General features: G+C 39.3%; 1 protein-coding gene and 1 long non-coding RNA gene across 5 annotated transcripts; one reads left to right on the top strand and one right to left on the bottom strand.

Annotated features, from left to right (window-relative positions):
* Positions 1 to 12,162: 12,162 nt before the first annotated feature.
* On the bottom strand, positions 12,163 to 47,310 carry TSNAX (translin associated factor X). 4 transcript variants are annotated; one of them, XM_082718931.1, is made up of 7 exons: positions 46,081 to 47,310; positions 45,797 to 45,851; positions 45,507 to 45,611; positions 43,130 to 43,244; positions 40,301 to 40,431; positions 17,783 to 17,910; positions 12,163 to 14,019 (listed from the first exon to the last, which is right to left on the bottom strand). In XM_082718931.1, exons 3-7 carry the CDS (start codon positions 45,520 to 45,522, stop codon positions 13,642 to 13,644), a joined length of 768 nt encoding a protein of 255 aa, XP_082575057.1. In that variant the 5' UTR covers positions 45,523 to 45,611; positions 45,797 to 45,851; positions 46,081 to 47,310; the 3' UTR covers positions 12,163 to 13,641. The 4 variants fall into 4 exon arrangements, with proteins under 4 accessions (XP_082575057.1, XP_082575056.1, XP_082575054.1 ...); XM_082718930.1 differs by having other exon boundaries at positions 45,797 to 45,824; XM_082718928.1 differs by lacking the exon at positions 45,797 to 45,851 and having other exon boundaries at positions 46,066 to 47,310.
* An 80-nt stretch (positions 47,311 to 47,390) lies between these two features.
* On the top strand, positions 47,391 to 52,558 carry LOC309857973. Its single transcript, XR_014307997.1, has 2 exons — positions 47,391 to 48,636; positions 52,087 to 52,558. It is a non-coding gene; the product is annotated as an uncharacterized lncRNA (long non-coding RNA).
* The last annotated feature ends 19,531 nt before the right edge of the window (positions 52,559 to 72,089 follow it).

Raw genomic sequence — 72,089 nt, 5'->3', positions numbered from 1 at the left:
GGAAGGACGCCTGGAGAAGAGCGGGTCTGTGAGATGCCGGGGACGAAAGTCTGAGGATGGTCAAGAGAGAAGACGAGGAGAGGAACCAGATTCAGAAAGTACATATGTGTCTTTCGGAAAGCAGGGATAAAGAGGTTTTTGGGGTTTTATTTTTAAGATTTTATTTATTTATTTAGCAGAAATCACAAGTAGGCAGAGAGGCAGGCAGAGAGAGAGAGAGAAGCAGGCTCCCCGCCGAGTGGACAGCCTGATGCGGGGCTCAATCCCAGGACCCTGGGATCATGACCTGAACCGAAGGCAGAGGCTTTAACGCACTGAGCCACCCAGGTGCCCCCAAGAAGACTTTGTTGTTGTTGTTGTTGTTAAGATATGCACAATAAAAGCACGTGTGTATGCTGATGGGCAGCTCCAGTATGAAGGCAAAAATCAGTCTTTCAGGATAGAGGCGAGAATTGCTGCAGCCGTCCTTGCACGGGGGAGAGGGAACCTACTCCCCAAGTGGGAGCGGAGCCCAGAGAAAGACCAGACAGCAGGAGGCAGGTAGGCAGTGCATGTGAACCTGCGTGCTGGCTGAGAAATGATGAGCCTGTGGAAACTCTCCTGCTTACTTCCATTTTCGTCGCCACTGGCCAACAGGGAGGATAAGGAGGTGATAGGGGAGTTCAAGGAAGGAAGGGACATTGTCAAATAGTCATCCATGAGAGAGGAAGAATGAAGGGAATAAGAAACACAGTAGGACTGCCACGCAGTATTAAGACCCCCATGAAATTCATGGTCATAAACTTGAATTGAGCCGTCAGGGTGGTAGTCTGCCTTTCCTGTATTCTTTTCAGTGTCGTAAAGGTAGGTATGAAGTAGTCAGAGATGGATTTAATCTGGATTTAAGTTTTGCCAATGAGTATGAGGAAGTAAGAGAGGAACAAGAGCGCTGACATCGTATGCAGGGGAGCAGTAACAATTAACAGTGAAGCTTGAGGTGGGAAATAAAGGAAAAGAGGCTACGAAGCAGTTAATGAGCACTGGAAAGTTAGCTGGGTTGATGGATGGAAGGTCCCAGGGGGCTGTAAGAATTGTAGATACTAGAAACAGATAAACTGATAAAAAGGACAAGCGGTAGGTAGACGCTGGGAGGCAGACAATTGAGAACAGGAGTTAATAAGGACACAATGGTGGGAAGGTCCTGGCGTAACCGTGGGAGTGGACATCATCGGATGCACAGTGGAGGAAACAAAACCGGAAGAAAGAAATTCAAATATGTGAGAAGCTAGTATATTAAACGTTATCTTCAGGGGCACCTTGGTGGCTCAGTGCCTTCGGCTCAAGTCACAGTCCTAGGGTCCTGGGATGGAGCCCTGCGTAGGGCTCTCTGCTCACTGGGGAGCCTGCTTTCTCCTCTCTCTCTGCTTGTTTCTCTGCCTACTTGTGATCTCTCTCTCTGTCAAATAAATAAATAATTTTTTAAAAAGTTATCTTCATGTATCTTAAACTTGCCATTGGATTAAAAAAAAATGGGCCTAACATTAAAGAGAATGAGAGTATACCAGGACCTAAACTCATTAAGAAACAAGGAGGAGTGGGCTGGTGTACAGCAGATTATAGCAGAAGGGAAATGGGTAACTGGTTTATCCTAAAAAGTATAATACCAGGTACCCGCTAAAATGAACTAGAATTACGGGTACTGCTGTACATAAATTTCAAAACCCTAATATAAATGAAAAAAACCTAGCTGCAAAAAGATACATACACTATGACACTGTTGGCATAAATTAAAAAAAAAAAAAGTTTATGGATCAACACATATATGGTAAAAACAAAAATACACATCATAAGAATATATATATCAATCTTGTGGTTGGCAGTTATTTGGGGGATGGTGAGATAAAGGAAAACTCTGTAACATTTTAATTCTTTAAAAATACCTGGAGCAGGGGCACCTGGGTGGCTCAGTCAGTTAAGCAAGCAAACATGGTTTTTGTTCTTTTTTTTTTTTTGATGGGAGTGCAGAAAGAGGTTGAGAGAGAAGCTTAAGCAGCCTCCATGCCCAGTGCGGAGCCTGAGGCCGCGCTCAATTCCACACCCGAGATCATGACCTGAGTTGAAATCAGAAGTTGACATTTAATCGACTGAGCCAGCCAGGTGCCCCAACAAACGTGGTTTTTTATTTTTATTTTTATCATTTATTTATTTATTAATTACAAGCATGGTTTTAAAGACTGTAAATCAGAGATGTCTGGATGGCTGTGGGTAGAGCCTGTAGCCCTCAATCTCAGGGTCGTGAGTTTAAGCCCCACATTGGGCAGGGAGCCTACTTAAAAATAAATAAATAAAAAGTGTAAATCAACTAGTTGTGCAAACTCAGAAAACAGGGCTTCCCGTGTCTTCTATCCAACTCAGGACCAAAAAGTGATTCTAGCAGCTATTCTCAGTTTACCCAAAACAAAGTTTCCAGCTCCTCTGGTCTACCTTTTCGCAAACCATGTCCTTTTACATTTCAAATCTTCCTTAGAGTAAACTGAAACAAACTTAATAAAAATAATACCAACATTATCCTTGGTTTTGAGCTCTTTATGCGATAAAGCCTATTAAATGGCCACTATTTTTTTCTCAGCCTTGCTCACTACTTCCTGTGTGAAAGGTGGGCACCCAGCAAGCGCTGTTGTCACGTTGTGTGTATTTTTTAGGGGTATTCTGTGCATCAATGAAAACATAAACGTATTCTTTTCACTCTTTCCCACAATAGTAGCATATTTACATCCTGCTATTATCAGTTCCTTACCAGTACCCGCCACACGGCCTCCTCTTTAACGGCTTTATGGCACTTAATTGTATAGTCGTACTGTAATTTATTTTAACTTGGCCTCCGTAAAAGAACACTGGAATGAGTATTTTTTGAACGTGTAATTTCATAAATGTAAGAATACTGATCACTGATCAGTATCAATTTCCATTTTTCACAACAGCAGGAGTACCTACTCTCGCACATCCACAGTATTACCCATCTCAAATCTTAGCCATTCTGGTACTTAAGTAAAAAGTGGTAAGTGGTAGCTTTAGTTTGCATTTCTCTGATAAGAGAGCTCTATGATTGAGAACCATCTGTACTTCATATCCGAAAACAGTCTCTATGAGTCAGCACTGGTCAGGAGTACAAAAAGCACTCGAGGTATTACAGGCAGGAAAGGATTTAATACAGGTGCTTCCAAAACCTTGGAAGGGCTGGGTGAAAGGGAGGTCAGGGAAAGCTGCCAGCAAATTCAGGAAATCCACAAGTCACAGGAATTGCAGGAAACCAGGGCTGATGATCTCAGCGGCCTGCTGAGTAGAAGCAGATGATTAACAGAATGCAGAAGCTCCTGCGAAACCTCACGTCTGCCATCTGAAGGAGTCCGCAGACCTGCCCCCTGATGCTGAGGGAACAATGCTGGCTGCTGGTTCTCTTTTGTTTTTCAGATGTTACTTGAGCCTCTCCTTGTTGGACTGCAAATAAAACCCTTGTAGCAAGAGAATCACGGAAATGTGGTTTCCAGGCCTTAACCCCTGCAACTGGGAGCGGGTGTTTAGAAGGCAGGTCTAGCGCCAACAGGTGGTGCCCTGCACAGTCCTCTCTGTCACCGGGCAGTCACGTACATCCTGCTTGCTAGGTTTCAACCTTCAGACACCAGCATGCTTCCAGCCAACGTGAAACAACTACTTCCACGCAGTTAAGGTGTCCTCACCGTGTTCCTTCATCTCTCTAATGAAGACTGTCCAACTCCAAGGCTCATTCCTTTCAGTTTAATACCAAACCTTGGCCATGCTATAACTTGAAAACTAAAGTAAAAGATGAATCACCAACAACAGACCCTCTATAAAATAATGAGAGAAAAGGAGAGGAAGGAAAAAAGAACACAACCGATTTATAGTATCAAACACAGGAAACAAGGAGAAAACATGCACAGTCACTGAAGTCTTTGTTCCTGCCACTGCTCTTGAGGAAATCATTCATATTTGTATTTTCTTCTACTACTCATCCTATGTTCCCTGTATCTTTGGCCCAAACCTCAATTAACGGAGATTCTCTACCTGGTGGGCGACCTGAATCTTCATTCCTGAAGAACCTGTGGCATTAGGGTTCTGCCTCTTTGATGCTGCTGTCACCTTCTATCCATTTTGCCTCCACATGTAAGTACTAAGAGGTGTTCGGAAACCACTGTGGGGTTGCGTTTGCATGTGTGATTGTACTAGACAGGCAGTTGGTTGGGGAGGCTTTCATTTGTGTTATGAGTATGGAAAAAAGTTCTGGACTTTGAGTCCTGTGTTCCTGTACTGCCTAGATTCTGTTCTGTCACGGTTCCTGAAGCAACACTTGTGATCCAGCATATGTAACTGCATATACTATTCAAAAGATCATCAAGATGGATTACAAACCTGGTGTTTCCAGAAAAAGTAGACCAGTAAAAATAAATGCTTTTGATAGTAAAAGCACAGGTAACAAAAGCAAAAAGAAATGAACGGGACTACATCAAACTAAAAACTACTGAAAAGAATCAACAAACCAAGAAGGCAACCTACTGAATGAAAGAAAATGTTTGTAAATCATGTATCTGATAAGGGATTAATATATAAAGATCTCATACAACTCAAAAGCAAAAACACAACTTCTTAAAATGGCAGAAGGGAATGGTTTTCTAGAGAAAACATCCAAATGGCCAACAGGCACATGAAAAGATGCTCCACAGCACTAGTTATCAGGGAAAAGCAAATCAAAATCACAATGAGTTACCACCTCATACCTGTTAGAATGGCTATCATCCAAAAGACAAGAGATAACAAGTGTTAGTGAGGGTGTAGAGAAAGGGGAATCCTAGTGTATTATTGGTAGGCATGGAAACTGGTGCAGCCACAATGGAAAACAGCATGGAGATTCCTCAAAAATATTAAAGAACTACCATATGATCAAGAAATCTCACTTCAAGGTATATATCCAAAGAAAATGAAAACTGGATACTGAAAATACCTGACCTCCTAGGCTTACTACGGCATTCACAAGAGCCAAATATGGAAACAACCTAAGTGTCCACCAATGGGTGTATGGATATAGATGTGATGTGTGTGTACGCGCGCGCACACACACACACACGCACACACACTATAGTATTATTCAGGCATGAGAAAAAAGGAAATCCTGCCATTTGCAACAACTTGAAAAGCCCTTGAGGGACATTATGTTAACTGAAGTAAGTCGGATAGAGAAAGACAAATACCATATGATATCACCTTTTTAATAATCTAAAAAGGACAAGGAGAATAAAGTGGTGATTGAGGAGCGGGAGAAACAGAGAGATTGCTAAGAGAGTACACAAAGACTAACAACTAACTATACATCATGTCGATTATAGCTAATAATATTGTTTCATATACTTGAGTGTTGCTAGAAGACATCTTAAATGTTGTCACCACAAAAAAGAAATGGTGTATAACCACGTATGATAATGGATGTTAAAAAAAAAAAGGTAACTGTTACGGGATGGAGGTGGTAGCTTATGCTCTGGTGGTAATAATTTTGCAATTTATAAATGTATCAAGTCAACTTCTTTTTTTTTTTTTTTTAAAGATTTTATTTATTTATTTGACGGAGAGAGATCCCAAGTAGGCAGAGAGGCAGGCAGAGAGGGGGAAGCCCTGCTGAGCAGAGCCCCATGCGGGGCTCGATCCCAGGACCCTGGGATCATGACCTGGGCCAAAGGCAGAGGCTTAACCCACTGAGCCACCCAGGCGCCCCTCAAGTCAACTTCTTATACCTTAAAATTACAGTGTTGCCTGTCAATTATATCGCAAGTGGGATAATATCAAATAATAAAGGTAAAAACAAAAGGGAAAACTTTTACCCTAAAATTGGAAGATGACTAAAAATTAACTATGTATATTACTTTATTCCACAAAAGCAAAAAACCTTTCTCTTGAGACACCAATTATATGAACATGAAGAACAGTCATAATAGGTAAGAATGCCTGACTTAAAATATCAATGTGATTCTACAAGTAAGAATTTTTATTAGGGGACAGCTTTGGGACATTAATTCAACAAAATTCCATTTATTGTTTAAAAACAAATGACTGGGGTGACTGGGTGGTTTAGTTGGTTATGCATCTGCCTTCAGCTCAGGTCACGACCCAGGGTCCTGGGATAGAGTCTCAAATCAGGCTACCTGCTAAGTGGGGAATCTGCTTCTCCCTCTGCCCCTTCCCCCACCTTGTGGTCTCTCTCTAGCTCTGCTCTCCCTCAAATAAATAAAATCTATTCTAAAAATTAAATTAATAAGAATAAAAACAAATGACCAAAAGGAAATCTCATTATTTCCTAATTCCTAAGCAGCCCAAGGCTGGTAGAGAGGTTTAGGCTGGCCCAAGCATAAGGTGGGGCCAGTGCCTAGGCCCTGCCCACCCCTCCACAAGTATATTGCTAGGGGCTCTGGGGATGAGGGCCCCAGAGGCAGGGAAGAGGCCAAGGATCAAGGGAGTGCAGGCCTATGGAGACGAGGTCACAGCCCTCCCACCCCTATGGTCCTCAAAGTCCCCCTTCCCTCCCCATGCACCTCCCTCCCCACTGCTGGATTGGGTATGGGTGATGTGGCTACAAGGGCTGGGATGTGGCTATAGTTTTCTGAATAGGCTTTTGAAAAGACTGTATGGATACTAAGAGGACTGATTTTAAGCTTTACTACAAATATGTGATCACCAAGACAGCATGGTACTGGCATAAAAACAGGACACAAAGACCAGTGGAACAGATTAGAGAGCCCAGATATGGACCCTCAACTCTATGGGCAAATAATCTTCGACAAAGTAGGAAAAAATGTAGTGGAAAAAAGACGGTCTCTTCAACAAATGGTGCTGGGAAAATTGGACAGCTATGTGTAGATGAATGAAACTCGACCATTCTCTTACACCATACACAAAGATAAACTTGAAATGGAGAAAAGATCTCAACGTGAGGCAGGAATCCGTCAGAATCCTAGAGGAGAATATAGGCAGTAACCTCTTCAACATCGGCCACAGCAACTTCTTTTAAGATAGGTCTCCAAAGGCAAAGGAAACAAAAGCAAAAATGAATTTTTGGACTTCATCAAGATCAAAAGCTTCTGCACAGCAAAGGAAACAGTCAACAAAACAAAGAGGCAACCCACGGAATGGGAGAAGATATTCACAAATGATGCTACAGACAAAAGGCTGATATCCAGGATCTGTAAAGAACTCCTCAAACTCAACACACACAAAACAGATAATCACTTCAAAAAATGGGCAGAAGACATGAAGAGACACTTCTCCAATGAAGGCATACAAATGGCTATCAGACACATGAAAAAATGTTCATCACTAGCCATCAGGGAGATTCAAATCAAAACCACATTGAGATACCATCTTACACCAATTAGAATGGCCAAAATTAACAAGGCAAGAAGCAACATGTGTTGGAGAGGATGTGGAGAAAGGGGAACCCTCCTACACTGCTGGTGGGAATGCAAGTTGGTACAGCCACTTTGGAAAACAGTGTGGAGATTCCTCAAGAAATTAAAAATAGAGCTTCTCTATGCCCCTGCAATTGCACTGCTGGGTATTTACCCCAAAGATACAGATGTAGTGAAAAGAAGGGCCGTCTGTACCCCGATGTTCATAGCAGCAATGGCCACAGTCGCCAAACTGTGTAAAGAACCAAGATGTCCTTCAACGAATGAATGGAGAAGGAAGATATGGTGTATATATACAGTGGAATATTATGCCCCCCTCAGAAAGGATGAATACCCAACTTTTGTATCAACATGGAAGGGACTGGAAGAGATTACACTGAGTGAAATAAGTCAAGTGGAGAGAGTCAATTATCATATGGTTTTGCTCACTTGTGGAGCATAAGGAATAACATGGAGGACATGGGGAGATGGAGAGGAAAAGGGAGGTGGGGGAAATTGGAGGGGGAGACAAACCATGAGAGACTGTGGACTCTGAAAAACAATCTGAGGGTTTTGAAGGGGCGGGGGGTGGGAGGTTGGGTGAGCCTGGTGGTGGGTATTATGGAGGGCACAGATTGCAAGGAGCAGGGTATGGTGTATAAACAAAGAATTCTGCAACACTGAAAAGAAATTTTAAAAAATAAATTAAAAATTTAAAATAAATAAATAAAAATGGGGAGAAAAACAATAAACATCAGCCAACAGAAGCTAATCAGGCAACTACCTAAGTCCCAAATGGTGGGGGGAGACATTTAGACCTTAAAGCTAGGAGATCTGGTGGACCAATCCAGGGCTATAAAGAAAGTAGACTAGTCAAGCATCATATCTTACTAATATGCATTCCAGGAGCATTTATTGATATGAATTTTAAAAGCCAAACAAAGTTCAAAACTCAGAAAAAAATTTTAAAAACCTAAAGAAGAATGTAAAAAGTACTATAATCAATATTAGAACATAAACCCAAAGAAAGTAAATAATAAGAGTATAAATCAAGGAAACAGAAAACAGACTATGAAAAACAAACCCAATCTTCAACAAACGGAGCTGGGAAAACTGGACAACTACACTTTGTAGTTGGACCACTTTCTTACACCATATGCAAAAACACACAGATTAAGGACCTAAATGTGAAACCTAAAACATAAAAATCCTAGAAGAGAGTACAGATAGTAATTTCTCTGAGAGGCAGGGGAAATAAAAGCAAAAAGAAACTACTGTTATATCAAAATAAAAAGCTTCTGCACAGCAAAAGAAACAATCAACAACCTAAAAAACAATCTACCGAATGGGAGAGAAGATATTTATAAGAATACCTGAAAAAGGGTCAGTATCCAAAATATATAAAGAACTCCTACAACTCAATATCAAAAAAACAATCCAATTTAAAAATGGGCAGAAGACATGAACAGAAACTTCCCCAGAGACATCCAGATGGCCAACAGACACAGTAAAGATGCTCAACATCATTCATCATCAGAGAAATGCACATCAATGAGATAATACCTCACCCTGTCAGATGGCCAAAATCAAAACCACAAGGAACAACACATGTTGGCAAGGATGTGGATGAAAAAAGAATCCTCCCACATTGTTGGTGGGATTGCAAACTGGTGAGCCACTGTGGTAAAACAGTATGGAGGTTCCTCAAAAAATTAAGAAAAGAATTACCATATGATCCCAGCAATTTCAGTACTGGGCATTCACCCAAGAAATATGAAAACACTAATTCAAAAAGCTATGTGCACCCCCTATGTTTACTGCAGCATTACTTACAACAGCCAGAGTATGGAAGCGGCCCACGTGTCCATCGATAGATGAATGGAAAAAGACTATTATTCAGTCATTAGAAAGAATGAACTCTTGCCATTTGATACAGCATGGATGGATCTGCAGAGTATAATGCTGAAGTAAGTGAAGTCAGAGAAAGACAAATACCACGTGATTTCACTCATATGTACAATTTAAGAAACAAAACAAATGAGCAAAGAAAAAGGAGATAAACCAAAAAAACCTTTTACCTATAGAGAATAGATAGTTACCAGAGGAGCGGAGGAAGGGAGGACGGGGGAAATAGGTGACAGGGATTAAGAGTACACTTATCACGATGAGCACTGAGACATGTGTAGGACCGCTGAATCACTGTACTGCACACCTGAAACTAATATTAACTGCATGTTAACCATACGGAAATAGAAATTTAAAAAAACGAATAAAAAACAAAAGGTAACTTTTGAAAAGACTAACATAATGGAGATACATCTGGCAAAATGGACTAAGAAAAATGGATACAGAGAGACAACACAAATATTTAATATGATATAGCCAGGATATAGATGTAATACTAACAACACTTTGTATTAAAAATTTGAAAAGATAAAATGCACTAATCCTGAGAAAAATATACCTTATTGATACTTACCATTAAGAAATGATAGAAGCTTGAATAGTCCTATACAATTAAAGAAACTGCACAATTTGTTTTAGAAAAAAATCCTCCCACAAGCAAAGTATTTTACCCAGTTTCACATTGCTAGGAAATGGTGGGAAATTGCTAGGCAATTTCTCCAATATTTCAACAAAGCAATCAATCTACTTTTACAAAGCATTAAAAAACTAATACAAAGATTCGCTTCACCAAACATAAATTTCACCATCTTAAAACGTACAATTCAATGGGTATTAATATATTCACATGGTTGTGCAACCATTCCCACTAATTCTAGAACATTTCTATCACCTCAGCAATAAATCACATACTTGCTAGCAGTCACTCCCAATCCCCACCCCCATTCTGCTAATTCGGTTGATCGTTTCAAAGAACCATTTTTTTGGTCTGATGGCCTCTATTTTTCTATTTCCTACTTCATTTATTTCTATTCAAGTATTTGTTATTTCCTTTTTCTAATTTGTTTTGTAGTTTACCTTACTATTCTTTTTCTAGTTTCTTAAAGGCAGATTTAATTATTTTCACTTCATTCTTTTTAAATGTAGGGATTTGAGGGGCACCTGGGTGGTTCAGTCCTTAAGCATCTGCCTTTGGCTCAGGTCATGATCCTAGGATCCCAGGTTCATCGGGTTCCCTGCTCAGTGGAAAGCCTACTTCTCCCTCTGCCTCTGCTGGTCTACCTGCTCGTGCGCGCTCTCTCGCGGTCTCTGTCAAATAAATAAATAAAATCTTTAAACAAAAAAATGTACAGATTTGAAGCTTTAAAGACATTCCTCTGAGAACCGCTTTTGTTGCATCCCATCAGTATTTTTCATTCCTCTTAAAATATTTTCCGATTTCCCTGTGATTACATCCTTTGATTCACTGGTTACCCAGAAATATGTTGCTTACTTTGCACCTATTTATGAATTTTCTGCATTTAATTGTTATTAATTTCTAATTTCATTCCATTTGTGGGGTCACATACTTCGTATGGTTTCAATCTTTTCGAATGTATTGAGACTGGTTTTGTAACCTGACATTTTGAGGATTATGTTCCACACACACTTGAGAGAACTGTGTCTTCCGTGAGTGGTTGGAGTGTGAGTCTGTGTGAGTCTAAGTCCAACTGGTCTACAGTGCTCTCCAAGTTCTTGATTTCGTTACTCATCGGTCTTATCCTTCCAGCTATCACTGAAAGTGAGGTATGGAAGCCTCCAACTACTACTGTTCAATTGTCTATTTCTCCTTCGAGTTCTGTCAGATGTGGCTTCATGTATTCTGGGGCTCTGTCATTAATGTGTGTGTGTCTGTGTTTGTAATTGCCATATATTCTCGATAGAGTGAGCCTTTAACCATTATAGGTTTTTCATGTCCCCAGCAAAAACAAAAAAGTAGCCTTAAAGTCTATGTTGTGTACCTCTCTTCTGGTTACTATTTGTATGAAATATCTTACTCTTTTACTTTTAATCTATTTGTATATTAGAATCTAAGGTGAGTCTATAGAGTGCAAAGAGTCTGAATCAAGTTTTCAAACCCATTCTGCCAAATGACTCATTTACACAGCCAGCATCTTCTTTGAGGCACCCTCAGAAAGCCCTGAGGCTCTGCAGTGTGGATTCTGAAACCCACTGATTTAATACGTGCAGGAATTTCTTATGAAGGAAATAACCCAATTTTATTTCAGAATTCTGTCAGTAACTTGCCATGTAATCTAGAACCAGTCTTTTTATAATATAGATGAAAAATATTACAATAGATGATGCTACCAGACCAACTATTTTAGAACTGAGGAACATTCAGGATATACTTAGGATGCTCTACTATGAGTGGTCCAAGACCCACCATGTTAGTTTAAGATGCAACATGGCAGTGCATTAACAGCAATGGCACCAATCCACCTGTGGTAAATACTACTGACTGCCTACCCAAAGGCCATTTGCCCCTCCTCCTATGATGACAATGCCCTAATTCGGTTTCTTGTGTCTCTCCTCCTCTCAGAAGAAAGGTATGTTGGCCTATCCAAGTGATCTCCTTCTTTCCACTGACTGGTTTAGAAAGATGAGAATGTCACCCAGTTTGGGTCAATGATTGAAGAGATGTCCTTCCTGAAACTCTATCTCTGGACTTATTTTAAGAAATAATAAATCTCCACATTAAGCTAGTCTACACTAGGCTTCCTATTTAGGCCAAAAATTCTACAACAATTTGATTAAGTATTTCTCAATATGATCAAAAAATAAGCTTAACTTTTATCTTTCCATATTTTATTTAAAGACTTCAGTTTTAAACATCTGTAAGACATTCATCAATCCATTTATTATTTTACTTTTAACATTATAAATTTAACTTTAAGTGGCAAAAGAAACAAACATATGTAATGAAACTATATTTTAGCAATGTCCTCAAGTAGGAAAACCAAAACACTTATCACCACCAAAGCAAACCAACCAACCTAATTTATTAGGCATGTCTACGTCTCATTTTCCTTTACATGATATATATATGGCATATATATTTGTTTTGGGGAAATTTTCACTTTCAAAGAACCAGCCCTTGCAAACAGAGCAGCTAGTCTTTCCACAAATAAAATCCATTATCTAGATTCTCAAAACTCACAAAACCGAATGGAAACGTCCGGCTGTCAGCCAGTAGTGTCATGCTCAAAGCAGTTTCACATCACAGGGAATAAGCTATAACTAATTCCAGAAGGCAAATTCCATTTCTAAATATTACTAGAGACTACCACTGTTATTCCCAACTGTGTTGACAATTGTCTTATTGCTGAATTGTACATGATAAATTTTCTTTGGCAACTTTTTATACTATCAAGTAACACAACTGGATAACTATAAAGGTTTGTATTAACTCAGTATTTCAAAAATTTCAAGCTTCATTATAATTATTTAAATGTAATTTCTTATAGACGCATCTATAAGAAACATGCCTAATGTAATACAATGACAATGAAAGAATTGCTAAATAATCATTACTGAAAGATTTTCAGATGTATATACAATTATATAATTGAACTCAAACACCAGTGAAGATATTAAAACGTTAGCTCCAATTCACTATCAGACTTTCTGTGATAAAGGATAAAAACTAGATGTAAAAACTAAAAACTGGGTGTCTTGTCACTTTTCTGGAAGGCTTTCAAATGGATTCAAAATAGCCTAAAAACTGGCCAGAATATGAATTCTCACTACTATACCTCATAAAATTAAGTCTATTGATAACTTAATAATTTTTCATTCTTGTCCTATAGAATAAGCCTTTGGTGGAGGCTTGACAAAATATTACCAAGAAATTTAAACAGGAAGCTCAAGTCCAGACGTGTAACTAAGAAATCTTTTCTATATATAACAAAATCTTCACTTAAATTATAAATGGCTTCCACTAAATATATCACTCCAAACTTCACACGCTGTCAATTAAAACAGGTATGGCAGAAAGTGCATTCTAAGCATATTCACATTACAAAGATAAATGATGAAATTTAGCCAGCAAAAATTCAAATAGGCATATATGCAAATATTTGTATGCAAACTTTCGTGAGTAAGATAAAAAAATGATTCGTCTCAATAATTTATATACAGGTTGTTTACAATTTAAAACAAGTACAACTGAAAACATTTCTATGTAAAAGCCACAATAAAGTCAAACGAAATACTAAATAACAGTCTTACAAACTGGTCTCTCAAGAGAATAACAACCAAGTAGGGTATCCTAAGAAATGCCCTCTTCTTGATCAATCATTTCTGTTTTAACTGAAAAGACATCTGCCAGCATATGTTTTGGAATTTCTGAACCTCTGACTTTCAAGGCATAACAAGCATTCTCCACTTTGGCCAGACTTTGTTTCAGGGTATACAACTTTTTAGAAACCTCATAAGGTCCCGTATTCCCAATGAATGAGAACCCATCATACACCTGACGTAAAAACTGGCTCACTTCAAAGGGGGTGTCAATATCCCCATTCCCCACACTGTTAATACACATCCGCATCAACTCTCCAGTTAAATCAGCCACTCCCAGCAGGTAATCGACAGGTGTGATTTTCAGTCTCCAAGTGCCAAACTGCTTATCCTGCGCATCAGAGAAGGGCTGGTAAAGAAAACACACACACACACAAAGAAAAAACAGTGTGAAAAAGTGTGAATATGCAGGTATTGCATTTATTATAAGGTACAAAATCAAGAGCAGATGAGTCCTACTAATCTCTAAGTAAAAAGGTCTTTTTTGTTTAATGACCATTTGGGATGTTACAAGAATGCATGCCCTGGGTAGAAAGTTGCAGTAAGTGACTCCAGAAAATTTTGTGATCTAATAATACTGTATCATTTTAAAATCAACTATTCCCAACTTCACTTGATATATGAAGTAAAATGAAAACATTCTTAAACGAAGCCCAGTGACTTCATGGCATGACAGTCACTTACTTATTCAAATGACAAATCATAAAACCCTCCAGGTTTGTGATCCACTCATGTTTTCCTAAGTCGCTTAGTCCCTTTCTGGCCTCTTCTACCCCCACATAGCACTGACCATCGTGATTTATCGCTTTCACTATCTCCTCCTCAGCTTTTCTTGTTTTTTTCTCCACCTGCCCAACAGAGACACCACCCTGAATCGATATTGAAATCTACTCATGCTAGTGCTTTATTCAAGTGGCTGAGTACCACTGGACTAAAAAAAAATAGTAATCACAACTACACAGAGTTGGTACTGCTACAAATACTCACCAATCTTTTTTACTTACTCCAATAAGTTCTCTCTCCGGTCTCTTCCAACACTATTCCAAACCTTCACCATTCTCCTCAGCCCCCTACACAATCCCAAACCTCTCCACTGCCAGCAGACAATCTTGTCTACTTCCACTGACCTGACCATTTGACAGATCACCTGACATAAGCTCTCTGAATGACCTTATCCTACAAAACAAAACAAAATAAAAAGCTCATTTGTGTCCCCATCCATCTTTACCTTCTATCCTCCAGTCTCAGATGATGAGTTGTCCCTCCTCTTGTTTGAGGTTAACTCTTCCAAATGACCTTGACCCATCTCCTCCCACCTCTTCCAGGACCTTGCTTCATAAGGTGTATGCCCTTGGGCAAGTTATTTCATCTCTCTAAACCTCAGTTTCCTCATCTGTAAAATGGGATAACAGTACCTACCTCAGAGGTTTATTTTAAGGATGAGATAACATTTACCAAGCTCTTGGCATAATGCCCAACACAAAGTAAATACTCAATAAATGTTAGCTGCTATCACCGCCACCATCACATCCATCTCCTCTCTCCATGTCCACTTTTCCCTCTCTCTATTGGAACCTTTCTGGAAGAGGAGAGGCCTACATTATTATTAAAAGTCTGTATGAGACATCGCTGAGTGAGGTTGCAGTCATACTGGAGGACATCTGAGGCACAGAGAACTGCAAAGGTGTGCAGGTGAGGGCTGTGTTACGTATTGGAGGAACTCATGAGGTATTTCCTTGGGTAAAGTTTAAAGTAAGTAATAGTACAGGACGACTACAGAAAGAAAGTCACATTAAGGAATGTGAACTTTACCTGTGGGTAACAGACAGTCACTGAGAATTAAGCAAGGAAATGACAGAGTCAAATTTACGTTTTTATTAACATCACTTAATATCATGGAACTCTTCAGAGACCGTCTGGGCCAACCCTTTCAACGCAGATATAAAAAGTGAGGTCCAAGAAATGCAATACGTCACAGAGCTAGTTAATGACATACCCAGATAAGTACCCAAAGTCACAATTTCCTAATTTTTCTGATGCCTCTGAAACAACATCATGACATAAAACTACCTGTTATGTTCTGTTTCTGTTAGGAGAACATCTTTTGAGAAAGGGTACATTATGGGAGGGGAAGTGGGGAGGACCGCATTTTATAGGTTGTTTATAAAAATAACTTTGGCTTAAGCACATAATAATGTTCTTTGTTTCCATCATTAGATGGAAAGAGTTCCCTGGTTATGACTAAGAAGTTGATTTTAGAGAAACAAGCATGTTAAAAATTTAACAAATTTCAACTAATTACCAAGGAAATAAATTCTGCTTTACTGATAATTATATTAGAAACTAGAGAAAAGAAAACTTCTCAAAATGCAATTTTTCAAGATGTGTCTGAAGTATGTAGGGGTGAAATATCATGGCATCTATAATTTACTTTAAAGTAGTTTAATCCACTGGGCCCCTACTTTAAAGTAGTTTAGTGAAAAGTATCTCAATAGAGCAAATATGGTAAAATAGTAATAATTACTGAGACCAGGTAGTAGGTACAGGAGTGTCCATATGCTACTATTCACTCCACTTTACTGTATGTTTGAAATTTTTCCTGGTAAAATGTTTTAAAAAATTTAAATTGTTTTGACAATATTCTCAGTAGGCAAGTCAGAACAAAATGCCCTCCCCTATCAAAAGCCCAGAATTTTCGACACCAAGAATCTTGAGTACTAAAAGGAAAAATTATTTATGATATGGGTCTTAATTTGAAAAGTACATATGAATTATTATGATAGCATAGTCATAGAATAATTTACTACCTAAATCCTGAAAACAATGCATTACTCTCAGTTTTTCTTTACATTTTTGCCCTAATTATTTCCATTCTGAATTAGAAAGAACTTGAAAGAGGGTGTGGTAACTTCTCTAATATATTTAAGAAGCAGGATCAAATAGGCTTATTCTTTTCATAATTCAATCTTCACTAAATAAAAAAATCTAAAGGAATTTTACTTCTCAAAAATGAATGTCCTCCTTAATAAACCTCATATAATTTTAAAAACTGAGAATGTACATGGCTTCCTTAAAGTTATATTCGTCATGCCAAATTAAGTCTGACCTTTCAATGTTAACATTTTAGCTAATATTCAAGAAAACATTACTTCTACAGCTTCCTCCAACTTCTGCCTAACCATCCTGGCTGAGTAATGTTTAAAAAGTAATAAAAAATTATGAAAAACTAAGGAAAAACTGTCTAACTGTATCCTTAAGTGTACCGGTATCTCAGGAAGTATCAAATCTCACCTTTCATTGCCTGAATATTACATTCTAAAACCCAGGGGAAAAACTATTTATTTAAAAGTCAAACTGCAAAAATGTTTCTTTTCTTAATTCGGAATAGCTACATAATTTTCAGATACAAGCTTTATGAATTTAGTAAGTGATTAACAGCTCTCCTTTACAGTAACAATTTTATATTAACTTTTACAATGACCACTAGTGAGCACTTATGTGTCATATACTGAACGTGGCCTAAGTGAAAACCTTGAAATCAAATCCTATAAAACACTCCTTTGCAGATACTTGGTACAGGGGTTTCTGTAGCACATTTTGAGAAATAACTGGCAGAGTAGGCAAGGGCACTGGCTTAGATTTCAAAACACCTGGTTTCCAAGTTTAGCTCTGTCACACTTAATTAGCTGTGTGGCTTTTGGTAAGTTATTTCAACTCTCTAAACCCTATTTCCTACTTTGTAAAATGAGGGTGATAACTCTTACCTCATTCAGTTAGTAACAAAATTAAATGAGATAGTGCTTATAAAAGGCAAATCATAAATAACAGTAAAATCAAAACTGGACTTAACAGTAATCACTTGGCAGTGCTTTAGATAAATAGCATTATTCTCCCCCAACACAGCCATAGCTGCTCTTGTTCCATCCACGAGCAAAAATTTTCAAAAGGCCATTTCCTTAATTCTCTGAAATCCTCTGAATCCTCTGAAATCACACTTTAGAAGGAACCCCGCTATCTCAATATTCTTAGCATTGCAAGACAGCAAATCTCCTAACATCACTATACTGTTATATAAATTATGTAATAAATGTGAAATGATTTTAAATTCTTACGGTCTTATTTTCTTTTCCATATTCTTCTGTTGTAAATATCAATTGTTTATTAATTTCATCCATACTGATTAGTGATCGTGTTTTGATGAAGTGTTGAAAAGAGACAGCCTCCACATATTCCTGCAGTCCTGAAATACCAACCAAGAAAATGACTAAGAAACAACCACTGAATTAGTCAGACTGTCATCAATAAAGAACTTCAAATTGCTCATCACCTAGTTCAACAAGAGCTTAATGAGGGGGGCACCTGAGTGTCTCTGTCAGTTAAGTGTCCGACTCTTGGTTTAGACTCAGGTCATGATCTCACAGTTGTGAGATGAAGCCCTGCATCAGGCTCTGCACTCAGTGTGGAATCTGCTTCAGATTCTCTCTTCTCCCTCCCACTTGCTCTTCCTCTCTCTCTCAAATAAATAAAATTAAAAAAAAAAAAAAAAAGCTTAAAGGATGCGGACTCTAATAGTAACACTGGATTCAATACTTAACACTGGATTCAATTACTTGAGATAAATGGTAGGTGTTAGTACTGAACACAACAAACATTTTTGACACTGAACTTCACAGACCACTCAAATATAAATGCACTCAAGCTCTTTCTACTTCACGGGTCTTTATAGTCTTAAAAATCTACACTCCTTCCTATGGAGAAATGTTAAAGATACTTAGGAAAAAAAATGTTTAAAGAATTTAAGAAAATGCTATCATAAAAACTCTTTAAGCTGTAACAGAAACTACACATGGATTGTTTTTTGCTCCCTGAAGCAGCAAAACAAATAATGTTTTAATCAAATGAGGCAAAAATCAAACATAATTTGGATCTTTCTTGAAATTTTAATGGCAAAAAACACTAATACAGAATTAAGTGTCAAAATACTGTTTTTTTTTCCTTCTACTCCAAAATGGATCGAAAAACAGGTAACTCTTTTCTGCTTTAGTAATTTAAGTTTAAAAAAACAAACAAAAAACCTAATGGGCAATACAATTTTGTACCAGATCTAAGTTCTACAATATTAACACTGAAATAAAAACAAATTTTGGTAATGGTCAAAAAAACAGTATTATAAATACTTTCTTCTAGTGTTTTTAAAAAACTAAATTCTCCACCTACAATTTTCAATGTTATTTTATTACAGCATAATCCATAAAGTGATATTTACAGGGAAAAAGTATTTCTTAAAATGACTATCATTACTGTTAAGAAACTGTCTTAGTACTCTTTGTAAAACCCTTGTTGTAGGAGCGCCTGGGTGGCTCAGTCGTTAAGCATCTGCCTTTGGCTGGGATCGAGCCCCACATCGAGCCCCACATGAGGCTTCCTGCTCCGTGGGAATCCTGCTTCTCCCTCTCCCACTCCTCCTGCTTATGTTCCCTCTCTTGCTATCTCTCTGTCAGATAAATAAATAAAATCTTAAAAAAAAAAAAAAAAAGGCTTTGTTGTAAGAACAAAAAGAATTCTTACTACAGAAAGAAAACTCAGAACTGAGTAGAATCATCACACTCAAGCTGTCTCTCTCACACTTCTTGTGAAGAGCCCTCCCGGCGCTGACACTAAAAGTCAGGCTTGGCAGCAAGTTATTAAGACTCCCCCCACTGGGTATCATCACATCAAATGCCACGTAAGGGTCAAAGAAACAAAGGAAAGTGGATGACCTGGTTTTGATAGCAGTAAGAGGAAACTACTAAATGAAAATATCCTGATTCATTTTGAGCCACAAGTGATGTTAAAGCAAGGTCAGAGACTGGTGCCTTCAGCAGACAGAACAGGACATGATAGAATAGGACACTGTTTCATAAACCATAACATGCTGAGAAATGAAACAATAAAGTTAAGTTTAACAGAACAGATAACATCTTTTACATTTACAATAAAAAATATTTGTGTATTCATTTTTGTTTTTAAAAATGGATTTCAGAGTTCTGAGATTAAAGTTTTCTAAATATAAAAAAAAAAGAAAGAAAAAAAAATATTTGTGTAAAATTTTCGTTTTCAGAAAAGGTGACCGCCCAATTCTCTTTCCCAAACACAATCTGTACTTCTCATTTCCTTCCAGAAATAACTTCGCGCACACAAAAGGGAAGAACAAAACCTAAGGACCACTCGTTGCATCTCTGAATAAGCTCTACTACGGTCAGCTCTTATGAGTGAGCTAAACAGAAAATATGTGCACGAAGGATATGAATACGTGCCAAGGATATTCATCATTATCATTACAGCAAAAAAGTTTAAAAGATCAATCATCGATGTCACTTATCCATTTACTGTCTCTCAGTTCCACTATTTCAGATAACGGAGTTGGACCCTAAACATGTCAGCTGGCACAGTATTAAACTTTGCTGGTAGAGAGCACTGGAAGGAAAGCAAAGGACAAGAAAGCTCTCTTCCCAGTTCTCACGTGTCCCTCCTAGCAGCCTTCTCCATGTGAGGCAACCAGCTGCTTGAGGTGGCCAGTAGCACACATCATTTCCTTGAGAGAAGCTTCCCAATGAGCCACCACCACTTTGGGCAAGGAGTTTGAGAATTCTGGAAATTCTGGAAATCAGCTCAACACCTCAGCAGACTTCTCTGCCATCCAATTGGCCATGCCTTCAAGGGGTGAGGGAGGGCGGGGGTGAGAGGTATAACCCTTCTAGATTTGCTTCTTTTTTGAATGCCCTGCCTTAGTTCTGGGGTAGTGGCTGCCCTCTCTGAGATTCCTATACGTTTTAGAATAGACTTTTGCTCTTATCAGGTAACCCCCTGCACAGTTCATCCTTATATTAAACTTGCCCTATTCAAATTACTGTGCAGCTTGTTTCCTGTTTGGACCCTGGTGAATATAACAGGGAATTAGGAAAATAAATAATAATATTATTTCTCCTTTACACCCATCACTACAGAGGAGGTATTCTATCTTTTGAGACTAGTTGCTATCTCTATGATCAGGATAAAGATGCAACCCCAGCAGGAAGCTTGAAATGGATCCTACCTTCAATGTTCCACCTTGTGTTTTCTATCAGATGCTAATGGTCAGTATTCAAACGTGCTCAGATCTCTCCAACCTATTGGACCTCTTTCCTTCCAACTACTGCCCCATCTCTCTTCTCCCCTTCAGAGCTAAATTTCTTGAAGTAGCTCGCTACAACATTTCTCAATAACCTCACCTCACACTTCTCAGCCTACTTCATCCTACCCTGAGCCCGTCTCTACACACCAGCTATCCTGAAGATTACACTATTTAATAAAGTTAAGGGACATTTTCTCAGTCTCAATCTTAGCAACAGTCAGCATTTTGACCACTTTAAAGGAGAAATTCCTTATGGTTTGTTTTTTTTTATAAGATTGTATTTATGTATTTGAGAGACAGAGAGAAAGCATGGATGAGCAGGAGGCAAGGGGAGAGGCTGTAAAACAGACTCTGCACGGAGCAGGGAGCCGCACAGAGAAACTGATCCCAGCACCCAGGAATCATGATCTGAGCACCGAGATCATGAAATGACCCCACACCCTAGGAGGAATTCTTTAAACGAGTTTCTATTTGGTCCTTCTGATAGCATCAACTCCTAATTTCTATTTTTTCTACCTCTCTGGCCAGATCCTCTTATTCTCTGCATCTATTAGTCCCAGGCTCTCTCAAATTCACCTACACCTGGCTTCAATTACTCCTGCCATCCCTCAACTTTACATCTCTAGCTTAGAGTCCCATATATCCAAATACATACTTGACAATCTCATCAGAGGGACTTCAAAATCACAATCTTCCTTCCAAACGCAGTCCCCCTCTTTGTTTTGCCAATTCTGAGGCCTTCCCTGCACCCATTTTTTGACCTGTCATCCATTCTCATACCACTGAATGTTTGTCCTTTTAATAAAGAACGGTCACCACATCACTTCCCTGCTTAAAGCCCAAATAGCTTTCCATGGCTCTGAGAATACAGAGCAAAATCATTAACACAGCTCAATAAGACGATGCTCAATTTTCCCCCACCTCACTACCTATATCAGCCTCAACTCATGCCATAGGCAAATTATAACTCGTAAAAGGTTAAATTTCAAAGATGGGTACACAAACCCGTATTTGTAAAATGTCAGAATTGTTCTTAAAATCCTTAAAAAATTCAACAAATGCACAAGACTTACATGTATTCTGTAATATGAATTTCCCTACAGTTAATATAAATCACTACTTCAGTATTTCTAGGTATAACCTGTGCCCAAATTCCTAGGGTTGGCTTACATTTCAGGGCCATGTTAAGCAAAAACAGCAGTGCTTTCAATGTTAGAATCAAACACAAGTGGCATGGTGCTTATTCTACACATGTTTACTGATAGGGATGGGAGAGAACTGTGACTATAACATGCATCAGTTGAAGGTGGCAACATAAATTTTCCTGAACCTTCAAGCTAAGGCTCTCAATGACATTGTCGAGCAATCATTGTCTTGGATTAATGGGTCTAAGTCAGTGAAAACTTGAAGATGGAGAATAATCACATCTATACACCCACCTATAAGCCTCAAGCTGGCTTGATGGTCAAGACATGAATTCCTGAGTGTCTGGGTGGCTCAGGTGGTTAAGCGACTGCGTTCAGCTCAGGTCATGATCCCAGAGTCCTGGGATCGAGTCCCGCATCAGGCTCCCTGTTCCACGGGGAGTCTGTTTCTCCCTCTGACCTTCTCCCCTCTCATGCTCTCTCTCACTGTCTCTCTCTCGAATAAGTAAATAAAATCTTAAAAAAAAAAAAAAAAGATACGAATTCCTATGTGCAATTCAAGGTAGAAGATAACAGAAGTGAAGTTATCACTTAAACTGAACCAGCCTCCTCTCTGTTCTCCTATGACAATACTGTACATAATGGTTAATCTTGTATGTCAGTTTGGCTCACTACAGTGATCACTTGCTTGGTCAAACATCAGTCCAGATGTGGTTGTGAAATATTTTTTAGATGTGATTAATATTTAAATCAATAAGACTCTGTGTAAAGCAGATCACCCTCCATAATGGCGGTGAGGAGAGGCTGTTCATCCAGTCAACTGAAGGCCTTAAGAACGAAGATTAAGTTTTTCCAAAGAAGCAGCAATTCTGCCCCAAAACTGCAACAGAGGAACCTCGCCTTTATTTCCAGACTGTGGAGTTCAGATTCAAGACTGCAACACCGATTCATCACTGACATTCCAGTCTACCAGTCTTTTCTGGAAATTTGATATTTGCTAGCCCCCACAATCAGAGAGCCAATTCTTTAAAATATATAAATCGATTCCTTACTCGCTCTCTCTCCTGCTTCTCTGGAGAATCTCTAGTGTGAAGTGGTAGAATGGCATACCTGGTAAGGCAGAATGCTTCAGCTGAATGCACCTAACATAAATGTGTACAGAGTACAAAACTTTGGTCATATATATACTATATGCAGTATAGTTAAGTATAAATTAACAAAAAAAACACCAATGGAAAATGGGGAAAACGTGGTACTTAATACAACATCAAAAGGATTCTAACCCCCTAAGCTTAGTGGGGTTAAATCATTCTAGTGGGAACAAATATTGCTGCATTGCACTATTTTGCTTATAAACACTGGCAAGGGCAAATCCTGTCTAAGAACTTGATCCTGTTCAAGACTGAAATTCCAGGACCTACTTCATGATGCGTAAGGATAGCACCCCAGAGTAGATGTCCCTTTGTTTAGATTCCTTTAAGGACTGTTGGGACATGCAAGGGTAGACAAGGAGCTAAATGCAGAATAGGGGCCATACAGCTGAAATGCCTTGCATAATCACAGAGAAATAATTTTAAGTTCCAGAGTTCAGCTACGGAGGGAGAGGGGGGCAAACAGTGAATATAGCAAACCAGTATTATAAAAATTATTCCTGATTCTTAATGAACTTTATTTAATCAAGATGCTATCTACAGGAGACTATATGGTAAAACAACACTCCTCTGTGAATGGAAAAAAATATTTGGCTGAATTCATTAGTTGTCCAACTGTTTTATCCAGTTGAGCTAATCGAAAGCATGGAAAACGGTTCCAGTGAATACATTCTTAAAATGATTTGTAGTTAGCAAAATCCATTAAGTACAACCAACCTCCAAGCCTGCCCTTCAGTTGTAAAACAGAAATACTAGACACAATGATCTCTATGGTAATCTTCAAATTCAGAATGGCAGGAACTATTCTTCCTACTAAAATGTCAAAAAAAAAAAACAAAAAACAAAAAAACCCACAAACACACACACACACACAAAAACCCAGTTTAGTAAAACTAAATGATATGGCAATTAAATAGAACGGTCATTTGCTCCTGGAACAAAGCACTGCTGAATGACATAGAGATGAGCAGTGTGCTGTTGCTCAAATGTTTGCATTCTTACACATAAATGCATATGAAATAGTATTAAATCACCCAATAGGGTAAAAACATAAAACTTCCCATTTTAAGTGGGTATTTTTAAGTGCATAGTTCCATGGCAGTCATTCACACTGCTGTACAACCATCACCAACATTTCCAGAACTGTTTTCTTACAAAACTGAAACTCTATACCTGCTTTTAAATATATATATATATATATATATATATATATTTTTTTTTTTTTTTTTTTGACAGAGAGATCACAAGTAGGCAGAGAGGCAGGCAGAGGGCGGGGGAAGCAGGCTCCCTGGCAAGCAAAGAGCCCGATGTGAGGCTCGATCCCAGGACCCTGAGATCATGACCTAAGCCGAAGGCAGAGGCTTAACCCATTGAGACACCCAGGCGCCCATGAAACTACACCTGTTAACAACTCTCAATCCCCTTTCCCTCAAGCCCCTAACAACCATCATTCTTCTGTCTCTGGATTGGCCTACTCTATGCACCTCAGAGGAGGGGAATCGTAAAGTATTTATCCTATCGTGACCAGCTTACTTCAGTTAGCACAATGCCCTCAGGGTTCATCCATGTGGTAGACTGTGTCAGCATTTTCTTCCTTTTTAAGACTGTATAGCATTCCACGGCACGGCCATGGGATGTTTTGTTTACCCATTCATCCATCAATGGACACTTAGGTCACTTCCACCCTTTGAGTATTGCAAATAATGCTGCCATGAACATGAGTGTACAAATACCTGCCAAAGTCCCTGCTTTTCATTGTTTTGCCTCCAACAAGACTTTCTAAAAATATAAATAAAGTATGAGTAGTAGCTTACTAAGTCCCAAGTATTAGTTATATGTAAGCTAACATATCTGGTATTTACATCCATCTTTTTCATGTATATTATAACCTCACATGACTATTATCCTTCCTTTAGAGATAAACTGAAGCTCAGAGAACTTTAAAAATTAAGAAATTCACGCATGTCACAAAGTAAAAAAAATATCTAATTCAAAAGTTCATATCCTTCCCACCACCTTAACTGCTTCTTTACAGTCAATTCCATATAAAACCTAATGAATTTTTTTTTACTTTTTCTCCCACTAAATCCCCAGTTCAACTATTCTCCATGCTCTCTGCTCAACTTTATTCTCTAGTCTCTCACACCACATACTTTCATGACTCCATGCTATTCTGTACCTACGCTGTCTTCTCTCAAATCCTTTTTACCTATTAAAAAAAAAAGGTTTAAATGTTCTGATATGTCAAGGAAGCACTCATTTCTTCATACCATTTACATAAAACCTACACTTCAGCTACATGTTTCAGCCAGCTCTGAGTTATGAACCCCTATTTTTGCACCACAGAGTTTTGAAGGAAAGAATGACACCTTTACAACCTTCTCCTTTCCCCACTCCCAAAAGTACCTTAAGAGATTCAAATGTTTAGAAAATACTTTAAAATAATTTCTCCGTGGTTCTTCCTCACTAGTTTGATGGAACTGTAAGTGCTATGACAAAAAATATTTTAAAATCTGGTGTTCAAATGTTCAGAATAATCTAATTATACTAAATTTATAGTACTTTGGATTTAAGTCCTTAATGGAAAGAAATATTCTTACAAGACTGAAGTTCAAACTGATGAAGTTCAGAATCAGAGGTCTTAAAGTTTTCTAATTTATTTTTTATGGGAAAAAAAAAGGTGGGTATAGAATAGCCTTCAAAATTCATCTGTGGTGTCAATCTACATAAATATGGACGGCTGGCGAACATTCCATTTTCAAGTATATCTAAAGTCATTATATAGGTTGTCTTTAGAATGTGTTTGATTCAAGTTCCTTCAGAGATGAGGTGGCCATTACTGCTCCATGGTAAGTAGGTTTCATGATATAACACACACAAAGTTCAAGGACATCTGGCCCCAAACACTGAAAAGCAGTTTTGGTCACATCTAGGTAAAAGGATGTTTAAACAAGTTATGTTTCAACTTGATGAAAAGGACATCCGCTATTTTCAGTGAATAATCCCCAAGGTGAAAAATTTCAACCTACTGCCATACTCCATCAAACAATGTCTTCCCCTTCTGCTTTTACCTTGGATGAAATCCAATTAGAATTATTTACAGAATCAGCTGCCAGTAAGAGAGAAGTCTGTAGGTTGCTTTTATGTAATTTGTTATTTTTCTCCTTGTTCCCCTATTAGAACATATACAAGGAAACCCAATTAAAGACTTCTGATTATTTTTACTTATTCTTATAATACTTAAGCAATATACATCCAGTCCAAATCTCCATCAAAAACCATATATAAAGGTAAATAGACAAGACAGAAATTTCATTCTAAATTCAAATTTTGTACTCAACTACTTTTTTCAGGCTTTCAGTGTTTTAAAAAATTGCTTGCCATATGACCCAGCAATCCCACTTCTTGGTATATCCCCAAGAAACTGAAAGTAACAAAGACTTGTAGACAAATGCAGCACTGTTCACAATAACCCAAGAGTAGAAACGACCCAAATGTCCGTCAGCTGATGAATGGATAAACAAAATGTGGTATATATGTAATGGAGTATTATTTAGCCTTAAAAAAAGAATAAAGTGGTTGGGTTTTTTTGTTTGTTTTTTTTAAAGATAGCTCTATTTTTTTTTATTTGTCAGAGAGAGAGAGAGAGAGCATGTACACACTAACAGGGGGAGTGGCAGGCAGAGGGAGAAGTAGGCTCCCTGCTGAGCGGGCAGCCGGATTCGGGACTCGATCCCAGGACCCTGAGATCATGACCTGAGCCTAAGGCAGACGCTTAACTGAGCCACCCAAGCATCCCAAGAACAAAGTTCTGATATGTGCTACAACATATATGAGAGCCTTGAAAACATTACGGTAAGTGACAAAAGCCAGACACAAAAGGCCACATACCATATGCTTCTATTTATATGAAATATTCAGAAGAGGCAAATCCATGGAGACAGAAAGTAAATTAGTGGCTGTCTAGGCTTGGGTGTACTGGCATGGGAGAAGGAAGATGGGGAGTAATTGCGAACGGGTAAGGGGTGTCCCTTTGGGATGCTGAAAACACTCTGGAATTAGACAATAGCAACAGCTTTACAACTGTGATTACAGTAAAAACCACTGCATTCTACAACTTAAGTGGGTTAATTTTATGATGTATAAATCGTATGTCAATTTTTAAAACTGCATTTATAACTATTTTTAAGAACACCACTTCAATTTTTTCAGAAGTTAGCTCAATTAGATCACTGAAATGTTAAAGTCAGATCCAGGTTTAAGTCACATGCCGCTCTGCTAAAATAAATCTACCTGCAAATACATGAATTACACACTGAAAATACATCCATAAGCCTTGGCTTTGTAAAATACATGCAATTATACTACCAAGAGTAAAACCTAAGCACAATTTCACTAATTCAAATTTTGTCTAATTTGGATATTGTCCATTTCCGCATGGCTTTTACTTTAAAACTGAAGAGTGTATGCTGAAAAAGTATGACAGAGATCTTAACCCAAAATGAAAATAAATTTTAAAATTTAGCATACTCTGGGGTGCCTGGGTGGCTCAGTGGGTTAAAGCCTCTGCCTTCGGCTCAGGTCATGATCCCAGGGTCCTGGGATCGAGCCCCGCATTCGGGCTCTCTGCTCAATGGAGAGCCTGCTTCCTCCTCGCTCTCTGCCTGCTTGTGATCTCTTGTCTGTCAAATAAATAAGTAAAATCTTTAAAATTTAGCATACTGTTACAGATTAATTCTGCTAAATTCCAGAAGGGAAGTAAATAAACATTTGTTAACAGTTACATGCCAAACAAAATAGGAAATGCTTTCCATAAACATACCTTATTTAGTTTTCAATACAACCCATGAGGCAGCTATTCCTGTCCCCACATAACAGGTGAGGAAGCTGAAATTCAGACAGGTTGTATACTGTGCTCCAAGGTTACAAATCTGAGTATCAGAGCGAACACATAAACCCAGGTGTGTCTGACAACACTCTCTTTCTACCTCACCTCAGTGAGTAAATTTTATCTGTTTAAATAGCAAACCTGAATGAGTTGAAAAGCTAATAGTAATCTGGGGATCTTCTAAATTCCTCCAAGCTGACTCTGCTAGTACCAAAGGATCATGGTCTCTTCCTATCTCACTTAATCACTATAGTAATCCCTTAAACGTCTCCTGTCAGCATTTTCAACTCCTTTGTTCCTTGTAGTGATGTTCGAGATATTTTAACAGGAACATAAATTATTATATAAATCCATATTAATCCCAAATTCTAGATAGACTCTTTAATTATCTTACTACATTAAACTATATTTATTTAAAAACAGCTTACCAAGTGCTGTTAAGACAGAAGTGTAAGTTACTTACCAAATCATTTCTTGATTTTTATTTTTTTACTATTTTTTTTAAAGATTTTATTTATTTGTTTGAGAGAGAGACAGTGAGAGACAACATGAGCGAGGAGAAGGTCAGAGGGAGACGCAGACTCCCCATGGAGCTGGGAGCCTGATGCGGGACTCAATCCCGGGACTCCAGGATCATGACCTGAGCTGAAGGCAGTCGCTTAACCAACTGAGCCACCCAGGCTCCCCAAGATTTTATTTTCTTATTTGACAGACAGAGATCACAAGTAGGCAGAGAGGCAGGCAGAGAGAGAGAGAGAAGAAGCAGGCTCCCTGCTGAGCAGAAGGAGATCAATCCCAGGACCCTGAGATCATGACCTGAGCTGAATGAAGGCAGAGGCTTTAACCCACTGAGCCACCCAGGCGCCCCCATTTCTTGATTTTTAGATGCTAGTTGAAAGGTCTTTTTAATCTGTCTTTCTCTAGCTAAACGAAGCCACTGAGGCAAGATTTGATATTGGGAACATCATCAAGCTCTTCTCATGATTTTCTCCATTTCGATGAGTCATTCAGTGACCAGGGATCCTGCCTATGTGGGGATTCACTGGCCTGCCTCTACCTCTACTCTCTCTACTACTCATCAAATCTCTGTTCCTCTCTCATCATCCTCACTCTAGCTACTGAAATATAAATAAAGGGGATAGAAGGGAAAAAAGGAGAAAGGTTTGGAAGTCACTTACTGGGTGGGAGAGGTGTGCTGTCCTTCACTCATTCGATAAGACCCAGGGCAGATTCCTTCCCCCAGACCCCTCCCCTACTGCAGAGCCACTCCCCTCACCATCAGAGGGTATGTCTCAACTAAAGCAAAGCTCCCCTGAACCTACCTCAAAGACTATTACTGCAACCTGAGGAAATATGCTTTGCATGAAACACCTGTTTAGATCCCTGCTTCCTGGCAGACTTCCCCCAATGCTATCAGCTGTCCTCTTAGGGCATTTCTGCAGAGGTTTACATAAAGGAGTCACAGCTCAGCTGCACAGCACAAGTCCCCCCAGCTCTACCTCTAAACTTAGCTCAGAGCAACTCCCCCATCTCCCCACCCCGGAGTAACATTAATTTTGCACTGTTTGCCCCCTAGCTGCGTTGCACAAAACCAGAAAGCAAGTCATAGGCTAAACTACATACATCCCCCAAATTTATCTGTTGAAGCCCTAACCCTAGTAACTCGGACAATTAATTCAACCTGACCGGTGTCCTTGTAAGAAAAGGAGATTAGCACACGGAGACAAACACCAAGGGGGCGCCTGGGTGGCTCAGTGGGTTAAGCCTCTGCCTTCCGCTCAGCTAATGATCTCAGGGTTCTGGGACTGAGCCCTGCATCGGGCTCTCTGCTCAGCAGGGAGCCTGCTTCCTCCTCTCTCTCTCTCTGCTTGCCTGCCTACTTGTGATCTCTGTCAAATAAATAAAAATCTAAAAACAAACAAACAAACACACACCAAGGATGCCCGTGCGTGGAGGAGAGACAATGCGAGGACACAGAAAGACAGGAGCCATCTTTAAACCAGAGAAAGTCCTCAGAAAAACAACAACAATCCTGCTTATTGGACTTCAAGGCTCCAGAAATGTGGAAAAGTAAATTCCTACTGTTTAAGCCACCCAGTCTGTGGTGCTTTACTATGGCAGCCCTAACAAACTACTGTAGTATCTTGGATCTATAGTGTTTGGCTTATGAGATACCCCAGATATGTGGAAATTTGTATTATGTATTGACTTTGCTACTCACCACAGTTGGTAATACACTACTGACCAACAGACAGTAAAAAGTATTCTTTTCACAATCAAAATGGCCATAGTCTATTGAGCTGAGTATCTTGTCCTACCTCTCCCATTGTCATCTGCTATAACTAGTTAGCAAAACCCTAACCACAATTTAAATTTTTACCTCATTCACTTATATTGCTATATAGAAAAGATCAAATTTACTCATCAGGTAAACTTTCAGAAATAATTAACAATCACAATAAATGTCTGGTTAAGGTCCCACTCCCATTCCCCCTCACAGTCCTTCTTTTATCTTCAGTCTCCCATCAATTCCAAACCACTGCCCCACCTCCCATCCCTCCTCTCTTAGCACACAACTGTCTACCTCCCTATCCATCCTTAACTGCCCATCTCCGAAGAGGTGGCTGTCCTCTCCTTTAAGGTATGTCAATTCACCTAAGCTCTAGATCTCACCCTCTCCTGGTTTTTCTGGGATCCGATTCTGTCAAATATTCTAACCCCTTTAGTTAAAGTTCCACAGGACCCAGTCTTTGATTTCTTGCCACCCTATACTCTCCTTGAACAATTTTATTCATGTCTGTAAACCCAACAACAGCTTATAAGCCGATGACTCTGAGGCTGAAACTGAAGATCAGTCCTGCATTGTATCATCAGCTCTCTAAACCCTATATCCAATTGCCTATTAGGCAACTACTTGAATGCCCCATAATTTCAAAGTATTCATCCAAAACCCATTCCACATTCCAGTTTTCTTCTCTTAAATAATGCCCTCATTCAACCAGCTAGCCCAACCAGAAACCCAAAGGTTGTCCTGACACTATTTCCTTCCCCTTGCACATTTAAAAAACCATATCCTAAAAGCATGCTCTTTTCTTTTCATCCCCATGACTAACACCAGCTTGGGGGCTCTGTTCATTTCACACCTAGAATGACCACCACAGCCTCCTCACTCACCTCCCTGCTTCTAGCCTTCTTCCAAATAAATTATGAGGGTGACATAAAAGAAAGGCACAGACCTGAAATGAGGCTCACAAGCTAACTCAGTCTCATTGGCTGTGTGAACAAAGGTCATTTATTAACTTTACCGCACTTCAATTTCTATTTGTGAAGAACGGATATCTACCTACACTGCAGGACTTATATGGAATAATGCATCAGTATTGGGACAAGGACCCTCTGAAACTGCTGAACTAAACTGAAGTGAGAATAACTAAAATAAGAATGAGGGCATTATCTTTGAAAAATAAAGTTCACAATGCATCTTCCATCATTTATCTTTAAAAAAAAAAAAGGAATGAAGGTGATTAATTTTTGTTAGACAACATTTTCTAACTTCTTTAAAGAAATCAGTGGTTTCTCTGTTACTGTTTTCTTTGCAGTGTATTAATTCATATTAAAAGAGGCCATTCTTTTGAAATGTTACCCTGGCCCAACATGCACTATAATTCTAAGTAATGACAAATTATATTAATGGAACACGACCATTTATCCTACTAAGGCATATTAAATTAAAATGGTCTGCCATGGAATAAGCAGCTTTTTGACTTGGTGCATTCACACAAAACTAAGAAAGAAGCTGTCTCTTTCATGCTCACTGCTTAGCTCCATCCTTATCAACTGACAGACCTCAGCTCAAAAAAGGAGCTTTCTCAAAAGGATTTCAGAAAAGCAATAGGAATGAATGTTCAAAGGTGAAAAGAGAAACTATGCTAGACGACCTCATACTTGGACAGTCCAAGTTGTAGGAACCAGACATTTATCTAAAAGAATGTTTACATTACAGAAACAGAGTTTCTATAACCATGAAAATACCTACAGAGATTTTTCTCATGGTCCTACTATTCACCATAGGGGTCTCACACTACAATATACACACTTATAAATTGTGATTTTGTTTTAAAAGATTTTATTCACCCATTTGACAGTGACAGAGAGCATAAGCAGGCAGAGCGGCAGGCAGAGGGAGAGGGAGAAACGGGCTCCACACAGAGCAGGGGAGCTCAATCCCTGGGATAGTGACCAGAGCTAAAGGCAGATGCTTAGCTGACTGAGCCACGCAGGTGCCCCTAAATTGTGATTAAAATAGTCAGGAAAATGTATACTGAACCATCTCACATTTAAATGCAAGTTTAAACTGTATCCATTTTACTTACACATGCAGGTAAAATTAAAGAAGTACCAGTATCTTTACCCAGATATAGGATCTGAGATACTCAAGTAATAGTCTTTGGCTTTGGAAAAAACAATTATAGTAGATTATTAGTAGTATTATTATATTAGAGTATTATTATTATAGTAGTATTATTATAGTAGATTATTATAGTAATACTAGCTATCAGAGAAGAGGTGGTCTAGCAGAAAATGTATCAGCAGATAAATCAGATTTCAATTCCAATACCATCATTAAGCTCATTTAGAAAATAAGGTAGCAGGACTAGGTATCCTCTAACCATTCTTTCAGTTATAAAATTATTCTCAAATTAGGTAAATGAATGTTTTCAAACAAAATTAAAATATATTCAGAAAAATATTTAAAATCCATCATCATGCATATATACCCAGATTTTCCACTAAACCAAATGGACATCAAACTGCCATTCTGGGCAGGAAAAAAAAATTGACTATTCACCGAACACATATCATTACCCTGGCATAGGAAGAGATCGTATTTCTCATTCTCCCTTGAAGTTAGATGTGGCCATGTGACCCACCAAAAAAATGTGGGCAGATGTGATCTATCTTTTGCAGGGATAAAAACCTCAGGGATCACCCTGCACCCTTCTTTCCCATAACCCACAGGCTTTATTTTGATGCCCTAGCTCATTGTGGAAACCATGTATTGATAATACCAGAGTCCCCATGATCCTGGGTCCCTGAATGACTAAGCTGGCAGAGCTCAAGCAAACTAGCACCACAAAGCCTAGACTTTACAGTGAGAAAGAAACAATTTCTGCCTTGTTAAACCACCAAAACATCATGGTTTATTCATCTATTTCAGTTCTTAGCTTTATCTTAACTAACATCTCTAGTATAATGAATCTCATGTATAAACAGATAAATTCAGTTTTCAGCTATATCTTTCCCTTCACTAAATTGTTCTTACTATCATTCCAAAGGCTTACGACTCTTTGTATCCTGGTATATTTCTCAGTGAGCCTTCTGAATTCTGCTAATAGGCTGAACCTGTATCAAATTTCTCTGTACTGATAAAACAAAGTTTAGGATTTCCTGAATATTAATACCGATCCTATTTCTACTATCACGTGTAGGTAATAGCCACTGGAAACAGGTTTTCTTCTGGAAGAAACAAAAAAAGTCAAGGAAAAATTTGCAAAAGTAAATCATCAGATAAAGGATCTGGTTGAACAAAAAAAGAAAAGCCCTTTGAAAATGGTTTTGTTCTTCATTCTGTCAACTTTTATCAAAACCTGTTATTAAACTTTTATAAAAATTAATTTTTTAGATAAAATTTTATATAAAAATTTTCATAAAATATTATTTTTATTAAAAAACTTTTGTAAAAATTAAACTTTTATAAAAACCTGTTGTTCTGGGGTGCCTGGGTAGCTCAATGGGTTAAAGCCTCTGCCTTCGGCTCGGGTCATGATCCCGAGGTCCTGGAATTGAGCCCCACATGGGGCTCTCTGCTCAGCAGGGAGCCTGCTCCCCCTTCCCCCTCCCCCCCACGGGCCTGCCTCTCTGCCTACTTGTGATCTCTGTCTCTGTTAAATAAATAAATAAAATCTTAAAAAAAAAAAACTGTTGTTTTTATCGAAACCTGTTGTTCACATCTGTGAACAACAACAAAATCTGTAGAGACATGTAGATTTCACTTTCTAATACAGGAAAGAGAGACACTATAACATAAAAAGAAACTTCATAGTTATGTCAGAAGGTTTTAAGTGCTATGGACAAAAAAGAGCAACTAAGAGCTATAATGTGTGCTGGATTTGTAAGGAAAACCCTAACACTGGGGGGAAGGGGACTTAAAGTAAGACTCACCCTTTACTAGGAGTGAGGTTCTAAAGTCAAAAGATTAAATTAAATCCATGTGGTAAGAAACCAATGGTACCACTTACTAGTTTATCTTGAGCAAGTTGCTTAACTCCTGTTTAACTCAATTTTCCCACCTATTTAGCATAAGAATAACATCTATAACTTAGGGATATTGCAAAGGTCATAAAGAATAACAGCTTAAAAAAAATGTCTAAGTGGCCCAAAATACCCACTTAACCATCCTTCACATTCCTGAATAGGAGAACTAAAATATTAGCTAGGGTCTGAACTTAGTTATGTGCACCAAAACATCTCAAAATTAAATAATTTTTATCATTATCAGAGCGATATAAACTAAACAAAAAAATTTTTTTTCTTTGAGATGAAGAACATTTTCCCCCAACTGTTAATTTTTCAACAAGAGAAAAACACAAAACAAAAACACGACAGAACCCAACATTTTTTTAAGTGACTTATTTCAAGCAACTAATTATTCGTTCATTTGTTTAACCATCCCTTGGGACAATCTGTAATCTACTCCGATAAGAAATGTGTAGAAAACAGACCTTTTTGTTGTTGTTCAATTATTAGGAGGATACTCTACGTTTGAGCTCACACAAGTATCCCTTAGGGAAATGCTCTGCGTGCCATTAGCACTATTCTTAATGAGGAAAAGCACAGAACTCCTTTAGTTCAATGCCAGAATTGTTTTATCTTCAAGTCAAAAGAACAACTATTTGGAGTAACACCAAAACAAGCATTTAACAATTACAAGCAGCATGCTATTCATAAACATCATATTGTTAATGCTACTCTAATTATAAGTAACCTTATTTTACCAAATAAAATACCTGTCAGCAAAATTTTAAGTCCCAGATACCTCTTTATCTAACTGCTTTATTCTTTAACTTTAAGGGAGGAAAAAAAAAAAACTTTATTGTTTAGGTTTAAAGAATCTCATTTTATTTTAAGGGCTTAACTAGAGAAAAGTGAGATACAGGGAATTCTTAAATTTTTAAACCATGAATAAGCAATCTTCACAAAAACTTACAAAAATAGATAAAAGCCTAAAATGGAACTGGTGCTTCCAATAATCCTCAATGATACACTGAAGAGGGAAAATCTGAAAATTGCTTCCATTTTATTAATGCCCTATCTAAACTCTCTCCAATAGTGCAATGTCTCCTTCCTAAGTGATATTCTATTGACTCAATGAAATGTTCCTTTGTCTTTTTTCTTCATTTCTCCATTTTGTTCTAAAAGCCAAGAGCAACTTTCTAGGTTTCTTTTTATGTCACTACCCATATGGTCCTCGGTCTTGTTTAAAGTCTTTCCTTACCCTTTACTCACAGACGAAGAACATACAAAATAGATTACTGGGAGAAATAAAGCAAATCTACACTGCCCCACCAGAACTTTAAGTTATGAGGATTGGTAAAACTTAACCTTGAACTAATACGAATTGAGACGTTTAATCTAGACACATCATATGACAAAGCACCAACATCGTGAGGAACATGTATCAGTTTTTCCCGAAGTATGAAAGTTTTTTAAGGACGGACTAAAGTCTAAAGTGAAGACTACTACAGCCACCTTTTACTGTATGTATTACATTGTCATTAAGTTTTTATAAGATAAGTTTATTGCATGGTGTGACAGAAAAACAATCAACCTATGGAAGTTACTCAAACTCTTGCCTTTAGTTACCCAAGTTGATGGGATACTTAGAAGCCACAGAATGTGATTTGTTCACTTTGACGCAGTAAAGACATTTAGACCATACTGCTCTTCAGATCAAGGACTTTCTAGAAACTGGGAGACCCAACTTGCTCCCCATGAGCGGCCCTTTGGATTATACATGCATACACAGTCATAAGTAGCAGGACTACTCTGACTGAAATGTATGTCTGCCACCGATCTGTCTCTAGTATGGTTCAAGCTACTTCCAGCTCACGGGGAGAAACAGCAGCAATGTCCCCGGGATTCCTCATGGCAGTGTAATACTCACGTATCAAGAAATGGTAACACCACTGCTCCTACTTACTGATTTTTCTTAAGTAATCTCTACTCCCAACATGGAGCTTGAACTCAGGAGCCTGAGATCAACAGTCACATGCTTTTCTGAAAGAGCCTACAGGAACCCCAATACCACTCCTGATCTATATCCCTGAAAAGATCTATAACATACCTGCAGCCTAGACATGCCACTTTTGGATTCCAATCAACCCTGAGAACTAACAAGAGGGAACTGCCTGGATGTTCAAGCTCACCTCCTTCCCAAACCACTTCCACTAGAAGAGGCACATAAAAATTTCAGATCGGGCCACCTGGGTAGCTCAGTGGGCTAAAGCCTCTGCCTTCGGCTCAGGTCATCATCCCAGGGTCCTGGGATCAAGCCCCGCAAGTCAGCCTCCCTGCTTAGCTCAGCCGGAAGCTGCTTCTCCCTCTCCCTCTGTCTGCCACTCCCCTTACTTGTGAACATGCTCTCGCTCTGTCAAATACATAAATAAAATCTTTAAAAAAAATCTGCCCTGGGACGCCTGGGTGGCTCAGTTGGTTGGACGACTGCCTTCGGCTCAGGTCATGAGCCTGGAGTCCTGGGATCATGTCCCACATCGGGCTCCCAGCTCCACGGGGAGTCTGCTTCTCTCTCTGACCTTCTCCTCGCTCATGTCTCACTGTCTCTCTCTCAAATAAATAAATAAATAAAACTTAAAAAAAAAAAATCTTCCCTAACAAGTGGAAATGTCAGGCTACCCAAGAGAAACCTCATCAAAAGGATTCTGACAAAGAATATCATCAATACGAATGACATAGCTGTTTTCACTGAACATGGCACTTATTTTCACAAGACTGCCACGAAGAGATTTATTTTCAAGTTTTATTTATTTAACTAGTCTCTACACACAACATGGGGCTTGAAATCACAACCCCAAGATCAAGAGTCACATGCTCTTCTAAAGACAGCCAGGCACCCCTATACCATTAAGAGATTATTGATATGATCTCCTGATACAAAGAACCACTCTGGGAAAAGGAAGTAAGAATTTGTCAATAGTGACTTTGTTTAAAAAAAAAGCTATAATTTATATAAAGTACATAAATCTTACATGTGTAACTCAGTGAATTTTTAAGCATGTGTACACTCTGAATATCACCCAGCTAAAAATGCAAAACCACTTATATCACTCCAGAAGGTTCCCTCATGCCTCTAATCAATAACCCCTGCCCCCAACCTCCACTCCCAGATAACCACTATCCGGCCTTTTGGCTCCTTAGATTAATATTGCCTCTTTTTCAACTTCACTTAAATGGAATTATACAGTAGATACTCCTTTGGGCCTGCTTATTTTGCCCAAATGAATGTATGTGAGATTCATAGATGCTGGTATGCATGCTTATAATTCTTTATTACTATACAGCTATTATGCTGTACAAATATATCATAATTTATTTATCCTTCCTCCTGTTGATGGACATCTTGGGTCATTTTTCAGTTTTAGGATATGATCACTACAGCTGCTACCAGCTTTCTTGCATGTCTTTTGGTGACATAAGCCTCATTTTTATTGCGTACATACCCAGAAGGGATCATGCAGTAGACACATATTTTTAGCTAGATACTGCCAAAGCTTTTTCAAGTGGTATTGTCAGTCTTTATACTCTAATCTTGCAGATGAGTAAATGGTATCTCATTTGGCTTTACTTTGCATGACTCCAGTAAATAATGTTCAGCACCTTTTCATATGCTTTTTTAAAAAGCCATATGAATATTCATTTTGAGGCCCACTGATGTTTTTTGTCCCTTTTTTTCTAAAGCAATCTCTACACCCAAATGGAGTTTGAATTCATGACCCAAAAATTAAGAATCACAAACTCTATCCACTGAGCCAGCCAGGCAACCCTGACCAATTTTTAAAATTGCCTGTCTTCTTGGTGATCTCTAGGAATTCTTCATAAATTCTCTGCATGAGTCCTTTATCCAAGGTATGCATGTGTCTTCTCTCAGACTTAGGCTTACCCTTTCACTTTAATGTCGTCTTCAGACAAATGACGTCTTAACTTTAATGAAATCCAATTGATCCATTTTTCCTTTACCAGTTAATGCTTGTGTCCTTTCAAAAAAAATCTTTTCTACTACAAGATCACGTATATATTCTCAGGTTTTCTTCAAGAGGCTTATTTTAGCTTCCCCTTCACCCTTCTCAACAGCAGTTACATGTTCTCTCGCAACCCTGCCAAACCTGTCATGTCCAAGGTTTTGCCACGTGACAGCACAAACAGTTCATTAAACCTTGTTTATTATGTGTGCTATTACTTAAAAAAACAAATCTCTGATAATAAATAATAAATGATGATGGGAATGGATCACTTTTGGAAATGTACCAGAAAGACTCTTCATACAACTGAGTTTTCATTTTAGTTTCTAATAACATACTCCAGCCTTAATTTGCTTTTACTGATTGGTTAAAAGACATTTTGGTGGTTGTTGAAGGTGGGCACAAGTGGGATGTAATGCACAGCATGGTAACTATGCTTGATAACAGTAATAACAGATCTTAAAAGTTCATAATAAAAATACAATTCTGTAACTATGTATAGTGATGGATGTTAACTAGACTTCTTATGGTGATCCTTTCACAATATATTCAATGTACACCTAGAACTAATATAACTTTATAAGTAAGTTATACCTCAGCAAAAAAATAAATACACACACACACACACACAAAGTAACAGGTGACCCCAGAACACCACAGGTTTGAACTGCAATAATCCACGTATATGTCAATTTTTTTATATAGTTTAGTACTATAAATATATTTTCTCTTCCTTATAATTTTAGGAACATTTTCTTTTACTTTACTGTTAAGAATACAGTAAATACACTTAATACACAAAATACGTGTTAACAGACTGTTCATATTATCAGTACCACTTCCAGTCAACAGGAGGTCATTGGCAGTTAACTTTTGGAAGAGTCAAAAGTTTTATGTACATTTTTGGCTGTGGGAGGAGTCAGCACCCCCAACCTTTACCCATTGTTCAGGGATCAACTGTATATATAATTATTTTTTTTTTGTATATATAATTATTAAGCAACAACAAAAGACATCTGAATATTCTACAGGTTGACATTTCTGCAGAACAAGTTGAAATTATAAATGTTCACACTAAAATTGGACACACTGAGCAGATATCACATAAATTCAATTCTCATGATGAAACGTCCAGAGTTCAATGGAATCAGCTATTTAATAGAAACAGAGAATTTTCATATACTTCTATAAATATGAATCAACCTTTGACTTTATCTTTTTGAACTATCTGGTATCTCTCCTGTCAATGAACTCACATTAAGAAAAGGATGAGAAAAACCAAGCACTTTAAATATTTATGTGACTGATTTGTATATATATAAAGTGATTTGTATTTATATAAACCCAGTACTATCCTAAAATTCCAGTATGGAGTCACATCACGAAATGTTTGGTCCACCTGGCTGGGCGATACATTCTTTTTTATGAGCCTAATTAAGCTGAATATCAGAGTCACCAGTGAGATACACCCATACTGGAAAATGAGATGTACCCTGTGTGAATACGCCCTACACGCTCAAGAATAAAGTTCCTTCTGGGGCGCCTGGGTGGCTCAGTGGATTAAGGCCTCTACCTTCGGCTCAGGTCATGACCCCAGGATCCTGGGATCGAGCACCATATTGGGCTCTCTGCTTGGCGGGGAACCTGCTACCCTCTCTCTCTCTCTGCCTCTCTGCCTACTTTTGATCTCTGTCTGTCAAATAAATAAAATAAATCAATCTTTAAAAAAATAAATAAATAAAGTTGCTTCTGTTAGGTCTGTTTTTTCAATGACTTTATTAAAATCTATCATTGACTATTCTACATAACTGGAAAAATAAAGCCAATTATTGTTTCTAGGTTATCTATATATTATTATTCCAAAGTCCCAATAACCTTTCACCAAGTGTCAATTAAAATCTATGCAACTCACACATAAATCATGTAACACATTGGTTTTGTTTTTTAATGTTACCACTGAAGTGAACCAACACTTACCTGTAGTAATGGCTCTATGAAATTGATGCATATCTTCTCCTGAGAGCTCTTGGGCTACTTGCAATATCTTTTGTCTAACACCATCCAATTTAATTTCTGATTCAGTCAATATCTCTTCCATATCAGGAGCACTATAATCAAAATATTGGGAGCTTTTAAGAATATCAGCCAGATGCTTTGTTAGTGAAAAACTTGAAATAATATGGGGCACCTGGGAGGCTCAAAAGGTTAAGCCTCTGCCTTCGGCTCAGGTCATGATCTCAGGGTCCTGGGATCCAGCCCCACATGGGGCTCTCTGCTCAGCAGGGAGCCTGCTTCCCTTCCTCTCTCTCTGCCTGCCTCTCTATTTGTGATCTCTGTCAAATAAATAAAATCTTTAAAAAAAAAAAAAGAAGTAATCTAAGTATCAATGAACACAGGGCTAAATAAATATTGTATCTGGATGCCTCTAACTTAAAACCACAATCCTATTTTACTAAAAATATGTAAAAGCAAGGGCGCCTGGCTGGCTTAGTTGGTAGAGCATACAACTCTTGATCTCAGGGTCATGAGTTTAAGCCCCACACGGGGCACAGAGCTTAAAAAAAATTTTTTTTAAATATATATAAATATATACACACATACATAAAATTTGTGTACAAAATATGAAATCTGCTGACGGTAGCTATCTTTTGGTATTGTGACTGACTTCTTTCATTCAGTATCTTTACTTTTATACAATTTATTATTTTCCTAAAAATTACTACTTTCTAAGTTTACTATAATACCAATGCACATTTTTGGTGGAGAAATACTTACAATATGACTTCATACAATAATATGGTTTTTTCTAAAATATTAAGATCTCCTGTCACAGTTCTATTATTTCTTTATACTGCTGAATATTGATGTCAGTTCTTTCAAAATTGCAACTTTTATTGAAAAAGTGTTCATAATTAGTCAAAACAGTGTTGCTTCTTTCCATAATACAAGCTCAAGAATAACTTAAAATCTTTCAGAAATGTAAGCTGAAAACCCATTAAAAAAATAAGCAAAAACTAATTTTAGAGTCAGGAGATAATACGACGTTTACAGCCCCACATTCCAATAAATCTATGTATGGCAAATACACTTCCACTTAATAGAATAAAATGAATAAAACAATAAAAAAAACCACTAGTATGTCATCTTAAAAACTATAAATGAAAAAAAACTGTCAATGAGTGAGTAGAATACTTCAGTAATATTTTTTTAAAGATTTTAGTTATTCATTTGACAGAGAGCAAGCACAAGAGAGCACAAGCAGAGGGAGCAGCAGAGGGACAGGAAGAAGCAGGCTCCCCGCTGAGCAAGGAGGCAGATGTGGGGCTCCATCCCAGAACCCTGGGATCATAACCTGAGCCAAAGGCAGACACTTCACTGACTGAGCAACGCAGGTGCCCCCGGTAATATTTTTCATAATAAAAAGACCATAAATTATATCTGGACTTACTTAAACACTTTATAAAATACATACTGTAAATCCTTCTAGAGGCATTTGTAGTTTTTAACAAGAGTCTCTCTTGGGGAGTTACCGGGTAGGCACTTCCTAACCTCATGTAAAACAGAGAAGCAAAGAAAGCCAATTAAATGAAACAGGAAGGAAATACTGAGGCAAAGATGGAAGAGAGCGATACCTAGCTGTATTCATAAGATACTCCTGAATCTTTATAATTTGCCTCCCTCTTCTGCTTAGGGTAGTTTAAGCTGGTTTCTTTTTCTTTCTTTCTTTCCTTTCTTTCATTCATTTGAGAGAGAACACACATGCACGTCAACAGCAGAGGAGTGGTGGGCAGAGGGAGAGGGAAAGGATCTCAAGGTGACTCCACACTGAGTGCAGACCCAACATAGGACATGATCTCTTGACCCTGAGAGCATAACCTAAGCCGAAACCAAGAGTTGGATACTTAACCAACTGAGCCACACAGGCACCTCATAAGCTGGTTTCTTTTATTTGCAACCAAGGAATCCAGGATATATACAGACTACCTAGAAAAATAAAATAAAATATTCTTACAGAAAGAAATTTCAAAGAAAAGATGCCTCAGAGCTGAAGAAAAAGGAAGTTCCAAAAAACAATTAAGCAGTCAATGTGATCATATGCTATAAAAATGTAGAATAAGAAGAGTATGTACTAGATTTAGCAATATGAGGGTAACAGGTCAATCACAATAGTTGTGAGGCAGAAAAGCAGATTGCAATGAATTGAACACTGAATGGGAAGATAAAGCAGATTTCAACACTGATCTAATACTAAAATTCTGCATGTATCTTCCAAAGAAAGCTTTAATGTAACAGGCTCTAATAAACCATTAGAAATTTAATATTTACACAAACAACATCTACATCACTGAGGGATCTTAACACAAAATCCCTATCTATTCTGAAAATAAGAGCTTTCCCTTCCTATATTGATTAAAATATTTCTTAAAATCTACTTGCTAGTGGGATACCTAGGTGGCTCAGTCCATTGGGTGTCTGACTCTTGATTTTCACTCAGGTCATGATCTCAGGGTTGTGGGATTAAGCCCCGCATTAGCTCCATGATGCGCATGAAGCCTGCTTAAGATTCTCTCTCCCTCTCCCTTTTCTCCCTCCCCCTCAGCTCACAATGGCTCACTCTCTTAAGAAAAAAAAAAAAAAAATCTACTTGCTGCTAACATCTTCTGATCCCAGGGTTTAAAGAAAAAAAATCACAGAATATTTTAACAGCTAGTTACTGTCTACTGAGGTATAAAGAATTACAAAATACTATTGTAATACATATCAAACTGTATGCAACTGTAACAAATTTTAAAGATATTTACTCACCTTGTAATCCTATGGAGGAGAAAAATTGTCCTTTTACTTTCAACAGTTATATCCCGACTAAGTTTCACAAGTCTCTCATATTTGTCATGTCTTGCATCAAGTTCCTGCTGAAATGCTAACACATTATTACAACCATAAGAATGCATGTTCTATGCTGCAAGCCTATAAAACAACACCATTAGGCACAATAAAGCAACTATTATTTACTCTGTAAAAATGAGCATACCATCTCATTCATTTTTAAAGTACTGGAAATCAAAGACTACTGGTAACCAAAATACTATTTCTTTAAACACAGGTATGCTTTATGTGGGTTTCACTACTTACATCCTCACAGTAAGTTATACATATTGTAAAAAAGCAAACAAAAAAAAAAACCTCATCTAGTAAGCATGAGATCGTTATCACAAAATTATCACAGGACACTTACAAAAATTACTTCCAACTACCTAAGTTACATAACTTTTTTAAAAATTACCCTACCAAATGCAAAATTATCTCCCCCCAACAAAACCCTGGATTTTTTTTAAACTAAAAGTTTATAACTTTTAAGGACATCAACTTTCTGAATTCCAAGCCCCAGTCACTGAAATACCCATAAACCACTTAACTCTTAATCACCACTTTATTTCAGAAGCATTGCCATGCCAACGACCTAGCAAACTGCCTAATCTGTTGGGAGCACAGAGATGTATTTTGCATGAATTAGAAAAACCCCAGAACTTGAATAAACTATTAATCAAATTAACAGGTTGACAAGGACCAAATACATCTGCTCTTTTATTACTGAGATAATAATTAAGCTGGTATTTTGCCTAATATATCAAGATAATCATAAGCTTTCATTATTTATTATAAATATTAATGACCTCTGTGAATTAGATATTATGAATACAAAGTGAAATAAGACAATTCCTATCTTCAAGGCGCTTAGTCCAGTAAAAGACAAAGATGTAAACAAATAAAAAAATACATAATAAATATATGTAAAGGTTCAGGAAAGCACGAACCATATTTTTCTTGTTCACTACTAACACAGGCTAGAAGAGTAGATGCTCAATAAATATTTCATAACTAAACAGATGAATGGATAATGAATAAATGCAATGTCTATCCATAAATTTGCTTGGGAAAAAAATCAAAAAGGCTTCCAAGGAAGATCACTTGAGCTAGGTCATGAAAACCACAGTTCACCAGATGAACAATGCAGGAGGCAAATCAGAAGCAATTTCAAGCTTAAAGAACTATGTGTGAAAAGTCAGACAGAAACATAACAAAAGCAACATATGCTTGGAAACAAGCAGCTCTGTATAGGATACCAAAGTGTAAACACGGGGAATAGGCGACCCAGTGCAGTTTTTCACTGTGCGTGGCGTTTTTATCAATGGGCTCTCTACTCAATCACAAGTTGTTTCATACCTCTCAGTAATCCTGTAGATGCCGTGTTGATTTTCAAATTTTATGCCCCGGAATTACTTGAGACTCCCTTCAAAAGGTGGAACCTAATTCCCTTCCGTTTAAACCTCATTTCTCACAAACAGAATGTAGCAAAAATGACTGCATGATCATGAGGACATAAGGAGATTGTGGTTTCCTCCTCGCTCTGACTGGGGAAGCCAGATGCTGTAACGTTAGGACACCTGAGTAGCAGCACGGCGGCTCCCGGTGAAGACTGAGCACCGGCTGCTGGCAGGCCTAACTTCCCAATTGCCTCGGATCTTCCAGCTCCGATCGAGCCTTCCAATAAGTGGGAGCTAGTCTACAGCTCAGGCCCTCTCGGGTTCCCGAATCACAGAGACCATAAGGTATAGGAGGGTGGATCCAGGATGGCAGGAAGGAGAATTTATGCTCATCTGTTCTGAAAGGAGGAGCCACTTGAGCCAGTTAAAAGGAGGACTGCGACTAACACATATACATGCGCATACACCTTATATACGTATGGCATCTGCGTACCATGTAGACGATGTACTGACAGATGAGTCCCCACTCTGCGCAAAGTGCTACGGTCTTCAAAAGTCTCGTGGAGGAAACAAAACCAACACATGCTTAAAAGTGAACTAATTAAATATGTGTGTGTATTTATACACCTGACTTACATACAGCGGATACGTATTTGTACGTCGGGTTTCTGATGTGAAATAACTAACGTTTACCTGCAGAACTGTAATGGGGGGGGGGGGGTCAACACTTGAGTGATCGCGACTTTAATGGCAGACCCAGCACCACAGCAAACCTCCAGAAGTTAAAAAAAAAAAAAAGGCGCACAGGCACCTCTTCCCTTCCGACGGCTGTCTCTGCGCGTGCACAACGCGTCTAACCATCCTGCTTCCCCCGCTCCGTGCTCTGCCCCTCGCTAACTTCCATCAAGGGAACTTACATTTGAAGGCCAACATCACGGGTGAAGAGGAGTTAACATCCTTCCCTTCTCTCCTCTGGTTATGTGGGAAATTGTCATGCTTCCTTTTCCTGAACCCTCCTGAGCCTTACGTAGAGAAGGAGAAAGAAGTTGGAGAGGCTCTTCCACCACCAAGAGCGGACGCGCGTCCCGGTCGGCTAGCCCCTTCCTTCCGAACCGGCGCCCGCAGGGCCCTCGCCTCCGAGGCTTTCTCGGCGGACGGCAGAGCATCAGCCCTGCCTTTCTGCCCCCAAACCCGAGGCTCAACTCACCCGGGCCTCCACCAGTGGCTTCCCTGGTCTGGCACAAGGTGGAGCAATTACAGAACTAAGATTAAAAAACACAACTCGAGGATTTAAAAAAAAGGGGGGGGGGGCGAGGTGTGAACAGGACCACGTGGCCGGGAAATCAGCGGGGCCGCCCCCACCCTCGCCCCCCCGATCGTGCAAGGGGAGCGGGCATCCCTCAAGGGTGAAGAGCGGTGGAAAACCCAACAAAAAGGATGGAGGGTCTCCCCCTTGGAATAAATAACGCCCCGCACCGCTGGGGACGCCACCTTCTTTGCTGCTCATGTCGTCAGGGCCTACGGCGAGGTGAGCGGAGACTGAGAGCCTCGGAGCCAGAGGAGTGCGTAAGGCGCTAGCCGGAGAGCCCGCCGAGAACCCCTTCGCAGCCGGCCGACGTCGACGCCCTGGCCGGAAACGCGCGCCCGCAAGCACTCACGCCTCTCCCTCCGCCCTCGCACACTTCCGGCCTGCGTCCCGGCCCCGCCGCCCCTGGCTCCGCCCCGCGCGCGGCCCGAGGACCTCGCGCCCACGAGCCGTATTCATGCCTGCCCTTTGCTGTGCCTGAAGACAGGGCGACTCCACACGCTTCACTGCACGGTCTGTTAATAAAACAGATGATGGAGGCGAGGCCTGTGTGAAGGTAGAAAAGCGGCGGAAGATGTACGTGTTTTGTTTTGTTTTGTTTTTCTCTCAAGGCACCTTTGGAACACCCCCATGTTCCCTCAGCGTGGACCCAGCCTTCCGCGCGGGGAGTCTTGGGGGTTTTAGTTCGCTTGCCGGAGCCGGCCTTCTGGCTCCCCGACCAGGCTGAGGAAGAAGCGAGCCCTCGGTCGCCTACGGGAAGGTCTTCTCCGGCTCGAGGCCGAACCCGACGGAGCTGGGAGTTTACATTTCCCATTCCTGGCGGTGACGCTAGCAGGTGAAGGAATGGGGATATGCAAATCAGGAAGTGGATGGCATTAGCGGAGTTCTGACGAAGGTAAAGCCCGCCCTCTCTGGTCCTCCCCCTGTCCCCCGCACCCCTGCTCTCCCCTGCGCGTCTCAGCCCGCGTTCCCCACTCTGCGGCTCCTCCTCCGTTGGGTTTCGCTTTCCTCTGTTTCTCCTGGCTCCGTCTCGGCCTGGGTGGGCGACTTGAGGATAGCTGACCTCCGTCCTCAGTTTTCTGATCTGTGAAATAGGGATAGAAGACCTGCGTCCTAGGCTTATTCGAGGACCAAGTGAGTTAATACTGAGGCTCCCTGAAGAGTGTCCTTTCGCAAGGCAAATGTTCAATTAAATATTAGCTTTCGGGGTGCCTGGGTGGCTGAGTGGTTTAAATGGTTTAAGCCTCTGCTGTCGGCTCAGGTCATGACCTCAGGGTCCTGGAATCGAGCCCCGCATCGGGCTCTCGGCTCAGCAGGGAGCCTGCTTCCTCCTCTCTCTCTGCCTGCCTCTCTGCCTGCCTGTGATCTGTGTCTGTCAAATAAGTAATTTAAAAAAATAAAAATCTTAAAAAAAAAAAAATTAGCTTTGGTCAGCCTTCTCCCAACGTCGAGCTCCAAAAAAGAAGAGCGAGAGGTTGGTAACAACAGGTGTGCGCCACCAAGTTGTGAGCTTTTTACTTGGGGCAGGTACTGCCCTATCTTATTAGACTTCCTACCTTTTATAAGCCCCCGACCCGCACCCGCACCTCACCCCCGGAACCCATAGTGCTTGTAAGCCTCCATAAGTGTTTCTCGAAGAATGAGGTCGAAAGGTAACTAAGTAGCCATCCGACACCTTCTAGATACAGACTCAGGGTAAGGCTTGGTGGTCAGGTAGCCTAGGCCTCGTGGGGAAAACACAGGTGCATTTTATTACGCTGTCTCTGAATATTCTCCGTGTTGTGGGCATGTGTTGTGCGCACCGTCCTTGTTAATTCCTCCTTGCTATAATTTAGGAACAAAGGAAGAGTAAATGAAAGGGTTTGGCTAGAATCCCGAGGTATTTTCAAGCCGGAGACAGGTGTGTCCCAGAAAGGTTTTCTGCTCTGGCTGATCTCCGGAGTCTCTCCCAACTCGGAAGCAAGAAGGTAGCCACCACCCACCCCTTTCTTTGCAGCTCTTCCAATACGTGAATTGATTAAACACATTCCTTCTGTATGAAATAGGCTGCTCGGGACTCTTGCTTTGTAGATTTGGGGCAAATAATTCTGAGTTTGTGGGAAGTCGTGCTGACATCCACCAGTATCCCCCTAATTATTGGTTAAATTGTGGGGGGGAAATCCTCTGGTGTAAATAGAATCATTTTCCTGTGACTCCCTCTAGGTCCAAAGAAGCCAGTAACTTGAACATCTTTAGAGTTAGTATTTATTTTATCACAGTCTGAGAAAAGGATATTTTTTTTCCCCTAATTCTCCTGGAATAGCAGCTCCAAAGACCTCAACTGTCCAAAACCTAGATCAGCCCTATTTCTTTCTCCAGCCACCACTTGCTGTTCAAGTGTTTAATTACAGCCATGTTACTTGAACTGCTTTTCGATGCTTCCCATACTTGTTAGGATTAGAACACAAAGTTTCATAACCCGTAATGACTTCTTAAAGTAACCAAATGAGGTGAATCCCAGGGACAGTTTCCCGACACTTATTTGCATACGCAGTTTCAAAGGTGATCCATCTGTAGCTGCTCCTTTGTCAGGAAATACCTTTCAACCTCTGGTAACCTGCGGAAGGCATCTCTACCTTGTCTCCTTGTTTTGTGACTTCAGAGGCGCTCACATAGTTTTGGCATTTAGCAAAACATATTTTTGTTTGTTTTTAAAGGAAAACTACCACCCCATGTTTGGAAGCAGAAGGTAAACATTTTCGGTAAGTCCTTACTTTTTGGAAAGGTTCTCCTTCCTCCTCTTGTTGGATTCTAATTGCCCACATTCGACTCTGAATAAAGCTGTAAGCTTTCCAGGCACCTGTTTTTATAAATCCTCACACTTACCACCTTTATAGGAAAAAGAAATCTGATATCAAAATTGGATTGAGGTTTTAAAAAAAATATAATCAACCAAGGGAAGAAATACAGCTTCTCAATATATTTCTGTTTTAGCTTTTACCTTATTACATAGTTGTTAAATAAATCCTGGTTGGCGGGGGGAAGTCATAGGGGAAATTTTCAGAATCTTGAGGGACCATTTTAAAAATAAACATAATATTTAGAAGCTATCTATAGGGTCTGAAGTAGTATTGTGAAGTGTACACATCCCAATTCACAGATTTATTTTTCAAGCAATTCTAGGATGTAGTAGGAGAAAATGATTTTCCTTCTGGTTCTTTACTGGAGAGGGAACTGTATTGAAGGGGAAAAAAAGGGATGGGCAAAACCACAATGAAATACCACTTCACAATCAGTGGAAATACCACTTCACAATCACTTCACAATTTTTTTTAATAATTAAAAAAAAAATTTTTTTTAAGTAACAAGTGGTGGAGGAGATATGAAGAAAATGGAACTCTCATTGATGGTAAGAATGTAATATGGTGCATTCACTGTAAGAAGACAGTTTGGCAGTCTCAGGAATTTAAACATGGAATTAGCACATGACCCAGTAGTTCCGCTAATAGGTATATACTTATACATGAAGGTTCATTGCAGCGCCATTTACGATTATGAAGAGGCAGAAACCTGGAAACCAGCCAAATGTCCAGCAACAAAGGAAAACAAAATGTGGTAAAGAAATAGCTAAAATAAATGTAAAATTTATAACATAAATGTAAAATTTATTTTACATAAATTTAAAATAAAATAAATGAAATAGGTAAACAAAATGTGGACCATTTCTATAATAGAATACTATTTAGCAATAAAAAGGAATGAGATACTATTGATGCTACAATATGAATGAACCTTGAAAACATACTAAGTGAAATAAGCCCATCACAAAAGATCATGTATTGTATGATTCCATTTATTTGGAATGTTTCAAATATGCGGGTCTATACAAAGTAGATTTACAGTTCCTTGGGTTGAGAGGCATGGAGGTGGGGGAAGGAATAGAAGGATAGCTCAAGTATATAGGGTTTTTTAGGTGATAAAGATGTTCTAAAATTGTGATGATGGTTGCATGTATCTGTGAATATATTTAAAACTATTGAATTTGTCACTTTAAATAAATGAATTGTAAATGAATTTTATCTCAATAAAGCTGTTAAGAAAATTATTTGAAAGACTGATGGGAAACATTCATTTCAAATCCTGTAGGGTATATACATGTAGATATATAGACATACTTAAGTGTCATTATGGAAGAGCGTGAAACAACGTGGCTTAAACTTACTTTTAATAATCTGTAATTAAAAAGATGTAAAGTACTTTAACCTTACAGGCCTGATAATCTTCAACAAATATTTATTGAACACCCGTCATGTCACAGCTACTGTTCTAAGGATTATGGATCCTTGTTCACATAAAGTTTATTTTCTAGTGAGATGAGACAGACAAGGACAAAAAAAGTATATAGCATTAGAAAGTGATCATTGCTATCAAGAAAAATAAAATGAAGGAAAGAAAAAGATGAAGGATAAGGTTGCCTGGGGGGAGAGTGAGTTGCCCTTGAAATAGGGCAATTGGAAGATAGCTCACTCAGAAGGGGATGTGTGGCCATAGATCTAACGGAAGTGAACAAGTGGGCCATACACATAGCTGGGGTACTTTCTCTTCCCTGTGTGTACTAGTAATTCTCCCCTTTCTCTCCTATATTATTATTATTTTTCTTCTGCTTTCTACTGCATCGTTCCCATCACCATACAAAATTGCTGTCATATCATCCATCTTAAGAGTCTCCTGACCACTTCTACCTCCCAGCCTACCCACCATTTCTCCACCGCTTTGCAGTAAAACCCTTATACTACCTGTATTCCCACTCTACTGATCCATCTTTAATCAGGCTATGGCTGCTTAGGAATTGCTGATGACTTCCACATTGCTAAATCTGGTGATCAATTCCTCATCTCACAACCTATAAGCAGCATTTAACACAGTTATTCCTGGTGCCACTGCCATACACCACGTTCTCATGGCCTCCTAGCCAATTCCCAATGCTCTGTTGCTCATCCTGATCTCCCCAAACTCAATGATCAATTGCTTAAAAGACTTCCTCTCTGTTACACTGACTGACATGTTAATTTCATTCTGATGGTTTTAAGAGCCATCAAAAACCTAATAAAACCCCACTTAATGTCTCTGCTCCAGAAAACTCATATCCAGTCCAAACCCGTAACCCATTATCTTATTCACTTATCTCTTGAGTGTCTAATATTTACCTCAAAATGAACACGTCCTAAATTGAACATCCCGGTCCCCCAAAACCCATCTCTTCAGCACTATTCCCTATTTAAGTTAGTGTACATCTCTTTTTCCAGTTGTATCAGACTGAAAAACTAGTCATCCTTGACTCTTCCGTCTTTCATATTCTGCATCCTATTTGTATGGACTGAATTGCATTCCCCCAAATTGCTTTATGGGAGCCCTAACCCTCAATGTGACTGTCTTTAGAGATAGGGGCTTTTGGAGGTAATTAAGGTTAAGTAAGTTCATGGGGTGGGGAGAGAAAAAAAGGGAGAGAACGATCTCTTTCTCCATGTGCATACACCAAGGAAAGGCCTTTTGAGGACACACACAGCAAGAAGGTGGCCATCTGCAAGCCAGGAAGAGAGGTCTCACCACAACCTGACCGCCTTGGAACCCTGATCTTGGACTTGTAACCTCCAGAGTATGAGAAAAGAAGTTTCTGTTATTTAAGCAACCCACTTTATGGTATTCTTTTATGGCAGTGCAAGCAGACTAAGGCACTAATCCCTACTATATCCTGTTGGTTTTACACTCAGCATGTGTTCACCTTGTAGCCACCTCCCCAAATTCTGTTTTCCCCTTTACCCAAGTTACTGACATCTTGCACCCAGAATACTGTAGTGCTCTTTCAACTGAATATAGATGCCAGTCCTCCTCATCCAGACGTAGTCAGTTTTCTCTCCCCTTAGAACTGAGTTGGCTTTTTTTTTTTTTAAAGATTTTACTTATTTATTTGACAGAACACAAGTAGGCAGAGAGGCAGGTGGAGGGGGGAAGCAGGCTCCCCGCTGATCAGTGAGCCCAATGTGGGGCTCGATCCCAGGACCCTGAGATAAAAACCTGAGTGCAAGGCAGAGGCTTTACCCACTGAGCCACCCAGGCACTCCCTGAGTTGTCTTTTCGGCTTGTTTTGACTAATCGAATATGGAGGAAGTGGTACTGCATCAATTCCAAGCCTAGACCTTAAGACCCAACAGCTTCCATTCTAGCTCTCTTGGAACCATAAGCTACCATGTAAGACGTCTGACTATTCGATTGGAGAGAGAGGCCTGACCAGCTCCATTTCTCACAGCCAACTCAGCTGAGCTGCCAGCAATGTGAGTAAAGCTTTCTAGGACTTTCACCCCCGGCTGAACTCCCTCCTGAATGCAACAGGATGATGACGCCAGCAGTCACCACCATGGAGGAAAAGGACCATGCATCCAACCCACTGAATCATGAAAAACAAAGCCATTTTAAAGCCCTTAAGTTTGGAGCACCTGGGTGGCTCAGTTGTTAAGCACCTGCCTTCAGCTCAGGTCATGATCCCAGAGTCCTGGGATGGAGCCCCGCATAGCATCGGGTTCCCTGCTCAGCAGGAAGCCTGCTTCTCCCTCTCCCACTCCCCCTGCTTGTGTTCCCTCTCTTGCTGTCTCTTTCTCTGTCAGATAAATAAAATCTGAAAAACTATATGTGTAAAGCCTTTAAGTTTTAGGGTAGTTTGTTTTGCAGCAATAAACTGATACTGGTGTCCTGTTGTCAATTTTGCCCCACTTTCAGTATTTTCCACACAGCAGTCAGTGATGCCATTAAAATATAGATGATGTTTTTCCTCCACTTAAAACTACAAGGATGCTCCTCTACCACAGAGAAAAAGTCAAAACTGTTACAAGACCCTACCTAGTTGGCCCTAACCACCACTGCATTACCTTGTTCTCATCTATTATGTGCTCCATCCTGTTTGACCTTCTGTTCTCAGCCTAGACGTGGTCCTGCCTCAAAACCTTAGCACCTACTGTTCTCTAAGCATGACTCTTGAGCATGTTCTCTAAGAATGACTCTTTCAATGGATTTCTTCCAGACTTGTTCTTTTCTTCATTTCCTCACTGAAAAATGACAACTTCTCATTGGGTCCTTCTGTGGTGACCCAAATAATGGCCCTCCAAAGATGTCCACATCCTAGAAAAGGGAAACCTCTCACACTGCTGGTGGAAATGCAAACTGGCGCCGCCACTCTGGAGAACAGGATGGAGTTTCTTCAAAAAGCTAAAAATAGAATTACTCTACGTATTTACCCAAAGGGTAGAAAAATACAGATTCGAAAGGGTACATGCACCCCAATGTTAATGGTAGCATTATGGAAGGAGTCCCAAAAGGCCATCAGCTGATGAATGGAAAAAGAAGATGTGATACATATGTACAGTAGAATATCACTCACCCATCAAAATGGATGAACTCTTGCTATTTGCAAAAACATGGTTGGAGCTAGTGTATTCTAAGTAGATTATGTCAGTCAGGAAAAGACAAATACCATATGATCTCACTCATATGTGTAATTTAAGAAAGAAAACAGATGAACATTTAGGGAGGGGGAGAAATAGGAGAGGGAAACAAAGCATAAGAGACTCTTGGGTGGGTTGATGGAGGGACGTGGGGGGGTAGATTTTAATAAGGGCACTTCGGATGAGCATTGGGTGTTTTATCCAAGTGATGAATCAATATTGAACTGTATGTTAACTAACTAAAATTTAAAATTTAAAAAAGATCAAAGATGTTCTCATCCTAATCACTGGGACTTGTAAATATGTTACTTTAGTGGCAAAGTGACTTTGTAAACATAATTATATTAAGGATCTTGAGATAGGGAAATTATTCTGGGTTATCCAAGTGGGCCCAATGCAATCAGAAGCATACTTACAAGTGAATGGTGGAGGCAGGGGAGTCAGAAAACGAGATAATGATGGTAGGAGAAGTAACAATGATGAGATTGTTGGCTGGAGGTCTTGATCCAACAAATGCAGAAAGCCTCAGGAAGCTGGAAACCAACAATGAAGCAGATTCCTCCCTAGAATTTCAGGAAGGAATGCAGCACAGCAAACACTAGATTTTATTTATTTGTTAAGATTTTATTTATTTATTTATTTGACACAGAGAGATCACAAGTTGGCAGAGAGGTAGGCAGAGAGAGAGGGGAAGCAGGATCTCTGCCCAGCAGAGAGCCCGATGTGGGACTCCATCCCAGGACCCTGAGATCATGACCTGAGCTGAAGACAGAGGATTAACCCACTGAACCACCCAGGCTTAACCCACTGAACCACACTTGATTTTAACCCAATAAAAATTTTGATCCATTTCTGACATCTGACCACTAGAACAATAAGATAATAAATTTGTGTTGCTTTAAGCCACGAGTTTGTGATCACTTGTTAGAGCATCAGTAGAATCTATCTAGAGACATAAATTCCTAGCAATCCTAACTAAAATAAGAATTTCTTGAGAAAGCAAACCTTTCTGGATGCCTAAGAATAGAAATCACAAGCTTCGGATAGCACAGAAGACCCCAGAAAAGGTATCTGCATGTAGATAACTAATAGACCCAGAGAATTAAGAATCTCAATGATGGGCATGCCTGGGCTGCTTCATGAGTTACGCATCAGACTCTTGTTTGGCTCGGGTCGTGATCTCAGGTCATGAGATGGAGTCCCACATTGGGTCTTAAGATTCTCTCTCTCCCTATCCCTCTGACCCTCGCCCCACTTTCTCTCCCTCTCTGAAAGAAAGAAATTAAGAAAGAATCTTACTGATGACTATCACAGAAAACGTTTTTTAAATGTTAATATAACCAAAATGGGTAAGTGGGAGTGGGTGATAACAGGCTTCCAGTTATGGAATGAATCAGTCATGGGAATAAAAGGACAGCATGAGGAATATAGTTAATGATATGTAATAGACTTGTATGGTGACAGATGGTAGCTAAACTTATGGTGAGCCCAGCATAATGTATAAATTTGTTGAATCACTATGCTGTACACCTGAAACTAATGTAACATTGGAGGTCAACTATACTCAAATATATATAGATAGGGGTGTGTGTGTGTGTGTGTGTGTGTGTGTGTGTGTGTGTGTGTGTGTGAATGTAATCAGAGTCAGTTGGCGGTATGCTACCCTTTAGAAAATTATCAGTGAAGGCCAGAGTTTACTTCTTTAATGTGTTTTCCAGTGTTTGAGGGAGTAGGGAGATCTAACAGCTACATTTTCAGGATAATTTCTAAGTATGAGGTCATATGACTAGATTTCAAGGTTTGTGCTCCGGTTAAAAGCATCTTCCTCTTATTAAAATTACTCCTTCAATTTAGGAGACCTGCCCAAAACGCCTTAACAAATTCCTTTTCTACCAAAAGACAATCAAAAGAATGGGAGAAGATATTCTCAAATGACATACCAGATCATGGGCTAGTATCCAAAATCTATAAAGAACGTATCAAACTCAACACCCAAAGGACAAATCATCCAATAAATAAATGGGCAAAAGACATGAACAGATATTTCTGCAAAGAAGATAATGACCAACAGACACATAAAAAAGTGCTCAACATCACTCCGCATCAGGGAAATACATATCAAAACCACAATGAGATCACCTCACACCAGCCAGAATGGCTAAAATTAACAAGTCAGGAAACGACAGACGTTGGTGAGGATGTGGAGAAAGGGGAACCCTTCTACTGTTGGTGGCAAGCTGGTGCAGCCACTCTGAAAAATAGCATGGAGCTTCCTCAAAAAGTTGAAAATAGAGCTACCCTACAACCCAGCAGTTGCACTACTGGGTATTTACCCTAAAGATACAAATGTAGTAATCCGAAGGGGCACGTGCACCCGAACATTTATAGCAGCAATGTCCACAATAGCCAAACTTTGGAAACAACCTAGATGTCCATCAACAGATGAATGGATACAGAAGATGTGGTATATATATACACACAATGGAGTACTACGCAGCCATCAAAAGAAATGAAATCTTGCCATTTGTGATGACATGGATGGAACTAGAGGGTATTATGCTATGGGAAATAAGTCAATCAGAGAAAGACAATTTCATATGATCTCTCTGATATGAGGAATTTGAGAGGCAGGGTAGGGTGGGTCATGGGGGTAGGGAGGAAAAAATGAGACAAGATGGAATCAGGAGGGAGACAAACCATAACACATGCTTAATCTCACAAAACCAAACTGAGGGTTGCTGGTGGGTGGGAGGAAAGGGATAGGGTGGCTGGGTTGTGGACATTGGGGAGGGTATGTGCTATGGTGAGTGCTATGAAATGTGTAAGCCTGATGATTCACAGACCTGTACCCCTGGGGCAAATCATGCATTATATATGTTAATAAAAAAAAATTTTAAAGGGGCACCCGGTGGCTCAGGTGTTAAATGTCTGCCTTCACCTTGGGTTATGATCCCAGGGTCATGGGATCAAGCCCTTCATTGGGCTCCCACTCAGTGGGAAGCCTGCTTCTCCCTCTCCCACTTCCCCTGCTTATGTTTCCTCTCTCACTGTGTCTCTTGCTGTCAAATGAATAAAATATTTTTAAAAATAAAAAATAAAAATTTTTTAAATTATAAAAATTAAAAAACAAATTCCTTTTCTGATAAACTAGTTAGAATGGATTGTATAGTTACAAAGAAAAACCTCTGATTGGCACAGAAATTGCTACGAGAAACAGTTGCAGGGCACAGATCCTCAAGGAAGTGGTTATTGAACTTAGTGGGATCTGAAGGCACAAAATTAGTGAGAGTGTTTCTTGGGTAGACTATGGCATGAAAAGTGAAGTGTTGCTCAAATTATTACCTTGGCTGACTGTAATGAAGTGCCTGAAGAAGGAATACTGAGTGACAGTTGTCTCATTCCTTATTTCAATGCTGAAAAACTTTTTTAAAGCAAGCTAGTAACAGACTTAAGATAAAAATTCTTGGCTCACCATAGAGAATCAGGAGCCATCTTTAACTGTACTAAAAGAACTTTTAGGTTCCTTACCTCAGAACTGAGGTCACAGAAAATCAAACTTAAATTTTGATCTGGTGGATTGCAAAATTGCAAGGCTAAATTGCTTTTTACAGGGGTACCTGGGTGGCTCAGTCGGTTAAGCGTCCGACACTCGGTTTTGGCTCAGGTCATGATCTCGTAGTCATGAGATCAAGCCCCACATCAGGCTCTGTGCTCAGTGGGGAGTCTCTGTGAGAGTCTCTCTCTCCCTCTCCCTCTGCCCTTCCCCACTGCATGCACATGTGATTTCTCTCTCTCTCTCTTTCTATTTCTCTCTACAATGAATAAATAAATCTTTAAAACAAACCAAAAAAATTGGGTATTTGTTTTTTTTTTTTTAACAGTATCACTTATACAGTATCATTCAGTATCACACTGAGTCCTCATGCAAAATTAGGACACTAATTGGAATAGAATGGAAGACCCCAGGAATTGACACAGAGGAGAGTTTGGATAATTTCGACTGCTGCACATTCCACTGAGCATTCCTGGCAAGCAGAAGTGTAATCTCTCACTCCACACATCTGATGAAGTTGTTTCTGCTTTGCTTGGAGATCAAATAACGGCCTTGCCTCGGATGGTTACCTCGTAAGAGGTGGCCAAATTGCCTCAAGCCTCTTCCCATCACTTTCCTTTGCCTCTGTGTCTGCAGTTACAGTACAACCCAGCAGGCACCTGGAGTTAATTACAAAGTCAAACCCTAATGGGAAAAGGCTCCCTAAAGGAGAAAGCTCATAAAACAAAAGACTTCTGTTCATTTCTATGCCAAACCCCGGAGGAATACCCAAGTAATGCACTGTGAGAGTGTTAGATTAGGGAAGAGGAAAGAACTTTAGATAGAACCAAATTTGCTAATAGGTGCTCAAGCAGATGGGAGTGATTTTAATAGTTTGATTACTCAGTTATCTGAAACCTAATTCAGTGGTGACTGACACTAAATGGAACGAAGTTGCAAAAATTCCTTTTTATAAAATAAAAGGAGATAGGAATGCTAGATTGGATTTGTCAGATGCATCTATTTAATAATGCGTCCTTTAATAATGTTCAGAAAGAGAATTCTAAATACATTTTCCCCGCTTCAGCTTTGGAAAGCACAATGGGGGCGCCTGGTGGCTTCATTGATTATACATTCGACTTGGTTTCCTCTCAGCTCACTATACCAGGTCATGGGAGGCAGCCTGCTTAAGATTCTCTTCTTGGGGCACCTGGGTGGCTCAGTGGGTTAAGCCTCTGCCTTCGGCTCAGGTCATGATCTCAGGGTGCTAGGATCGAGTCCCGCATGGGGCTCTCTGCTCAGCGGGGAGCCTGCTTCCTCTTCTCTCTCTGGCTGCCTCTCTGCCTACTTGTGATCTCTCTGTCAAATAAATAAATAAAATCTCCAAAAAATGAAAAACATTCTCTTCCTCCCTCTTCCCCTCCCTGACTCACCCTCCAAATAAATAAATAAAATCTTAAAAAAAAAAAAAAAAAGTACAATGGTAAGAGATGGATCAGAATTTTCCAAGTGCCATAGTGACTGTTTTCAGTAGTCAGGAGATGTAGGTAGGTGATTCTGCCATTGAAATGAGCTCCTTGGTTTCAATGAGTTTAATAGGATTGTAGGCAATAGCCAGACGAGACACCTAAAAAACAAACTGGGACTGATTCTTATGACTCTAGGCTAGGAGTAATAATCAGAAGGGTTCTAGATCATACAGACCCCAGGACCTAACTGCCTGCTAAGTTCCCAGCAAATAGAAGCCTCAACTGAGTATCCGTGATCAGATGCTTGTCAGACCTACAGGAAATGTTTGCTTTACATTGCTTACGTTTCTGCACTAAAACCACATGTATATGTTTATAGTGAGAACAAAAAAACCTTTAACTTTAAAAATTTTAATGGAAGTATGAATACCACCAAAGCATAAGGCTGTTTATGTCTATTTACATGTTTATTTGGCATTTTAAATCTGTTATATATATTTGGATGGTTTCAAGGTATCTACAATATTTTTTCTAATATATTGAGGAAAATATTATTTAGAAAAAGAGTAACAGTGAATATCTTTGGTTGGTGGAACATGGTGTGTTCCCATCTCTCCATTTTTTATATGTCCAGGGGCACCTGGGTGTCTCAGTGGGTTAAAGCCTCTGCCTTCGGCTCAGGTCATGATCTCAGGGTCCTGGGATCGAGTCCCCCATCGGGCTCTCTGCTCAGCAGGGAGCCCACTTCCTCTTCTCTCTCTGCCTACTTGTGATCTCTGTCTGTCAAATAAACAAATAAAATACTTATTTTTTCTAATGAGAAAAATATTATTTAGAAAAAGAGTAACTGCATATCTTTGGTTGGTGGAACATGGTGTGTTCCCATCTCTCCATTTTCTGAATTTTTTGTATGTCCAGGGGCACCTGGGTGGCTCAGTGGGTTAAAGCCTCTGCCTTCGGCTCAGGTCATGATCCCGGGGTGCTGGGATCGAGCCCCTAATCTGGCTTTCTGCTCAGTGGGGAGCCTGCTTCCTCCTCTCTCTCTCTACCTGTCTCTCTGCCTACCTGGGATCGCTGTCTGTCAAATAAATAAATAAAATCTTAAAAAAAAAAAAAAAGATTCCCTCTCTCTCTATATCTCTCTCCCCTCCCCCACCCCTACCTCAGGAACATGCACACACACACATTCTTTCTCTCTATAAAAAATTTTTTTAGATTTTGCATATATCCCAAACTGGACTTGTATCTGAATATATTATTATGTTATTGCATTATTGTGTTATAATTGTGTTACATAATATGTTATTTTGCCCTGCCCAATATTACTTCCTTTAGGCATTTGTTCTTCTTATTTGTATAATCCTAAATCAATCTATTCTCTCTCCTAGAATTTGACTCTGAAACAGACACGCCCTGGGAGGAAAGGTAGTTTTAGCTGAGTCATTTGCAGGTCCGGGACTTCCCTCAAACTGCACTGGTTCCTATCCTCCCCAAGGATTCATTGTTCATCTCTTACTTATTTATTTTTTTGAGTAAATTCTATGCCCAGTGTTGGGCTCGAACTCTCAACCCCCAATCTGGACAATAAAATTGCCAGCAAACATGCTGTACCACCTAAGCCAACCAGGCTCTTTGTTAATCTTTTTTTTTTTTTTTTTAAAGATTTCATTTATTTATTTGACAGACAGAGATCACAAGCAGGCAGAAAGGCAGGTAGAGAGAGAGGAGGAAGAAGGCCTCCCGCCAAGCAGAGAGTCCAATGTGGGGCTCCATCCCAGGGCACGACCTGAGCGAAAGGCAGTGGCCTTAACCCATTGAGCCACCCAGGCTTTTGATGCTGGCTGCTCTCCAGAATCTTGCATAAATTCTTTAATATTGCTTAAATTAGTTTCTATTGCTTGCCACATAACAACTTAGATTTAGAAATCATAACCACAGAGTGGATTGCAGGATTTGTAGAGGACACAATATTGGTTATAAGAATGAGAAGCAAAAGAGAATCATTGCAACCCATTGTACATTGTGGCAAAATGTTATTACTTGTGGCCATCGGGCCCATGAGCAGTCTGAGTTGTTCTAGGGGAAACAGTAAACATTATATTTTTTCCTTTTTTCAGTAATCTCTACCGCCAACATGGGGCCCAAACTCATGACCCTGAGATCGAGAGTCACACACTCTACCGACCTTGCAACAACCCATTTTGAAGGAAATGTAAAAAATGAGTTATGAAGGGTGATATTGTTGTTTTTAATAGATACAAATAATTGGAGAAAATAGTAGAAGCATTTGCTTGCATTCAATAGGGACAGTAGTACACATGTACTCTCCTGACTCAGGGCATTGAGCTCTTGTTCTTTGCCAACCGGGATTGATGGACTTGTTATTCTCCAGGGTTGCATTCTAATTTACTACATTGATAACGGCATGACAGTGGGACCCAGAGCCAGCAGGCCCCCAAGGTCTTATGTCTGACACATATTTCCAGAATTCAAAAATAAAGATCTTTGGAAATACAAGACTCTGCCCCATTCCAGAAGTTATGCCTTTAGCGGATAACCGTGTCCTGATATATTCACCCGTTCACAGAAAAGATATTTCATCTTTTGCCCACAGCCTCAGGGATGGTGGGACAACAGTGGGATTTTTGAATTCTGGAGGCAGCATTTTTAATTTCCTATTTTCCTGCTCCAATACATTTTGCCAAGTGGCTGAGAAAGACACAGATTGGATTTGTGTCTTGCTGGTTCAAACTGCAGTACAAACAGTCCTGGTGTTGGGTCCTTGAGCCTCAACAGATCAAATACTTTGCAAAGAATCTGAGTTAACTTGGATGCTGTAGGAAGGCTGTTGCAAGTCCCAACAGGAAGATCACAGTACAGGGCCTGAAGATTTTGAAACGAGATCAAACCTCTTCTCAAACGACTATTTTTCTTTAAAGAAGCCACCTGCTTAACTCACAAAAACTCATTCTTCCTTCTCTTATAATGTTCAAATTCAATGACACAAATATTTTTCTAAGCACCATTTTATTTGTATTCCCCCAAATTTTCATGTATTTTTTTTCTGCTTAAGCATCTTTAAATTTCCAATATGATTTCTTCTTTGACCCGTTATTTTAAATGTGGTTTTAAATTTCCAAACATATGCTATTTTTTGTTTATTTGTCTGTTGGTATTTTATCAATTTAATTGCATCCTGATCAGAACAGGTGGTCTTTCTGAAACCAATTCTAAAATTTGTTGAGATTTATTTTATAATTAATACATCTTCCATTTCACTGTGATGACTGTTGATGAAATATGTTTTCATATGTTCAGTAGTCATTTGGATATTTTCTCATGTGAAGGACCTGTTGAAGTCTTCTGCCCATTTTTAAATCCTGTTCAATATTTTTAAAAATTGCTCTGTAGATTTTTTTCTTTTCTTTCTTTTTCTTTTTCTTTTTTTCTTTTTGCATATTCTGCACAGAATCTCTTTGCCAGTTATATGTTTTCAAAGTATCTGCTCAACTCTGTGGACTCTTTTTTTTTTTTTTTTAACTCTTTCAGTGGTGTATTTTTAAGACTAGAAGTCCTTATTTTTATTACAGTTAAATTTAACAATCTATTCCTTTATGGCTAGGGTTTTTTATTTCTCTTTTAAGAAGAGGGGCGCCTGGGTGGCTCAGTGGGTTAAGGCCTCTGCCTTTGGCTCAGGTCATGATCCTAGGGTCCAGGGATCGAGCCCCGCATCGAGCCCCGCATCGAGCCCCACATCAGGCTCTCTGCTCGTCAGGGAGCCTGCTTACTCCTCTCTCTCTGCCTGCCTCTCTGCTGACTTGTGATCTCTGTCAAATAAATAAATAAAATCTTAAAAAAAAAAAAAAAGAAGAAGAAGAAGTGTCTCCCAGAGCACCTGGGTGGCTCAGTGGGGTAAGCGTCTGACTCTTATTTCAGAGCAGGTCTTAATTTCAGGGTCCTGGGGTACGGCGCCCCATCAGACTCTGCACTCAGTGGGGTATCTGCTTGAGCATCTCTCCCTCCCTTTCCCTCTGCCCCTCCCCCCATTCCCACACTCTCTCTCCCCAAAATAAATAAATGGATCTTTCTTTTTTAAAAAAGAAGTGATTCCCTATGCCAAAGTAATGAAGATATTTTCCTGTATCAATTTCTAGAAGCTTTGTTATTTTGCCTTTCACACCTGGAGCTACAATCCACTTGGAATTGATTATTGCATGTAGTTTAAGAGCCAAATTTGATTTTCTTCCCATTCAGATATTCAATTATGCATAATTTATTAAAAAGCCATTCTTAGGGCACCTGGGTGGCTCAGTGGGTTAAGGCTCTGCCTTCAGCTCAGGTCATGATCTCAGAGTCCTGGGATCCAGCCCCGCATTGGGCTTTCTGGTCAGCAGGGAGCCTGCTTCCCTCTCTCTCTCTGCCTGCCTCTCTCTTTGCCTACCTCTCTGCCTACTTGTGATATCTTTCTATGTCAAATAAATAAATAAAATCTTTGAAAAAAATTAAAATAAAAATCCATTCTTTAGCTACAGCTCTGAATTGTCACCTTTGTCATAAATTATGTGTCCATGTACTACACTGTCAAACGTATCATAATTTTGCATTAAGTCTTGGTATTCAGCATAGCAAATATTTTTTTTAAAAGATTTTTTTATTTTATTTATTTGACAGAGAGAAATCACAAGTAGATGGAGAGGCAGGTAGAGAGAGAGAGGGAAGCAGGCTCTCCGCTGAGCAGAGAGCCCGATGCGGGACTCGATCCCAGGACTCTGAGATCATGACCTGAGCCGAAGGCAGCGGCTTAACCCACTGAGCCACCCAGGCGCCCCTCAGCATAGCAAATATTAAACCAAGTTTCTCTACAGGAACAAACACAATAAATAAACACAAATTTGTTGAAATCATTATTGTTTTAGACAACACTGAATTTGCATTGCTCTTGTTTTGTTTAGGATTTTTGCTTGTCTTCATGAGAGAACATCCTTTAATTTTCCTTACTGGGTTTTGGTTTCAAAATGATGCTTCCCTCATAAAACAAAATTGGGGAATGGTTCTTTTTTTTTTTTTTTCTTATTCTATTTTTCTGGAAGAATTTCTGTAATATTGGTATTATTTATTCCTTAAATGTTGGTGGGCTGTATTGCTGAAATAAACAGTCCATGAGTTGTGTGTGTATGTGTGTGAAGGTGTTTATATTATGAATCTCTTTAATAATTAGAAGACTTCATATTTGTGCTTCATCTCATGTCTCTTTTTGTAATTTGTATTTTGCCAAGGGTTTGCCCATTTTTCCAAAATTTCCAACAATTTGGCACAGAAGTCTTCCTGATTATCTTTCTTAATGTCTGTAGGCTGCTTGGTGATGTCTCCTCTTTTATTCCTTATGTTGGTTATTGCAAGTTAGTAGCCCAACCTAATCACCCAGTGAACAGTGAAACAATGTATATATTAAAGTTAACTCCCTACAAATTATCACTTATATGTGGATTTTACCCACACACAAATGTGTGTATTCCTATTAAATTGAACCATTTTGCTTTAAGAAGTGAAATTCTTTATCTTCAGTAGCAGTTTTTTTTTTTAATCAACTTTTTATAAATATAGCAGTGAATCAGCTTTCTTCAGTTGAGGGTTTGCATTATCTTTTTTCATCCCTTAGGTTTTCCATACCCTACTTATAAACAGCATATAACTGGGTTTTCTTCTTTGATTAAATGCACCTATCCTTGTATTTTAATTGGACCAGCTAATATAATTACATTTAATGTAATTACTGGCATAGTCGCTCTTTTTTTTTTTTTTTAAGGTTTATTTATTTATTTTACAGAGACAGAGAGTGTGAGCAGTGGGAGGGGCAGAGGGGGAACACTCAGCTGAACTCCCCTCTGAGCAAAGAGCCTGACTTGGGGCTTAGTCACAGGACCAAAAAATCACGACCCAAGCCAAAGTCAAGAGCTGGCCACTTAACTGACTGAGTCACCCAGGTACTCCTTGATATATCCACTTTAAATTTCCTTTTTTTTTTTTTTTTTAAATAATCTCTACACCCAACGTGGGACTCAAACTCAGACCCCAAGATCCAGAGCAGCAGGCTCCACTGACTGAGGCAGCTAGGAGCCCTAAGATACTCGTTTTAAATCTACCACCTCTCTCTTTGCTGCTTTTTATTAGTTTCATCTACTCGGTGTCATTCCTTTACTCCTTACGTGCATTCTTTTAGATTGACTTATTTTTTTTTAATTCTTTTCCCCCATCCCTCTTCCATTTTTTGGTCTTGTATTTATGTATTTTAATATTCTGTTAGTGGTTCCCTAAAGATTGCAGCATAGAGGCACCTGGGCAGCTCAGTCTGTTAGGCAGCTGCCTTCCCCTCAGGTGATGATTTCAGGGTTCTGGGATCAAGCCCCCGTAGTCAGACTCCCCGCTCAGCCAGGAGTTTGCTTCTCCCTCTGCCTCTTCCCCCGGCACATGCTGTCTCTCTCTCTCCCAAATGAATAAATTTTTTTTTAATTACTTTTTAGTTTACTTACATTTTATTTTATTTTTAAAGATTTAATTTATCTATTCGGCAGAGAGACAGTGAGAGCAGGAACACAAGCAGGGGGAGTGGGAGAGGGAGAAGTAGGCTCCCTGCTGAGAGGGGAGCCCCAGTCACAGCTTGATCCCACGACCCTGGGATCATGACCTGAGCCCAAGGCAGACACTTAATGACTGAGCCGCCCAGGTGCCCCTCAAATAAATAAAATCTTAAAAAAAAAATTAAAAGATTGCAGCGTTTATAAAAACCTATTATTACTTGTTACTTTTACCCTCCTCTTGAACAATGCATGTACCATTTTCTTTTTTTTTTAAGTCAGATGCTACTGTTGTCATATTTTAAATGTTTTATATATTTTAAATCCCATAAGCTATTATTAATTAGTATAGATAATTGTATTGATTGGATTAACTAAAATATTTACCATTTTCACTCTTCTTTACTTCTTGCATTTCCAGTTTTCCATCTGGGATTATATTTTCTCTTGCCTGAATAATGGGTATGGCTCTGTATTCTCACCAGTACTTACTGTATTTTGTCTTTTTGATTCTAGCCATTCTGACAGGTGTAAAATGGTATCTCATGGTGGTTTTCATCTGCATTCCCCTGATGATTAATGATGTTGAGCATCTTTTCATGCGTCTGTTGGCATCCTGTATGTCTTCTTGGAGAAACACCTATTCAGGTCCTCTGCCCTTGGTTTTGTTGTTGTTGTTGTTGTTGTTTAACTAGGCTCCACACCCATTGTGGAGCCCAATATGGGACTTGAACTCAAAACCCTGAGATCAAGACCTAAGCTGCCATCAAGAGTTGAATGCTTACCCAACTGAACTACACAGGCTCCTCCTTCTGCCCATCTTTTAATTGAATTATATGGCTTTTTGGTGTTGAGTGCAGGAGTGTTCATGGCCAATTCTATCAATTTTTGTTGGCTCCCCTGCCAAAATTTTTTTGCTCTGTTGAAGGATATTTTCTCTGGATATAGAAATCTAAGCCTGTAGTCATTTTCCTTCAGCCTTTAAGATACCATTGCCTTATATTCTGACTTGCATTTCTTTTAGGCTAGTTGTCAGCCAGTCAAATTGTGGCTGTTTATTTTTTTTTTATAAGTTTTCCTAGAGTCCTTTTGTTTTGGTCTTTTGGAACAGATGGTAGAAAAATAGAACAACAAGCATGTTTACTTGTTTACCAGTCTCTATGTAAGCCACTGGTATAAAAGGAGGCAAGGAAAACATTTTTTTAAAAAAATGTTAGGAGTTGTGTTTTTAATGTATTGCTTATTTCTTGTTATTTGAAATAATCTTCAAATTATATAAAATCAGCAAAGCTCATCAAGCAAGAATGTCTCTACTGGTCATATCTGAAGAGCTATAAGAAGGTTTCTTTATTTGTACATCTTTATTTTTTATCTACAAAATACACTGTAGGATTGTTTATTTGTTGAAAAACTGGATTATGTTTGCAGTAGAGTTTCCTGTAGTCTGGATTTTGCTGATTGCACTTCCACGGTATGGTTTAACATATTCCTCTCTCATCATATGCAGTGTTCTGTGTTTTGGTAGTCTCTGAGATTCAGGTTGGATATTTTGGCAAAGATACTTCAAAGATGGTGCTATCTTCTTCCACAAGGAAGTACATAATGTGTGTTTCCTTTTGTGTGATGTTAGCAGCCATCAATGAGCCATGGTACTATGCATTAATTTATTGCAGATTAATAATATTCAATTCAGTTGTTTCCTCTGCTTGCTTCTTAGCTGGGCTACTTCTCTAAGAAACGACTTCCTCTCATCTATGAGTTCAGAGTGTATATAGGAAAAGCAGAAAAAATGCATGATTCTTTCCCTTTATTTACCAGTTTTCTAAATGATGAATTGCCTTACCACGTCCTCTAACAATAATCTATAAGGAGATTATCTGGGGGAAGGGTGAAGAATTACTTATGAGCTTGTGGATTTAAATATATCTAGTATGTTTCAATATCGTCTGGTTATCTTGGTTCTCAAATTGTCCCAACTGTGTCTTGAATTGCCATCTCCTAATATTCTCTTCTTTCTTAATTCTCCAACAATTTTCCACTAACGTTTGATGAACTTCAGCTTTAATTTTATTCCTTGTTTCATGTGTCTCATAGAACTTGCATTTAGGATCCCGGCAGTGGCTGGTGGAGTGCGTTCCTCCATGGAGGAATGACTGGACAGAGGAAAACAGAGCAGAGCCAAGTCCCACCAAGCACAGCAGCCAGCCACACTTGCTGTGAATCACTTTCATTCTCCATTCTTTTTTTTTTTTTTTAAGATTTAATTTATTTATTTGACAGACAGAGATCACAAGTAGGCAGAGAGGCAGAGAGAGAGGAGGAAGCAGGCTCCCTGAGGAGCAGAGAGCCCGATGCGGGACTCGATCCCAGGACCCTGGGATCATGACCTGAGCCGAAGGCAGAGGCTTTAACCCACTAAGCCACCCAGGCGCCTCTCATTCTCCATTCTTAAATCTCCTCCATGCAAGACGGAAACTTAGTCTCTACCTCACCATTGATCTTGTTCCCTAATTCTTGCTTTGGCTGTATCCATCTGCCGTTTGTTTTATGGAGCCAGAATGTCTGCTTATCTTTATTTTTTAAAAGATTTTGTTTATTCATTTGACAAAGAGATCACAAGCAGGCAGAGAGAGAGGAAGGGAAGCAGGCTCCCTGCTGAGCAAAGAAGCCCAATGCGGGGCTTGATCCCAGGACCCTGAGACCATGACTTGAGCTGAAGGCAGTCTTAACCCACAGAGCCACCCAGGTGCCCTTATCTTTATTTTTTTAAAGATTTTATGTGTAAGCAGTCTCTTCACTCGGTGTGGGGCTCAAACGCACATCCCCAAGATCAGGAGTCACATGCTCTACTGACTGAGCCAGCCAGACGACCCCAGAATGTCTGTGTTTAAATCCCAGCCCCAACCTGAGCAATTTTTGTAACCTCTTTGTGCCTGTTTCTTCATCTGTAAAGTAGGAATCATAGTGACACCTACCTCACAGGGTTGTGAGAACTTAATCTGCAAACACAGAGCACTGCTTGGTACAAAGTAAATAATACATACATTCCAGCAGCTGTTACTATTATTATTATTATCATTATTGTGTGCTCTATATTTTTCATAACTTTCATTCCTACTTGTTCTTTTTTTCAACCTCTCATACAGCTTCATATGACTAATACTTTCTGTGAGAATATTTGTCATTTATTTGAAATTCACGATCCATCCGTACCAATAATTCTGCGTTCCCAGATTCGTGTGGCATAGGCTATTCAGCTTTGTTGTTTTTCTACGTAACCATATACATGTTAAAGAAGAGCCAATGCCCAGGCTTAATCTGTCTTCCCCTCTGTGACTTTAAGATAATAGAGGAGATGAGCCTCAGGGCAGAGAACCCCAGGTATGAGGGGACAGTCGACCACCCTGTTTTCTGCCACCACACCCGGAAACTCCTGGTTGGGTCAGACTTTGTTAAGTCACAGCAACACACTCCTGTGCCGGAAAGAAACAATCTTTGTGGTGTGTGACATATACCAGTCCCAGTGTTCAGGGTGGGAGAGGCTGTAGGCATGAGAGTTTAGGGAACCGTGGTCAGCGAGCACCTCTCTTCCTCTGCACCTCGCCGCACCCCAGCAGGCTTCTGGGCCGCCCTGGTGCCACCCCGAGACACCAGCTGGCCAGGCTCGCTCTTCCATGTGTTACTCCCAAGGCAGTGTGGGGGAGAAGCAAGTAAGAATTGAAAGGCTCTAGTCTGGCTCTCTGGGCCCAGTCCGTTCTCCTCCCCAGGCCGAGGCCCCTGCTTGCCATCTCCCCATTCACCCCAGTATATGAATCCTCCCACCTCTGCTGGGGTATCTCACAATCTTTAGGTTGGAGCCTCAGAGCCTCGCTTCACTCTCCCTTCTGCATTGGGGAGATGGAGCCACCATTAGGTACTCCTTACCAGGAGCCTGGAGTCTCCTCTTTGCAGAAATTGTCTAGTTTCTCTTCAGTTTCAAAGATAAACTTGATTGTCAAACCTTGTGATTTTCTTGGATGAAAGGTGCTTTGAAAGATACGGTCATCTGCAAGTGCAGTCTGACTTTACTCTCACTTACAAGGACACCACTGACTTGGGCTCTTTAAAACAAGCTTCAGGGAAAGATCAAACACTCCCCGCCCCAAAGGAGATAATTTTTCCCTTTCTTTGCTTTTTTCTTCTTCTCCTCCTTCTCTTTCATTCACCTCCTGCTCCTCTTCTCCAAGCACAGTACCTTGCATATAATGGCCATTTGATAAATGCATGTTGATTTGATTTGGATCCTTAACTCTTGTCATGCGATGACAATGAATTAATGAATTAAACCATCTGTGATAGATGAAGTAAATGAATTAAACCGTCCATGGTTGAAAGCATCTACCTTTCCTCATTTTAAGTCTGAGTAGCTGAAAATTCTGTTGAAGGGTGTGTACAAGTATAAAACAAATCCCTTATGTGATTAGTCAAGCTACCTGACTTTAAACAAGTTTTATTTTTATCTGTATTACTGGTAAACCACTTGGCCTACTTCTCCTTGGTTCTGATCAAGTTTGAGCAACATGTTTAGCAAGGGGAAATTAGTAAATCCCCAAATAAATCAGCCTGTTTGGGCCAAATGAGCAGATCTATGCTGACATGAGCCAAGCAGAAACTTCCCCGGCAACTTTCCTATGAATATGACACATGCTCAGTGTCTCCAGTTCTCGACCACTCCTGTAGGGAACCGAGTCGTACCTGCCTCAGAGCACGTCGAAGTTTACACAAGTTTACGAGCGCGTGTCATGCTGTTGCTTTGACTCAGAGCTAAGTGATGGACAGATTAATGTTACCTGGAGAATATCCAGTCTTAATCTCAAATCTGCCTCTGGTTTTGGTGAGACTGTTAAGAACTCTGAGAAAGAAAACAGAAAAATGCTCTCTTATCTGGCGTGTGAGAGATAAATGAACTGTGTACATTTAATTTTCAACAGCACTCTTTGAAAGCGCATACATAAGCCCATGAAAGAAGGAGTTTCTGCCGTACCCATGCTGCTTTCAAGTCTGCTAAGAATACAGTTTCTCTCACTTGGTATTTCCTAATGAATTATCTTTGGCTTTCAGTGGCGAGTAGGTACCTGTATTAAAAAAAAAAAAAAAAAGTCTGTGGCTCTTGACGGTTCACACACAGCCTCAGAAATTCCCTACTCATTTATAGAGAGCTAAGGTAATTACTGGCAGCCAAAGTATGTTCTTGGGTGGCAGAAGGACTCATACTGAGAAGCAGCACAGTGCAGCCAAGTGACAGAGTTCTGAGTATGAGATGAACGTCGATTGGAACCCTGGCTCGCTCTCTGGGCTAAAGCTTCGTGTTTTCAGGGGTGTCACTTCCTCTCTCTGGGCCTCGGTCTCCTCATCCATATATGATGGTAAATAAGTGAGACGATGTATACAATGTGACCCCTAAGAAATGAGCTAGCATTTAAGAGCCATTACAGTTATAACATTGACTTATTTGTTAATATTTTGTGCGATCCCGTGCAATTGCCAGGAAAGGATAAAATATAAATGTTCTCCCATGATGATAAACACAAAAGAGTAGAAGTATCCTTAAAAAAAATACAAATGTTCTGTTTTCAAACTTGCATTTCTCAATATATAGAAGTTCATGTTACATATGTGCATATTGGATTCATATATATTAAAAATATCACATATTTCCCATAAAACTGAAAATTAGAAACTGTAGAATCATGGGCGCCTGGGTGGCTCAGTGGGTTAAACCTCTGCCTTAAACTCAGGTCATGATCCCAGGATCCTGGGATCGAGCCCTGCATTGGGTGCTCTGCTCAGCGGGGAGTCTGCCCCCCGCCCCCCGCCGCCTGACTCTCTGTCTACTTGTGATCTCTGTCAAATAAATAAATAAAATCTTAAAAAAAAATTGTAGAATCAATGAAAATTGCCACTTCATTTTATCAGAGTTTAAATTGTCCCAGATCCTTGAAATGGCCATAATACCAACTGAGTATAAACTGAAGTATGATATAGCCTCTGATTTATCCCATTCCCATGTTCAGGAACACAGTAAATGTTATGACATCTTATTTCATCACTTTTATTCATGACCTTGGTTTCAGTACTTTTTATTACAAGTTTTAGAGACACATGAAATAAATTATTTTAGTACCAAAAGGAAAATAGCCCGAATCTCATTAATAAATGTCACTGCAAAAATTATAAATAACATCCTGTTCAATGGAACTCGGTAATATATTTGCCAAATGATACATGAATATCAGGTGAATTTATTTTAGAAACATAAAACAGTTCAATATCAAGAATTCTATAAACACAGGTCATTCTCTTAGTATTTAAAAAGTGTCTGATCTTGAAATTGCTTTGTAATGTGTCATCATGGCTAGACTGACTCAAGTTCCACTGAATTCTCTTCCCTTAATTATAAAATAAGTGAGCTGAGGTGATGGAAATATTAACAACCACGAACAATTTGTGCATACACAAGCAAGGACAATTCCTTCACCTGAGTAACAGCTGTAATAAAAGGTTACCAAGTTTAATACATATTCTGATTTCAGAGGTCTTAAAAGATCAAAAAGATATGCATTTAATAAATGACAAGTTAGAAAAAAGATTTCATGGAACAGTTATTTTTTTAAACATAACAAGGGGGGAAACGTTACAAAGCGTTCATTACCTTACCATAAAGAGGATTCTAATAATTAACAAGAAAATGATCAACACTTAAGAGAAACGAGCAAAAGGCATAATCAGAGAGATCTGTGCAAAACAGATATAAATGGACAATAAATTAGTGTTAGTGCACTCAGCTTCACCCTTAACTATAGAAATGCAAATTAAAAGAAAATATTCTTTACACTGACCGGATTGACAAAAATTTTAAAGTGTGATAAACCCACCATAGCCAAGAGTAAGGGGGAAACAAACATATTCATATAATATTATTGGTGGAAGTATAAATAGCACATCCTTTTTGGGGATAAATTGTTATGATACGTCAAATTATAAAATGTGTTCTCAAATAAATTGAATTGAAATAAAAATAAAATGTGTTCTCAGCTTTATAGAAATTAATTGATGTCAATGATTTGTAAAGTCCTCTGAAATAGAGCATTTGAAATCAAATTT

The sequence above is a fragment of the Mustela nivalis genome (genome assembly GCF_964662115.1).
Source record: "Mustela nivalis genome assembly, chromosome: 2".
NCBI lineage: Eukaryota > Metazoa > Chordata > Mammalia > Carnivora > Mustelidae > Mustela > Mustela nivalis.
The sequence above is the reverse complement of the archived record's forward strand: the minus strand, read 5'-3'. Positions and strand labels throughout refer to the sequence as shown.

Coding starts and splice junctions, on each gene's coding strand:
- TSNAX (XM_082718928.1), bottom strand. CDS start 46,096: ATGAGCAGCAAAGAAGGTGGCGTCCCCAGCG. Junction 40,432..43,129: donor CTCCTCCATAGGATTACAAG/GTGAGTAAATAT, acceptor TTTTGATTATAG/TGCTCCTGATATGGAAGAGA. Junction 14,020..17,782: donor ATGGAAAAGAAAATAAGACC/GTAAGAATTTAA, acceptor TTTCTTTACCAG/CCCTTCTCTGATGCGCAGGA.